General features: G+C 38.0%; 1 protein-coding gene across 1 annotated transcript; it reads right to left on the reverse strand.

The window, feature by feature from the left end:
- Positions 1–25723: 25723 nt before the first annotated feature.
- On the reverse strand, positions 25724–58966 carry FAM171B (family with sequence similarity 171 member B). The gene is made up of 8 exons (XM_086751199.1): positions 58225–58966; positions 35618–35851; positions 34818–34910; positions 34369–34527; positions 32339–32506; positions 28419–28535; positions 27485–27608; positions 25724–27209 (listed from the first exon to the last, which is right to left on the reverse strand). Exons 1-8 carry the CDS (start codon positions 58964–58966, stop codon positions 25874–25876), a joined length of 2973 nt encoding a protein of 990 aa, XP_086607325.1. The 3' UTR covers positions 25724–25873.
- Between the last annotated feature and the right edge of the window lie 1982 nt (positions 58967–60948).

Genomic DNA, 60948 nt, shown 5'->3' on the forward strand with positions numbered 1-60948 from the left:
AATTTTTTTTTTGTTTTATGAATGTTTATGAAGTGTTTTATTAATTCCTTCCACCTCTATTACTTAAAAATTGTTTGTATGTCTAGTATATCTCAAGCAGTGGATACAAAAAAAAAGCTCCACTGGCTTTGCCACCTAGGAATTTCTCCTTGCCATGGAAATCCTCTGGTATAATCCAAATGACTCATGGATATAAAAAGCAATTTTGATATAACTTTTTGTTCCTGTGGTGTATAATAAACATAGCTTTCAGGATCACCACAATACTAGCAACTTTTCTTTAATCAGAGCACATTTAGCATACCTTCTTCATGAATATGATTTGCAGACGGGCAAGGGACTAAAAATGGAGGAACACATATACAAAATGCCCATTAAAATTTGACCTGGTCTGACATATCTCTGTATCTGCATCTATTTAGATAAATAAATGAAACTACTCACAGACTTTGTATCTCAGAAATTACATTTCAACAATGAACTGAATACCACCTTATCTTATACTGACTTACTGACTCTACCAATGGATAAATGCAGTGCTCATGTAATACTGGTGTATTGGGAAACCACCAGCATCAATTTTCACTGCCGTTAATGGAAATTTTTGAGAGACCTATTTAAGGTATGAGAAAGCTAATGACTTTCAGAACCAACAGAGGATACCAGGTAAAAGGTAAATTATCAGGGTTCAAAAGGATTAGATGGATCCTTCCTTCCTATATAATTTCTAATTCAAGATTTTACCCACAGGTAGGTAAAATACATTGTAGATGTTTTAAGTATGCAATACCTATATAATGTAAATTCATCCAGCTTATCATTTATTTCTTCCCTCTTTTTGCTTGGTTTTGAAAACGAGCACAGTAGGGCACAATTGCCAGCCCAAATTACTCACACAGCTTACTTCTCACTCCTTAACATTTAGCTCTCAGTTGAGGGGAGCTGTTGTCTGGTAGCATCCCTTCTCAGCTCCTTAGCAGTCTGACTTTATCTCTTGGTATGGTGCCCCTTCTTCAGTTGATAATCCTAGCAGCAGAACTCACTCTTGTCTCAGCAAGTATCATGATTTTAGAATAAATCCTGGAAGTAGTTTGTTTCTGCTCTGCAGACTGAAGAAGCATTTGTGGTCCAGCACCTGATGGAAGTTCAGAGCTCTGATGGGCTGACACTCTGTACAGCCATACTGGTCTAAGCTAACAAGCCTTCCACTGAGCATAACTAGGAGAGCGCCTATTGCTTCCAACATGCAGAGCAACACTTAAAGTGCCTGTGCAAACTACCTTTCGAAAATTTTCGAGCTACAAATGCTCTGAACTACCCCTTCATGCATTGATGATATTCCAAAATGATCTATGTAAAGCTTCATAAAGATAAGGCCATCAAGACAGAAAAGTGCTAATTTCACCAAATGGATCGTCAGGAAAGGGCAAAGTCATGAGATGTGTTTGAAAACCTTTTTTTCTTCAGAGCATCTCCAATATCTCCAGTTTGCATGTTTATACAGTTCAGAGTTTCACGGGGGTTTACAGACATCTGTATTAAACAATACAGAGCTTTTGAACAGCACTGTTAAGAATCAGCCTTCTCAAATATCAGAACTAGAAGTGTTTAATGCCATTTCTGTGAACTGTAGATAAAGACAGACAAAGACCAAAAGGTTCAGAGTAATAAAGATGATCAATTGTACATTCAAATAGCCTACCTACCCAGACCTTATCTAAACCAAATTACTGGATCTCAGCTGTTCAACTCAAATTAGTCCACTGTCTATCTTTGCTCAGAAGACTGAGCACTCAAAACGATTCCAAGATTGCAGAAGAAAAATGCCAGTCATATTTCCTGTAGAATCATACTCCTCCTGAGCACAGCTTTTTCTCCATTTGTATTTCAGCTAATAAGAAGGGATGCCAAGTATTACTTCCAAATAGCAATAGTGATGAATCTCAGTTTGAGACCATAGAAAGGTACATTGTTTTTAGCCAAGCTTAAAGCAGATGTCTAGTGATATGGACACACTCTTGGCTAAAACCATAACTCTCATTTCATTTTTCATTCAATATCCTATATTCCATTCCATGTTGCCTGTCCTTGTTCCTAAATTTGGCCACGTTTGTCACTACTACAGGTACGTATCCATTCATTCTGTCTCACAGGTATAAGCTTTGTCATGTCATGTGGTTAGACATTGCTTTTCCAGTTGGTAGTTAATACTTTACTGTTAACAGTTCACTTCCTCTCCCTTTTCTATTCCTCCAGCAAAATCCTAACAAAGTTTTCTGAGATATTGTAAAAATAGACGTTTATACATGTACAAATGGAGTCTGCAGTAAGGATATAACCATAGTATTAAATCATGTGAAATTGTTTGAGCACTTTCACTCACCAGTGAAACAGAGGAGACTGACAGGATCACAGCAGGACAGTGAGTAAAGGCCAGCTGTTTATAGTGGAACAGTAACAGTTACTTGCCTTGATGGACTATTTCTCATAAGTCATGACTGAAAGCTCAAGTATTATTGCTTATTCCCTTATTCTCCATCTCAGGGCAGTGACCTAAAGTAGTGCTGAACGCCAGTAGTCTTTAGGGACAACCTCTTAGCCCAAGTAAGAGGTCTAACCCTTGGGTTAGACAAAAAGCTTTATTATGGCCTCTCATCTTCAGCTACGGTGAACACACTGTTCTTGCTCTTGCTGTCCCCTGCTAGACATGCAGGCAGACTAGGAACACAGAAGTTTGGGTCTGAGTCATGACATGGCCCTATTTACTCACCTATCACACCTGTTCACAAGACTTTCATATCTGCTTTCTGTTTCTATCCACAGAGCACTCCAAAGTGGCAGGACACTGGCACTGAGTGCTGGATCTATACTTCTGGATGGCTAAAGCTCAAGTGCTGGTTTCACATTTAAAGTAATTTAGCAACATCAATAGAGGAAGCAAACCATGTTAAGGCCTTTCTGAAAGTGTATTAAGCTCTTGGCTTAGCCACTGAAGATGTGAAAACAAAGATATAACAAGTAGAGGGATACGACAAATTGCAGTAAGACAGTTCACTGATGCAGTGCTGGCACTGTCTGGCACCGGCAGTGGAACAAAGACCCTATTCTTCACATCCCTGAAAGCAAGGGCAAATAGTGGGCTTAACTCTACTTCTGTAGTCCTCTGTTCCCACAGATATCTGTATGTGTTATTTATGGTGTGGCCTAGAACTTCCAGGTAGTAGCAGTACATCATAGCAGAGCTTCAACTGGTCCTTAGAGACAGGAGTTGGAACTCTGTGTGCCTGACCTGATTTGTTCTGTGCTGAGCAACAGCCAGAAGATAGGAACTAGTATAATATATTGGGAAGACTTTCCTGAAGCAGTAAACAATGTACCGGAAACAGAAGACAAGCTGCAAACTGATCCAAATTTAGCTCTAATGAACATGGTTTCAAAACACTGGCTATCAGGAGTTTTATGTTTTCAGCACTATTAAGCTGATTTCACATTCCAAAATTACAGAGAAGTGGAAAATCCACTTTTACCAACAGTAAGATGTCATGACCAACAGCATTTCATTGTATAAGCTTGCTAGTACACTGTACATCATTTTAATGTTGATATACAACATACTGTATGTTAAAATGAGGGAATCTAGAACAAATTTAAGGCAACTCACATCCTGTTTTTCAAATGTCAGTGTGAAATTGTAGCTGTTCAGAAGAACTTTATGTTCAACTCACTATCACTTAATCCCACTGCAGCTTTGCTCTTTACTGAATGATTCTTTTAACATTGTGCAGCCTTACCTCAGGAGATTATACCACCCGTAAAAGGGTTTAAACGGGTATCTGTGCTTAGGCTAAACAGTCTGACTATTAAAACAGTCAACAATAGATAACCACCCTTCCCCGATACTGAGCCACACATGCACAGCATATAGAATAGTATTATGGGGGTTATAGTATTATTAGCTATATACTACCTTAGCAGAGCTCCATCAGCTTTTAACTAACCTGACGCTCTTCCTGTATTTGTACTTTGTTGAACACAAGCAGGCTCACAGCTTCCTGTGTGATGGTGATAACATATGTCTGACTTTGTTGTTGGCAGCTGGAGTGAAGGGGAAGACAATGCCCTTTGACCTGTGAAAAGCAGTATAAAGCTTATCAGATCCTCTCCAGATATCACTGAAGGAAATGGGCTGGAAGAGTTGGCCCCACATAGGAAATATATATAAAAAACTGTCAGTACTAATCTTTTTGTAATGTCATTAAAAATGTACTTTTGCAAATCTGAGTCCCTGCTACACAATGTAATTTGTACAAACTGAACTGAAGTGAAGAGGAAGAATTATATACTACACATTAAACTTCAGTTTATATCACTTCAAATGACACAGTACTATCAAGATTGCTTCACTTTGTGGTGCCAAAATAAATTTTTCTTAATGATTATTTTTCCGTTCCACTTCTGAAGTAGACTTTTAAAGGTCATGTATTATATAAAACATTATGCACAACTTTGCCCACTAAACAGTTCATTTGGGGGTTCTGTTTATCTGCAAGATGAACTGTCGTAAAGTAAGACGATGGACTGACACCCACAAAAAACCTACATCTAATGAAAAATATATTCACAGGTTAGTGTTAGGCTAATGGGATAGTATCCTTATTGCCCTGTTACATAATGTAGGCAGCATTAGTACATTAAGCTTTTAACAAGACTCACACTGTTTTAAATTGGTAAAACACCTACTTGTATTACCTTGCAGTATATAGTTACAAAACCAGTTAAACAGCATCAACACAACAGTTAAAAAAAAATTTAAAAATCACTTGGACTTTTTTCCCTACGATAGTTGGGAAAACAAAACAAAACAAACAAAACAGTGATAACAAACACAAGGCTGAAAAGATCATGAGTAGAGATTCAGGAAACCAAATTCTTCCTTTTGACGTGCTCGCTTTGTAGATACGACAACACCAGTTAAAAAGTAATTTTGTGACTATCTCCACTGGCGTAACAGAGAACATTTCTAGTCATTTCAACTAGGAGGCAAAGATGGAGGCAAGGAAAAAGAAAAAAAAAAAAGACAATCCATGACCTTCATAGTAGGTAACAAAGAAAAAAACCCAAATCTGCAGTTGCTGGGTGAGGCATCAGCAACTGTAATGCTTCAAAATCTTTTCATAGAAAATATTTCAACTTGTCAGGGTTGTCAGGGTTTTTTGTTACCCCTATACCAGCAGTAATACACAGTAGTATATAATAAAATTTTGTGTTTCACACTCAGAACCCTAGCTCTCTTAAATAATGATATATTAACAATGGTTAAATCATTTAGGAGTCAGGAAATCACATTAGAAATCATGCTGATGTTGCCAAATAAGAATATAAACACGAGTAAATATTATTCCCATGTTATGTAAAAATACATTTTAAAATAACATCTAGGCAAGATTATTGGCAATGTTCCACTGCAGATCTGCCCCAATTTATCAATGCTATGCTCCATTCCACGTAACTGTCAGAACGCAAGCTTCATACTTCTGGTGGAAAGGAAGAGAGGAAGTAGGTTTTTCTGATTTGGGGACTTGGTTGTTTTTTCTTATATTTATAGGTTCTGAAATTATCTGGAAAGAATGCAGCCAGCTGATGTCTGCCAGAGATAGGTACCTGTGTGGCTTTACTCAGAAACTACTGTTCACTTCTGGGAGCTTACAGTAGTTAGTGTTCCATTGAACAAATTCAAATCCCAAACTTAGGATCATTGCTTAATGATTATTAGTAAAGCAGAAACTAGCTCATCAGGACTCCACTGTCAATATACTGAGAGAACTCACTAAAAATATACTGAGAGCCCTGAACTCCCCCTCCTGAAGAGGGGGGGATCAGTCTACACAGACAGGGCAGGGAAGAGGAGAAAGAAAACATTCCTGACAGAAAACAGAGGCACTGAGTAATTTTGCTGAAGGTCACTCAGGAAGTCGATAAAAGAACCAGGACAATTTGATTCTCCTCAGTCCTAGTCTACCATTAAGCCACAAGGTCATTCTCCTTTTTAAGTCTTACAATACTTAGCGTTTTTACCAGTAAGTTAGTATTTTTGACAGGAGATATATCTTCTATTTTCATGACTTGCAAGAGATGTCAGAAACCTAACCATTCTTTTTGATTCCCAAATTCTTTAATACTATTTTTCAGCCTTTTTTTTTTTTTAATCAAAGAGCTTATTTGGTATAAAAATTCTAACTGTCCTGCTCCATAATATTTAGAGGTTCCTGGGACAAAGCAGTTGTGAAACACACTTTGGAAATAGATGCAAGTAATTCTCAACCAAGGCAGAGAGCATCTGTCAGACTTAACTCCACAGGAAAAGAACTATTTTACAGCAAATCCTGTGAGCTTAAGCACAATGTAGGTATGTATGTATAGAACAGGACCAAGGCATAGAAAAGAGAATACCTAACGCCACGGTGGGCACAGACATCATCTTCTCCCCAGAAATGGGAAGTTCAGTACTTTACGGTGACTTTCAGGGTGATGAAGGGGGAAAGGGAGTAGCGGTAGAGGCATTCTCCAAACTCTGGATCAAACAGCTGCCAGCACATGGAAAATACAAAATCTGCCTGGAGAACATAAAGAACAAGGCATAAAATTTACAATTAGGACACTTACCTGGAAGAGGAAATATTTAAGATCATATATCTGTCTTCTGTTTGCTTGTATTTTGTTCAATGACGGTTAATACAGAAAGATTATCCAAAAAATATGTGCACAGACCAGTATATAAACTAGCAAGGTAAAAAGTCACCTTCCTGCTCTCTGGCTCAATAAATCTTGACTTACAACAGCATAATTTCAACCAGAGAGGGGCAGAGTTCCATTTTCTGTATGATTTCATGTAGCTTACAGTCTGGAAATCAAAGGCTTCCCAAGTAGACAGAAAATGGAGCTTTGACTTTCCACAGAGGTGGGATTGAAATTGTCTTCAACTTCCTACTTCAAAATTAAATTTAGAACTGGTCTCCAGCAGTATTCAAAATTGCATCCCATAATGGCAAAACAATCCACCACTGTCTGGACACTTCAAGATAACACTTTAGAGCGATGAAGACAGATGGATGATTCTGCCCATCTGTACCTCTTACAAAGTCAACAAAACTTAGGAGTTCCAGAAGCTCTTAGGCACTGACATGAAAGATGAAGCTCTCATTGCTTTAAAACACAATAACAGAAATGCCATCTCAAAAAACATTAGAAAAAATACAGTACTGCACAAGAGCTATTTCTAAAGACCCTCAATACAGTTGCTTTCTGCCACATAGTGTGAGGGTTCTCACACTCCAAATATACTATTCAAGCTGCTAGGCATGCTGGCAAAGATCTGTACTGGCTGATCTGCTTCAAAGGTGACAAAAACAGTGCCATTTCACATTCTGTAACATTTCAAGAGGATAAGGATTATGACCGCTGAAGGCTACTAAGGCTACTAAGGCTACTCTGAGGCTACTAATAAATACCAGAGCAGCTCTAGAACAGGAATAGTTCAAAAGGCAATCATCAATTTGTAAGAGCAAAATGACACATCTCGTGTCATGTTATGGAACAATTTGTACCTGCAAATAGGAGCAGTCTGTCATTTGTAACATATAATAACCAAATATGATAATATTCCCCATTCTTTCACTAGAATGACTCTCTATACTGTGAGTTGAGAAAACTATGTGTCCAAAGCCTGCACAATGCAGCTGTTAATCTTTAGTGCTTACAGCAAGTTTTTTTTGTGAAGCTCTTTCTCTGAAGAAGTTCAACAAAATCTTAAACTTAGTTCTTTATATATGTTTGTAATCTTATCTTTCAAAAGTTTTGCAAGTTACATGGAACTTTCTCAAATGCAGCGTTGATAATTGTATAAATCACAAGACAATGGACTAGTCTTAGCTATTCTTAAAATTCCTCTTCCTTCAGAGGAGATACTATAAATTTCTGTATAGTTGTTAACGCTATGACATCTTATGTGCAGTGGGGAAAAAAAAATAAACAAAAAAAAAGGTGAAATATAATTTTTTATTACCTAAAACATCATTCAGGAGAGATGACACAGTAGTGAAGACAAACAAAAGGACATGAACACACTGGTTCAGGAGATTTTACAAGAAGTCTGTGATATCTAGCTAAAAATTACACTCTGAGGACTTTGCCTATGAATGTTGCACCAAGCAACTTTGTCTATTGATCCCCTTCCAGCTTACTACCCGTTAACTTTGATCTGCTGGCAGAGGCCTTACAAATTGGTCAAAAAAAAAAAATAAACTCTGAGGATTATTCTACACATCACTCAGTTAAAAAGAAAAACAGAGGCCTCAGTGTATTCTGATACTCATTACACTCACTTCCAGACCTTATTTTGTATTGCCTCTTCCATCCTTCCACTTTGACTCGTCCGTTTGAGTTGACTCAAGTCACACTTGTGACCAACTCACCAGAGTCACTGTATCATGTCACTCTATCGAGTCCCTCGGTAGTTAGTGCCTTCCACACTACTCTACAGTAATTCTGCCCCAGGCACCAGGATCCCCAGCTGCTTCTTTCATGAACTCAAAAAAAAAACCTTTCTGACTAAACTTGTTCTCACCTCTGCACTGATCTGGATCAGGGTCCTGGACCTAGATCAGCTTTTCTTCGTGAACACTCTTCCTCCGCCATCTGGCGGGGTGGGAGGGGGCATCCATTTTGAGGTGGCGCAGTGCCAGGCCCCAGACTCCTGCTGCCTTCCCAAAACCTCCTCTCAACACCTCCGGCATCACTGGGGGCCCCTCTGCTAACTCTTCCTGCCTTTCTGGGAGCTCTGCCCCATTTCTGTCACTTCCCAGCAGGGCTTAGTTACTTCTGAAATAAAAAGGCAGTTCAGAGAAGCCTAGCGCAGGACAAGAAGGTTTTCTTACACCTTTAAAAAACATAAAGGGGAGTTAAACCCCCATTACCGCATTATACCTGTTTATATTCCAGTAAAAATTACGCAAATTACTTTGATGTTATCAAAAGGCTCGTGACCATCAATTGTTTGCAGAACCGATATAACTATTTAAAGGAAAGTGGAAATAAACCCATTTTTACAGACTATAGGGAGGGCGACAGCTCCTCCTAGCGACTGCGACACAAAACAGACACCCGCCTTTTACCTTTCCAGTAAACGTGTTCAGAACTGGTTTTTGCCTTACAAAAAGCACGTAATGAAACATGTGTGTTTCGTGTGCGTTAAAAAAAAAAAAAAAAAAAAAAAAAAGGAAATGCGGAGTGCCGAGGGAAGAGAACAAAAAACCGGGTGAGGCGGCCACCTTTCACCTTCTGAAATGATCCTACCGAAAATGGCGGGTAAACCCACCGGCTGCGCACCGAGCACCTTCGCGGCTTTACAAAGCCAAGGCTGCCACAGGCTGCGGGCACGGGCCCGGGCTGGGCACGGCGACCGCAGCAGACACCGCCTCAGGGACCGGCGGGAACGGGCGGCGACTGTCCCCCCCACCCCGTGTCGGTTATGCCGGGATCCCCTCGGGGCGGGCAGGGGCGCCGAGGGGCGTCCGCTGCCCGGCCTTTGGTAATGGCGGCTGAGGCGAGGGGAAGCCCGCCGCGGAAAGGGCCGGCACCCACCTCGCTCTGTGGAGGCGGCCGGGCCTGAGGAGCTCAGCGCCCAGTCCGGTACACGACGTGCGCGGCCGTTATTTCTGTCGAGGGAAAGGGCGACTGACACCGGGGCAACACTGCACTTGCACCAGCTGCTGCTTGAGTTACCTACCTGGGGCCGTTTGTTTGTTTTTAGTACAGGAAGGAAAAAACCAAATGTTTATGTTTCGGAGCAGATGTGTTTACGTTAGAGCAAACATAAACCAGGTGTCAAAAACAGTCTCAGAAGATCCATTTCAGATCTCCAAAGAAAGCCAGGCAGCTTCCACCAAAGCCCCTGCTGCCCTCCCAAACGTATCACAAAGCCCTGCCAGACAGACAGAGATCAGTGAAATGGCTTCCTGCTGCCAGGGGAGGTGGTGGCTGTTAGCGAGATATTACTTGTCTCACAATTCAACAGACTAAATCAAAACCCACTAAATTACTGGCTTCGGCTAGGCTAAATTTTTTTTTGTGTGTAGACCCCTGTCATGTTCCTCCTCTCCCTCCTACACTTAAAAAAAAGTTCAGTGGTCTCAGGCATTTTCCAATTTGTTTCATTTCTTCTAATACAGAATGCAGTTGTAATGAAAAGAAAATCCAGAAAAAGCAACAACTGCAAATACACAGTAAAAGCTACCAGTTTTAAAAAAAAAACACCTTGTGATGAAGTTAATCCAGTACTCTCAAGATACTTTCAGTGGGCAGATACTGACAAATTTGCTGCTTCATTTACTAAGAAATTAGCTACAGAACTACAGTTCATCTTTCATCACTTCTGTGTAGTGAGTCTTTCAGCGTAAACTAATATATCTGCAAAGCCTTTTCTAGCTTAGGGCAACATTTCTACCTTCACATCATCCGAACTCTAGTATTTCATGAATGCTGCCGGTGTCATGGAGACTACCCCTCAATCTTAGAGGCATATGAAGAAAGTAAGCTGTGCAAAATGTAATCCTTAACTGCTTTTGACATTTGTGTATTTCTGTTACCAAAACCACAAAGCTTTCTAATCCACAGGGTATAATCTGTACAGGCAGGTTAGCTTTCTGACATGAGTGGGGATTTTAGATTCTCAATTGGTTAGATTTCCTTTCCTAGAAATTTAGGAACTCAAACAACACAAATAGCATAAACATCCCACAACATAATTAGTGTAAAGATCTTTTTCCAAGTAGTAACAAAGCAGCTCAATACAAACCAACCTTAAAGAGTGGCCATTCAAGATGTTACTTGGAAAAAAAATATTCACATACAAATCCAAACAGAGGCATAGTACATTGTACACAGTCAGAATCTAGTTTGTATTTTTCTATCTGAACTAGATTTCAGCACATTTTACTTTCTGAAGTTTTGTAAAAGCAAAATAACATCAGTAGAAACCAGTGAGCTGGTTTTAATCTTATCACTACAATTTGTACCTAGTTTCTGGCTATGGAATATAGTGAGTGACGTGTGGTACCAGACCTGGGCCCAGACGGAATTTTAGAGAACAGATTAATTTGCCAAAGCTGGCTGTTAGCAGACGTTCCTACCTTGCATCACTTTTTCCTTGCAAAAACAAGGAAACTTCCAGGAAGGCCCTTCTGTGTTTTACTTAAGTGTCAGCATTTGGTTATGAGATCAGCCTCTTGAATCTTGAATGAGAAGCAAAGTAACTCAAGTCAAAAGCATAATGAATTACGTTAAGGAAATAATGTTTACTTCTTTATTATTCCATGTTACAAAAGATGTTGCAAGGCTTAATGGGGGATTTGAAAAGCATTTTTAGGTTTTTTTGAACAGAGGTCAGTAGACAGAAAAGCACTCTGCTGTTTATTTTTCCAAGAAATAATACTTCTAGAAAATCCTCCATAGTTGTTTGAGTACTTAGAAGCAAAAACTTTTTCACTCTGACTTAAACATATCTATAAAGACTTTTTGGAATGAAACGCTGTTTCAATCAATATATGTAGTGAACCAAATTTAACTTATTGAAAAATTATTGAGAACTGGACAGTTTAGAAACATGTTTGATTGATGTTTGCCTTGGACACCATTTTAGATAAGAAACTGCATAAGCAATACTGTTAACCATTTCTATGCGATTTATAAAAAACTGTTTACATCATTTTTTGGGAGGTAAAACATACTGCATATATTTAACAGAGAGAGTACCTACTACATTTCATAGATGGAGAACTATTACAAGTGAGATAAGCGCAGAGTTTTGTCAGAACACTTAATTTTTGTGTTTATTTTTGCTAGATGCTTTTAAGTTGGGTCTTCTGGAAAGACAAATTGAGGATGTGCTTCAGCGACTGCATCAAGAACAAACAAAATCCAGAGGAAACTCTCTTGTCACCAACATTACACCAGGAGAATGATAGATGCACTAATCAGAGAGAAACTGATGAAAAGGATGTCTGTCCCATTTGTCAGGAGTTATTGAAGAAAATGCTTCCCATCACTTACTGCAGGTTAAATATAAAATTTGTTCTTTGTCCTGCTACATTTGTAATTACAGAATAAATATTACAAGATCTCCAAATAGAACTAGCTTCAATCCACAAGGAAAAATACCTGACAGTTCTTATAGTCTTTTTCCAATCTGGAAAATTCAGCAATCCTACAAGTTAAAATGTGGGTGGAAGGGAACAAGGGGAAGACTACTTAGTATCACTTTTCTTACATGCTTATGGAGAGGTAACAGAAATTGACATTTGTTTTCTGTAGATACAGCTGTGGTAACAATATTAACATAAAATGAATGAAAATTTGGGCTGACCACCAAGATGAACTGGAGAATGACTTTGTAGTTAAGTGTCCACTTTGCAGAGAAAAATTTGCACCTCTAAGGCTCATTCTAGAAACATTTAGAAACTCTAAACAACTTGTGACTGTAACAGAAAAAGCAAGACTGGCTAGGCACCTTGGAATCCCTTGTAATAACTGCACACTATTTACAATTGTAGGAGAGCGCTACAAGTATTTTTAAACCAAGATTTTATTAGTGCTGTATTCTTTTAGTATCTCTTATACCTTGTTCCTTATTTCTCTGTCTTTATTAGAAGTAACTGCTTTCAGCTACATAGTAGATAGTGTGCTTTGTAAACAAATAAACATCCATGGTAAATAAAGCAAAGGTTTTTATTTTAACATTTGCTTTTAGTGCAGTACATCTCCAAATTCTGTAGCATGTATTTGCAATTGTCCTTTGCCAAATAATAAATTTAGCTACTACTTTATGATAAAACGTTAACTGCTTGTTAACATAGTTCCTTATTCTGTTGATGTGGTTATACATTTCCTTTTAGGTGTACTGAGTGTGTTGAGTATCACCTATGTGATGTTTCACTGGCTTTTGCCATTTTCCACATTTTACTTTTTAGACAGGTACCAAACAGGTTTCCTGTTTTGTATCCTACTCTGACCTATATAATATTAATTGATCTCAATTCCCCTTATACAAATCATGCAGATCTTGCATTGAATTAGACTTAGCTACAAGTAGCTACACAAAAGTATTTAGATAAGCAAAAATAACACCATAAATTAAGAGAGCTTAATTGTCCTCTGCCTGTTTACATTGCACCATGGCACACTTACAGGGAAAGCAGATGCAAATGCATCCTAGCTTACTTAACCTACCTTTCTAGACGCTTTATGTAGATTAGCCCTTGCACTTGACAGCGTGATGCAAAAAAAAAAAAAAAAAAGGGCCATAGTAAACAACATAAAATGAAAAGATTTTGGAGGTTCTTTGAACTGTGCTTGTCTAGGGCATAGGCTAAATGTACCTTATTAACTTCTGAACTGTAGTATCCAGGATACCAATCATTTTCTACCTGAGACAACTACAGGCTTGGGGAAGTTCTGTCAGCATGTTTTTTTTCCAAATAAGTGCCACAAGAAATTTGCTAAGAGTCCAGGCCTAGAACTAGAGCACAGAAACCACAAAATTAAGGAGCTGTGAATATGATTATGTGCAGTTCTACAGATAAGTGGTTCTTTTATACCATTAATTCACTATGTAGTATCAAAGCAGTGGAAAAAAAAATTCTATGAACTCAGCTTACCTTAACAACCATAAATGAATATACTTATGTCTTAGAAGTTAATTTTGCTTCCACTTTGTCTCTGATTTCCAAAAGTATCAGCATTTCAAGTTTGAAAGAGTGGTCTTAAAAACAATGAGAATGTCTCCAAGTCCTAGTTGACGACTCCAAGTAGACATTCTTTGTTCCAGGCTTTGCAGAAGTCTGAATAAGAGACTTCATTTAAGATGGTTAATTGTATTTGCTACACAAAAAATACTTAGGAAACAGATTTCCTGAAGTATTCTCAGCCCTTCTTTTAATCATTTACAAGAGTGTTTATCCTCTCTATCTTGAGTTTAATTTGCTTCAATTAGTTTTGCATATTACAGAAGAGAAATAAAGAGTCGAGAGCTCTTCAACAGCTTTCAGAATTATCAGCCCAAGGCGGAACATTTAAAAGCTTTAACCCAGGAAATAATTATAAAGAAGAGATAATCTATATTCAGGAGAAATAAGATGCTTGTCTTCTTCTATACTATCTATTATGATAAACATGAAATAGTCTTTTAACAGTTTATTTACTTTAGAAGTATCTGAAGAAAGGGCAATAAAAATATTTGAATAAGAACAAGCAGTAATTAGTACTTCTAATACAGCAAATTAATCCGAGATAGAGTAAGATACTGTCCCGCATAATGTCAAAACTAAGGTAGCTTTGCAAGAGATCACAATATTTGTGTTACGAATTCTATGCTTGGGTTTCAAAGGTAATGAAAACATTTATAGTTTCCGTTCAGAGAAATTGATGTAGAAATTGTTGCATAAAATTCAATGGCTTACATTACACAACTGTTAAGGCTAAGTGAACATATTAGTTTATTTTTCTGGGAGGTGTGTTTCTGGTTATGAGTGTCAACATCACTGGAATGACTTACACAGCAACTCTGGTTTAACAGACTGGTTAGCTCATCCAGTAACTTAAGGAACTGTTGAAGAGAAATTTCTGTCAAAAGACAATTTATAATTCCTAAGCACTGAGCTTAAGTTTCTGTTTCTCCGAATTCACTGGGTTTTGTTTGTTTTCTTTTAGGACTAGTTGTATCTCAATGAACTCTGTAAAATCTTTACTCATCATTTTAATTAGTAAACATATTAATTAACTTGCGCCAGGTATTCAGTGTAGACTTTGTTTGAAGAGCTTTCAACTTGGTCAGCATGTAAGACTCCTACCATGTAATCACAAGGTAAGAGAAAAAAAAAGTGTTCTGAACATTGAAGAGATGAAACTTCACACAGCCTGTTAACTTGTAGCACACTGGACTTCCTGATGCTGACACTCTCCAGCACATAGTGTATGGGAACCTTTAAGGTACCACTGATAAGAGTCTTTGTGTCACTCACCTGAAAGTTTGCATCCTTGCCTAATTGTATGCCTCAGTCTTAACATCTGCTTTAAGGCACCCGAAAAACAATGGTTCGATATGACAGCTAAAATAATTTTTTACAAACCAACAGCAAGGAGCACCATAATGAAATGGTCTGATGCGTAATTCTCTGCTAGTAATGAATCAGATTGTTCATATAGTCTGTATTCTTCTTCTTGGAGCTTAGACAATAACATTAGAAACAAAAGTTGCATCAGCGGAAAGTATGTTCTATGGTCATTGGTGACAATTGAAATACTCTTTACTGTTATCTACTGATGTTTACTTCTCTATAGAACAAATTCCAATTAAGGTGGTACTTGTCTTTAGGAGCCTGGCTCACTATTCATATTCTTCCAATCCCGATACATTCTGCAAGAACTCAGTAGCATATCTCCCAGTAGATCACCTTGAACAAAGTTAAATTTAAAAAAAATTCAACCAGATTATTCTGCAAAGATTTAGACTCTCTGGGATAGTGAAATACTGAAATATTGCCTGTTCAGGCCAGTTTATCAGCTGAAGCCAAAATAGACAGATTCTTTCTGTGCTTCTTAATCAGTGTCAGTTAGCACAATTCCCAGTATTTGAAAGACATTTACATCCTCTGAGCAGTTTGTTGTTTCAAATACTTCACAGTGGAGCTTTGATCTGTCTCAGCACACTTTTTGCAAAAAGGAGCAGAGTTTACTTGAGAAGTTGGAGAGCCTTTTGCAAGCCTGCATAAGTTTCATAATTTGGAAATATGTATTACTCAGCCAATGTATCAAGTTCATCTTTGCTAGCTTGTACCAGCACCTTTAAGCAGGTTCACAGAAGACAGCCCTTTTCAGATTTATTTAATTCAAGCTAGCTTACCTGACCATCAGGATTTCTTCACTGATGACATGACAGTAGTAATACAAATTCAAACTCCTTGCTCACTTGTAGGACTTGGTTACAATCTCACAATCTCAATAGTTAATGCCCTTTAAGTCCAGAATTGACATGGAACAGAATCAAAAGGGGAATTAAGCTGAAAGGAAAGGCTAGCAGAGTCATCACTGATTCCCTATAGCAGGAAATATATCTATGATTACATCATATGTTACAGTTAAGTAACTTGATATTTGCAGCACCTTTAAAATGGGATGTAAATTTCCAGTTCAGAGCAGTCAGTAAAATTTTAGCTAACTTTCTTTAGCTTGTCAGTGCCTAAAACTTAGAATCTATTCATTCTATACATAAGCAAGACAGCCCCCTAGCGATCAGTGAAGTTCCTGTGGGTTTGCACTCGTAACATGAGGGAACAGGCTGCTTTGTTACTGTTCTATGCAAGAACAATTGATTAGCCCATATTTAGCTGAGAAATATTATGCAACAGCTGAACTTTCTATCTTTTAGATTTCATCGGGAATGTATTGACAGTTGGCTACTGCATCAAGGAAACACATGTCCTGTTGATCAACATGTTGTGTACAATCCTCTGACTTGGAAGGATACTTCAGCCAAACACAGAAAAAACCCAACAGGTTCTCACACAAATATTGTCAAACTTGCAAGCAAGCAAAACTAGAAATTGGTGTATCTCAAAATGGATTACTTCTCAAGCAGATATCATCTGAATATGCATCCGAAAGTTCTCAAAACAGCTTCAAAAAACTTTCTAATAAAGATGTGGCAAAGTCCAAAAGGGATTTACTTTTAGGGTTTTTTTAGCAACCTCCATTTAGAAGAATATGATCAGAACAGCAGTAGAAATCTAAGTGAGTTTTCCAGGCATAGCAAGGATTACTCTCTAAGCTCTTTTGAAACAGCATTTTCTGGGAATTCCAGTACCATCAGAACGGATGACATTGATAATGCTTTGAGAAGCCAGCATAAATTTGACCAAGGCAATACAAACAAAGTAGTTACTTATAAAAAAAAGAGGTGGCTGTAATAATTCCACAATTCTAAGATATCTTAGCTGAGTAGAACTTGGGAACTGATTTGTGCACACCATGCCTCAAAAAAGGACAATAAGGATGTGGGAAATGTCAGCCATCAACAGAGGCTCCTAACAAGACCAGCACCTGAACATAATAATCTGAACTTTAAAAAAATACAAAATAAATTTATTACTGGAAGGAATCCCACTGCATACCAGCTCATGATTGTCTTGTTTTAGATAACATAGCTATATTCTTACTTTTATACTCCACACACAGGAAAACTTTTATATTCTTGATAAACCAGTTATGTAACTGTTCTTCCTCAGAGGTGTAATAAATGAAGCCAGACTGATTTTAACATTATTGGTGAAAGAAATTATACCCAGTGTGCTATTTTCAAATAATAAAAACAAGATGGAAAATAACCTATTTAGAGTATCAGGTACGTTCTATTAGATCTGCTATGGTTTCCTGATATTTAATGCTCAAAAGAGGAGCTAAGCTTCCAAACAGTATACAGGAACCACCCACTTAGCCATTTTCCATCATGTACAGATGGCCAAGCCAAAGATTTCTTGAGTCTAACAATTATTTCCCAAATGGTAATATAATAAAGTGAAATTTTACTAATTTCAGTTTTCTTTAGAGTCTGGATTACCAATAAACCCAAATATGTGCAATATATGTAAATATGAAGCCTGATTGAATGATAAATACTTTAACCCAGTTGTCAGCTGTTAATTAAACAGAAGAAAAAGATATGTGCAATAAGAACTCACAATTTTAAAGTTTTATTCTGAGAATATAAGAGAAATGGGAACATTTTGTTGACGCTTAGCCAGATTTGCAACTTGACCATTTCCAATTATCTCTCCTTATGTTTTAATAGAAATGAAAATGTGATAGCATGTCTAACAACTTATTTAGAATAAACAAAACAATATCATCTACTCACACATACTTTAATTTTTATTTAAATGAGTAATCTGTACAGAAAATAGCATTGTATTTTTTTGAATTGGAAATAAAATTCATGAGATTTCTTTGGTTTCCTGTAGAAAGAAAGTTCACTCCATCTAATTTAAATTATCTAATGGATTTGCAATGGTTTAAAAAAAAATATTTCTCAGGAAGGCTGAAAAAGTTTTTTTGTGAGAGTAAGAAAAAACCCATTAGTTTACTAGAAGACTGTAGCTTCTCACAGCATTAAAGGAGTGATCATAAAACCCATGCAAGTGCCCCCCATGGTAGGAAAACCTTTGCTTGCAGTTTTGCAGGGTGGCTTTTGTGAGGCTTAGAAGACAAAAAGGCTTGAGAAATACTAGTGTTAAATACAATTAAGAATAGGACATTACACTCTGAAATATAGCTTCAGCTGTTCTGTATCACAACACTGTGTTGCTGTTCTACCTGGATTTAAATACTTGGAGCTTATTCATAGCTGGAATTGATACCTCTGTCTTATGCACTGTGCAGGCATACAGAAATAATCTTTTATTTGTTCTCAGAGCCACAGAAAATCTCTAAATAAAAGAAAGGAGAAGGAGAGATTAGACATAAGAACAAAACCTGAAATAATATTCTTCTCTGGGTACCACTCTCCAACTGCAACAAAATCAATTTACACAATTGCCACACTTACCTGCAGTAACCAAGAAACAGGAATCAGATTTAATATGGATATAGGTGTCCATCTTCAGGAGAAATGGAACAGAGAATGAGACTGAATTAGAACCGGTAAACTTAAGGACAATAACATTCTTTTGTCATTGGAATCATGCTGATGGCAGCAATACACTTTTTTAGTGATATTTAGGAAAAAAGTGTTAAGTGAGAAAGGTATGTTCCTAAACAAAATATGACTTCATATGTTCAACATTCAAATAAGTTAAGGCACTGAAGACTTTTTAAAACTTTTATTATATTGCATAAGCTATAACATTTTACAAATCTTAGTTACATTTTCAGCAACAGATACACTGATACTGTAGTAAATACAGAGATGAAAAGACACCTCTGACAAAATATAAAAAGGTAGAAATACTTAAAACGAGGATGCTGAATATCAAGAATGTTTCACATGAACAATATCCATCCTAGAGTGTTTTTGAAAGTGATTTCCAAGGTAATGAAGTGTTTGTTGAATATAAGGCTCCAACGTGCAAGGTGGTCAGCACAGTCAGTGCCATCAATTCACCTGTGTTTCAGCATCTCAGAGCTGAGCTTTTTATGAACTCTAAGCTCTAATAAGCACTAAGAAGTGCCTTTCTACACAATAACAAGATGTAAAAATATTACTGTTCTAACATGGACTGAAGTGCAACAAGTGCTTCAACGGAATTGAATCAGTTAACGGGGGAATAAAGTACCAGCACATTTTGGGGAAGGGGAACATAGGAATGTTCAGTAAGTCTTACACTGACTAAAAAAAAAAAATAATAATAATTTGGTAAAATAATTTCCAAGCTGGGAATGCTAATACTAAAGATAATGACACAATTTTCCCTGCCAGTCTTAACCCCCCCCCCCCCCCAAAAAACCAAACAAAAAAAAAACCCCAAAAAAAACCTGTAGCCACTTCTTTTTGGTAATCAGAACCACTGAATAATACTTTTAAAAGAAAATGAAGCTCAGATTAAAGTAATTTAAACCATCTTTCATATAAATTCCTTAACACAAATGTATCTGCCTAATGTTAGGAGTGTGGCACAAATAGTGGCAACTACTATAAAAGAATGCTCATTTTTAACTCTGTAGGCGTAGCACTGTTTTGCGTAATTGCACTGAATTAAAAAAAAAATTAAAAAGCAGAAGCTTGGGTTATATGAACATTTGCAGGTTAGGCTGCAAATTGAGACATAAATTCAATCTGAAAATAAGAATTCAGTACCTATCTCCATACACTTTCTCTTCTACTGGCAAGGAACATTAGCAGCTGAAAAAATGATTTTTATAATTATAATAGCTTTTATATATAAACATATATTATTTTTATTTTTGAAGATAAAATCCCAGTCAGTTTCATACCTGTAAATCCAGTGACTTCAAGATGCTTACTCTTGACTTACAAAGTTCAATCATGTGCATTTTTAAAAGATACTGCTGTTCAGATTGCTAAAGATAAAATTTTAAAATTTCCTTTCAAACATAAAATACAAAAAAACAGGGTTTACAACAATTACCATCATCATCAACATGCAGGAGTCAGTATTCCAACATAAAAACCACTAGATCTGCCTCTTAAAATATAAAAGCTACATAATTGTAAGTATGAATTGAGGTGGTTTTTGGCTAACAGAAAAAAAAAAACCTCATGTGCTTTTCAGATAGTCAGGTGTCCCACTGATAAAATAAGTCTGATGAAAGAGAAAGGCACTTCAGCAGGCTAATTTATCTTCAGATTTTCCTAATATGCAGTACTAGACAATACATGTCGTGTACTGCCTTTTAATTTGCACAGTGTTACATCAGTGATATTGTTAACCTGTTTGATTTTTTTTTCAGTAATGAGAAGAGTTTAGACTGGTGCCCATTCATTTCATCTTCTTTGGTACAAATTACTGCATAACAACAAAGCAGACAACTAAACATCCCTACATCCTGGATTATTTTTTGTGCATCATCTCAAGCTCTACATTGGTAAATAATGTTCCTAATCATGAAATCAGTTTTGCTTTCAGGTTTGTAAGGTACCAGAGTTCTTTTATTTTCTGACAGTACCATGAAGATTTTTCCTGTTAATCTAAAAGAATTTTTGAGTGATTCCCTCTTTTTTTTTTTCATTTCTATAAATGTGGCCTTTGGTAACAACCTGAAAATTACTGTCCATTAGCTTCTTCTAGGTAACATATCCAGATTAATGTGCATACAGCTGCATAGTATTTAGCCTGATCACTTCCCTTAATTTATGATGTTTCAGAGTACTGACCTAAGCCACATGAATTCAGCTGCAGGAACAAGCCTTGGCTAACTCCATTAACCACCTTATCAAAAAAGGTTAAGACTTGGAACTGGTATACCCCTCTGCAAGAAGAATCTCAACATCAGGTATTGTAACCACGCTGAGTAAACTGTCCTTGAGTATATTAACCTCCCTCCACCTAAAATATGTGACAAAATTTGGTCTTGCGCATTTTGTATCCACCCAACACCTTTCACTTAAAAGTGTACATACATGTATGTGCATTTTTGGTTTGTTTGGTTTTTTTTTTTTTTGCAAAAGATGACAGCTCAAGAAGAGTCTTTTGAAGAACTGAGACTTAACTCTTGCACACATTTGTGTTCTTCAGAAAGAATCAATTCCACCAAAGCAGAAATATGTATCAGTTTGTAAACAAGCATCACAAAGAAGCTATATCCTTTCCAATTTTCCTACTGGTGCCCCTCTCCTTGGAAAGGGCTTACTTTAACGGTGCTTCAGGCATGATTAACTTCTTATTGTCAAGGCAATAAACCTCCAGATTCACAGAAATCAAAACCTCTGACTGCTTCCCTAGCCTTCCCAAGAGCAGTGTGCCATGCATCCTTGTTACTTTTTGTACAGACCTAATTTTAGCACTAGCATTTTAGCACTCTTAGTGCTACAGTTCTGAGCTATCAGAAAAAAAAAACCTTATAAATTCAGTGATTCCTATACATTAATATGTTTAAATTAAATATTAAGAAGTACAGAAAAACATTCGTTTGACCACAAAGACAAATTTCATGACAACATTTTGTCTCTTCCACATTTGTTACACATCATGTATCGTTATCTCTGGGATTAAAAATTTTAGAACTCAGTGTAGTCAATTTTTTTCTTTTCAATTTTTTTTCAATGATCTAAACCCAAAAATAATTCCAATTGCTATTAGGTAATACAGGTTTCTAGTGCATAAATTCTAACATACCATTGGAATACGAAGAATTAGATAATGTATTCTATAAATACAAGTATGAAGTATAATTCTAATAGTTTTGAAGTTATATAGAGTTTTTTAAGGCCAAGATCTAATGCTCACGATAGGGCTAAGGAAGAATTCCCTGTCATTGTGTGCTTAGGGGCATCATCTGTTTTCATGTAGGATTTATCTCTGCAGATATAAATGCAGCAATAATTTCTCTCTACGTAATAGGTTTCTCAATTTCTAACATATAAAACAAGTTATGTATTTATTTTTATTATAAAACTCGACTTTAGAAAAGCCTTTTCAAGCATTACCAGCAGCATAAGACATCATGCAAAAAATGCTAGCAAGTTACACACAGAAAAGTTGGCGTATGGGATCTGCAAAGCAAGCAAAAATAGCTGTTGCTTGACTGGCACGGATACAAGCAGCAGCTAAAGACAGTCTTGGAAATGGTACTACCACAACTGCAGCACAGACTCTCCAGTGACAAATTTAAATATTCCACTAAAAGAAATGCCTTCACCCTCATTTGCCAAGGGAGACACTACTATCTAGTAGAGATACCAATCCTATATATGATGAGATGCCTGTTTTTCAGAAAACTTTATTCTATCTTTCTTCCTACTACTGAGCAGCCTAGCAGCAAGAAACTCTTGCAAGATCTCAAGTGCATCACTGATGCATAGCCTTTAAATGGGTTATTTTGCACTAGACTATGTACAAGGTGAAATTGTGTCTAAGTCCAGACAGCCAAAAGCTCCTTTAGAATGATGGTAAGGAACCAAACTATGCTCATTGCTCTTGATCAGCTAGTGGAGCAGATGAGAATCTGCACAACATCACTGTGTCTTTTGGCACCGTTACTTTGAAGTCCCAAAGTTATAACCGATTTTTTGAACATTTCTAATGTTTTTTCTTTGGTGACCAGATATCTACTCAGACACAGAACAAGAACACAGGAGTGCAAAACTTCGCTCCTTTCATCTCACACGAATGAAGCCATTTGTAGTAGTCGGTATTGTTTAACGACTCAAGTTAAGTTTGATGAATTATGTCTTTTTGGTATATACAATGGAAAAATGCATTGAAATATCTCCAGTATATTTAAGTTACTTTAGCTGAGCAAAATTTCAAGCAAAGACATACCAATTTAATATTAACACTGCAAAACCATTAGCTTGTCAGGGTGTGGCAGGTACCCCCACCTTGGCGGTCCCAGGACTTCCCACCTAAGGCTTCCTATCACAGCTCTTGTTCAGATGGTGGCGGTCAGCACATATGCTTTTCTGGTCTAAAGTCAGGAAGGTTGGGGTCCCCAGCCAGTGAGGACCAACATGACCATATCTGACCACAGCTCAGATTCGACTAGGGTATAAATGGAGCCCTGCCAGTGGGGGAGTTTGAGTTGGTCCTCCTGGGAGCAGTGCGTCTGCGGTCGGGGACTCTCTCCCCTTAGGTTTGGACACTGCCTAAGGAAACTCCTCGAGGTTGAGAACCCTCCCTTTTGCTAGGTGAGTGATTGGGCATTTTGGGTCATCGGTCATCAAACTTTCGAACTCTTAAGTCCGTTATATAGTATTGATTCCCAAGTGACACCTAATGTTATTGGAGTTCTAAAACAATTTCAGTTAAAGAAAAGCTTAGTCTGAATTTGTTATCAGTTTGTTACAAATAAATCCCGCTTAAGTTTATCACCTCATCTAATTTAATTTTTTGTGAGTTTCTGCAACACATGGATTTTCTGTTATGTTCAACTGAATATAAAATATACTCTTTTTGAAAACAAAGCCATCAGAACTGATGCGCTCTCAGAGCAGAGCAATATTAAACCTCAAAAGTCAAAGCAGCTTTCAGAAAAAAATGTGCTTCTACACTCAAAATATATAAATTGATTCCTACTAGTGTAAATAACTAAACAAAGGATGAAAATATCAGGATGTGGGGCTAGGGAGTTAGTCATACACAAAATACAGTGGAACTGTATACAGAAAAAAAAAAAAGTTTTGTGAAAATGTATTTGGTATAGGGAAACTGAATTACAGTTACCTAAAAAGAGTACCAAAGGCACACTAATATGACAAGACATATTCACCTCTGAAGTAGATGAATTATATATTGAACTATATTCTTTAGGCCAACTATAACCATAGACTTATTTGCACACCTATCTCAAATTTATTTTGCACTTTCATACTTGCAAACTCAACAGGAACATCATATTTCTTCATGAAGCAACTGCAGATCAGAAGTTAGACTGATGTATCGCTAGTACTATTCTGGGTGCCTTAGATATTCTTCTAGAAACATGATCAGACAACTGACAATCCCAACATAACAGACATATTTCACAGTAACATTTCCTGAGTAAATATTCCCAAAGGCCCAGCTGCATAGGATATTTCCCAACTCTTGAGTGTACTACACGGTAGACAACTGCGTGCACCTCACCCCACAATTCAGATATTGGCATTGTACGTTTGGGTCTTGGTACAGAACCTTAACCAAGCTCTAAGGGAAATATTTATAAAGCTTTTTTAGGATGATTTATAATCAACCTGCCAAAGCCAAAATGCTGGAAGTTATTTCATCAGGGAAACAGCTTTAAAGCTACAGAATGACATTCTACATACTATATCAAGCACATTAAGGGATACATCTACTTTTCTGTTAGCCAAAGTTGAAACGATCACTTTGACAAGATGAACATAAAAAATAAAGAATATTCTGATGGCCTTTTCCTTCCTCTATACATATCTTAGTTACATTTCATGCATTCATGACTTTTGGTAAATTTAACTCTAAGATGAGTCATAAGTAGTATTTATATTGCATTATAGACCAAATTTTGCGATCTGCTCTCATGCTTATAAAACCCCCCAGCTTTTAGGGCCTGTTTAGCTCCTCTGCGATGCACAACAAAAGCAGCTGAGACTGGCAAAATGTAGGCACATAAACCTCCAATGGTCTTCCATTTTTTTAAACATAAAATAAAAAGCAACAGTGACAAACTTTCCTGCTAAATGAAACTATTTTAAAGGCATACTTAGTCTAAATTTCCATACTTTTTCATCATGGGCCAAATCTGCAGGGATTCAAGACTGTTGTGGAGCTCAACTGGCTCAACAGCATGCAGAGGAGAAGATTTTAACGGACAACAAAGCCAAAACAAGACACTGGGATCGGCAGCAGCAACAGCTTCGAATGCTACCAGAACCAGTCCTTTTCTGCTGGATGTGGATACTTCATAGCAGATGCTAATCTTCAACGTCCACAGCTCATAATAAAGCATATTAAAACAAAGTAGGTGGGCAACCTTTGAAGACAAAGAGGACCATGAACTGCAGTGGCCACAGAGCTCGTACACTTCCCTCTTCTGGCACTGCTATCCGGAACGGCAACCTTTTGCACATGGGTGGGCACACAGGGAGGGCAGTAATGCTGTAGAGCTCTGCTGATAAATCCAACAGAGCTCAGCTGCTGGTGTCATGGGACTAACTGATGAAATATTCTACATTATACAAAGAAGTAGTAACATATCCCTAAAAAAGTTCACATATAAAATACTGTACAGATGGTGACATTGATTAGGAACAAGGCTGAGGGACAGCTTTAACTAGTCTACTAATGCATTAGCTACAAGTTGGAAAAAACTGAAACATGTGCCTACATTTCTCACCATGCATTCCCAGAGGTGCGTCCAAGAATGACAGGCTAATTAAAATGTGGGCCTTTCCTATACTGCCAGCAAAACTAAGAACTGGAAAATTTTAATATTAGTATTTCCCTGTTTTGAATTCACATTGAATATCAATTGCCCAATTGAAGTTTAGTAACTCAATCTGTATATTAAAAAAATTTAACTTTTCTTGATACTAGAAAACAACATTTCCCTTGTAAACCCAACACTGCAGAATTACAGAAGCAGCCAAGAGGTCAATAACCAGCAGGAAGAGCAACACCACAAAGCACATTGTGTTTTAATTTATAGGAATAAGTGGCCTCTCCTCTCTTTTCTTCCAGATATTTGTTTTGCTATCTCTTTTTGTGATAGATGGTCTATCCCTTCTTTTAGCAGAAGGGATACCAGAATCATGACTTCCCGATACAGTTTTTCTTCTTAGACCTTCTTCATCATGCTGTTCTACAACTGGCCCATTCCCTCCATCCAGAATGTGCCTCATAGCCTGGTCCTCCGGAGTGCAAACAGTGGTCCCACTTTCACTGCTACTCAGATCCAGATCTTCCAAGTAAAGGATCTTAGAATGTGGCATATTTTTAATGAAAGTTTTTTCTCTCTCCAGTTTCCTACTAGGATGATGCTCATTCATGTCCACACCAGAGTCCAGGCTGGTATCATTACTTTCTGTTTTCCTGCCCTTTTTCAGATCTATGAAGGAATGTCTCACTTGAGCGACTGGCTTTCCATCCAAGGACACAAACCATGCTCGAGGATGCGGAGATGGTTTTCCTTTAGAGAGTTCCAACAGAGTTTGTTCTGAAATACCTTGAAGTTCAGATGAAAATGGTGTCATTACAACTGCTTCATTCAACGTCCCAGGAACAGAGACAGATTCCAGTAAGCTATTAGTGTACCGGCCCCAGTTTGAGGTTTGAGAAGGTAAACCCTCTTCACCATCTAATGTACTGTTTTCATCTCTGCAGGCAGAAGGCTGTGGATGAGAGTGTACTGGCATTTTCGGTAACGTTTGCATGTAACTGTCACGATTCATGGGTTCCATCATGGGGCTATATACTAACTGCCCTTTCCTTGGCAGAGTTGCTGATTTAGCAGGATGCAATTGTTCTGGGGAGTGGAAAAGATCAGAGGTTTGAAGAATAGCAATAGGTTGATTGTAAATATGCATTAGGTGTTCTGGAATATGGGAAAGCCCATACATCTCCTCTTTCAATGAAAGGTATCTGTTTTGGTCTTGAATGTCCCTAGCAGCCTGGGAAATAGTACTGTTACTATGCTTCGGCTGCTGCAAATGCTTGATTCCAGCATTAGGCTCCAATGAAGGGGCTGAATTTCTTGACTGCCCAGTCTGACAGGATGACTGAAAAGAAGCATCCTCTGTGTAGATTTTAAAATTGTCTCGTGATTTTCCATCTTCCGTGTCTATGGACACCCTTCTTTGAGGGCTGTATGAAGAGATCTTCGGTGTAAATAACTGTGACTTATCCTCCAACTTTATAGGCCCTTTGACAGCATTGATGTGATTTATGTGAGTTGTTGATGTTGTCTGGTCTTTTTTTATGACCTCCAGCTTAGTTGTATTTTTTTCCTTCTTTTGTGTCCGACCACATTTATCCCTATACAAAAGAGATGCAAGGTGACTGTAGAGAATACTAGGAAATACCAGACTGTTGACTACCAGAGCTGAAGATCAGATTTTGGTTAAGAAGTTATAGTGTAATGTGACGTCAAAAACTTAAAGTGAAGGTCTGTAATAACTGTAATTTTTTAAGAAATATTAGGCTATGTATTATAGTTTAGCTAAGGAAACAATTCTCAACTTCAAAAGACTATTTTATCAACCTTAAGTTCCATTCATACTGAGCTTATCAGAGCCTCTCTTTTCACTTACCTGCAGTAACAAAGAAGAACAGCAAAAAATCCAATGATAATGACAACAGTACCTCCCAGGATGGCTGTAAGGAACACTGTGTGATAGGCTGTTATGTCCTTGGAAACCACAGTAATAATGGATTCTAGATTGTCAAAGAAAAAAAACCAGACAAAAATTACTTCACAAAAACATAATTCTGCTTGATATGCAGAGCTGTAGCTAATAAATTAAACTCTACTTTTCCAGTGATTTTGTGTTCCTATGGCACTATGTTCATTCCCTCTTCACCTTGCTATTTCAGCGAACTAGCAAATATACAAACAGTCATTACAGGATACAGAATCTTCAAAGTTCCATCTCAAGTACTAAAGCCTTACCATGACATCTACTCAATTCGAGGCACATTACATTTGTATTAGTTGTCCAAGCTGACTTAGAAACATGGTCTACATGTTCTATTTAGTGTTTCTGTCAGAAAGTGCTATCTGTTTTAAATTTCAAGATCATATTTCTCGAATAAGAATCCCCTCATATGAATTTGCAAAACATGCAATGAGTCACCATAAACCAGAATCCACTGGGACCGTTTTACCCACAAGTGATTTTCTTGTTTTATTTCCTCCCGTCACACATGATCCTCAACAGTAATGGACAGAGTCCTGCTGATTTTTAGATCTCCATAGTCACAGTTCCCTTGCAGACTTCTTCCAAAAGACGGCAATAGAATAAACATGTAAGTTAAACGAGTCTGGACTTTTCCCCCTATAGCATTTGAAGTTCTAGGAAATGGTTCTATGCACAAAAGCACACTATCAGGATTCAAAGCTATCCAACTGTTGAAATTGCATGTCATTTTTCCCTTTCTGTTGTTAAATAAAGCAATCAAACTGACAGCCTTATGATACATTGTTACTCGGGTTACTCAGTAATTCTTTGCCAGTTGTTGCAATACCTCTTGTTCCAGGCAGTGGAGCTGCTATCCAGTAGCCTAAGTGTTGAGCAGTGTATGTCCATACTAACTGACCATCTGCTTCCTTTACCATTCCTAGCCCACGGCTTACCCAAGCACCTGAGAGAAAAAAAAAAAAAAAAAAAAAAAAAATGGAGAAAACATTGCATATGCCATACAGGGTTCCTCTATATTTCAAACCATTAGCAATTAAACTATTGCGAAAAATACACAAGGTCACAAGAAAAACTGAAACTTCTGACCTACACACTATTTATTACACAGCTTTAGCTAAACATGAAAACATTCTCTCTCTACAATTTCATTGCAATAAACCCGTGTGGGCATTCACTTTGAAACAAAGCATCACTCTCAGTTACCGGAATTAATTTCATATAATTCATTTTCTATGAACAAATGTCTTTCATAGGTATGCACAAAAATAATCTGAAAAATCCTACTATATAATCTTAAGCATGTATGAAGGCCAAGACTGAAAAAAAAAAAAAAATCAAGGAACAGATATTTTCAGCATACGAATACAAGTTTTAGATTAGCTAGCAGCATTCAGTAGGAAAACATGTTAATCTAATAAACTACAATAGGATAAACAATCTTTGTCTTGAATGTTTCTCTCCTCCTCCCTGCCTCAAGGCAGTTAACAGTTCAGTTAGACCAAGAAAGGTCTATTGTTAGGACACAGATTACACACAATCTGTTTGGCAATGCCAAGAACAGGTATTGCAGTATGCCAGCTTCTACAATTAATAAAACATGCAGTAAAAGAGACAGAATTATACTTAACACACTTGAACACATTTATTGTGGGCCATCTGTGAAATTTTAAGTACAGACAACAACCTCACATAAACAACCTTACATTTTCAAACTGCAAATACTGAGAAGGAGAGAAAACTGCCAGCTTTTTTAAAACAACAATAACCAAAGCATGCAAAAAGTATAATTCATAGAAGCCCTGTAATTTCAGTGTTCCTCCAGAACCTTTATTTCAGCAAAGCAAAAGGAAATACCTACCAGACAGAAGGTAAAGATGAGTACTGACATACGCCACATACGCACAAAGATACACACACAAAATATCATTTGGCAGCAAAATTTGCAGCCTCCTCCCAGTAGTTGCGATAGCTGGCAGAAGGAAATAGCAGCAGCAGCCACCTAGAGCCCTGAAAGAGGTGGTTTCTCAGTTACCTAGAAAACCTCTTGTCCAGACTCAGGAACAAGACCAGCGGGAAGAGTCTTTCAATGCTAACTCTCGTATGGAGGTAACAACAAGAGATCCTCAAATTCTCCGTCCTTGTCAGCTCTAAGGCAAGATGTCACTATACTGCAAAACTATTGTTTTACAAGTATAGAGGGTGGGCTACTTACAAGCAGATAAAAAACAACACAAAAGACCACATATAAAAGGCAAAAAAATTTCTAGGTTTCCAGAAATTCTATCTTGACCTAATAAATCTATAAAAAGCTATATGATCTTTGCTCTCCTCTTCAGTAAACTATATCTCCCCTCCAATATACTCCATAGAAAATAGTAAGTATTAAGAAAAACATTATAATGTGATTTATGAGTAAGCACATATTCTCTACGATTTACTTCCCTTCAAACAGAAGGATATCATTCTAAATTTGACGTTGTAATGCATGTCATGTTGCAATGCAATGTTGTAATTCTATTAAAATCCACTAAGTACTTTTGGTACTAATGAGGTAAAACACTTAGTAAGAAGAAAGCCACATTCAATACACCTCAACAAATTCAGCATTTACAGCAGCTGGAATACAATTACAAAAACTCATTTTCCAGGAACAGCATCAGCACTATCACACCCTCAAGTAACCCCAGGGAACACTGCACGAGTAGACTTGTGAAAGGAGTTTATCTTTTTTCTGGTGCACATGGATCAGCTTACACATCAAACACAGACCTGTTCCCTTACCACTATCAATACTGACATGGAAGCTGTGATTACCACTATGACATATTACCCAAGGACTTCAGAATTTAAAAGTGTGTGTCAGCATCTTACTGGGGACATCCCGCATGCAACAGCTTGGATGCCAGAGGCTCATCATTCAGTGCAGTGGTAGCTCTCCATCTAGCTCAGATGGGGGCTACTGCAAGCATTTGGATGCTCTCAAATGCTTGCTGGAGAGCTGAGGTGTTCAGCTGTCCTCAGTCACGAGAACCTTGACTAAGGAATGCCTTGCTATTACTCAGTTACCTTAGAAAAAAAGTCATTTTCTACATATCGGATCAAATGTAAAAATCTAAGAAACATATTTAAGAACAAACATGCAGAATATAACACCAAATTTTTGCTGTAGAGAAAAGATGAGGAAATGGAAGAAAAAGTGGAAGTTACAAGTTATGCCCCAAAAGTCTCTCTCCTTCTCCTCTCATCAGCAAGCAACAGTGAAGGCTCTATGCGAACACTACACCTCAGTGAGCACCCATCATACACAACTTAGCTTTACGGAACCTCTATCACAGTACACCTCATTGGAGAGGGAAAAAACCAACTGTTTAAATTGTTTTTATTGGGTCAGCATGCCACACTCCTGCCCTTGCTCTACACTCAAGGCCAATATGCCTAAGCAGGCATATTGAGCAGGCCCCCCAACACACACACACACAGACACACCCCCTTACCCTGGTTTATATTCTTCACCTGACCCTGTGCCGAGCTGCTCTAGTTCTGTCAACTTTTTGTTTTAATAACATTGCTGACCTAGTTTTCTGTTTAGTGAGTTAAAACAGCTCAGCGTAAGTACAGATGTGCACAGGAGGTGGCAAAAGCAGCTGTGGCAGCAAGAAACTAAATGCCCTTGTGCTATTTTACCATACCAGACTAAAACCCTTTCTCTGATGCAGAATGCTATCTGTTATCACCAGTTACCCCCCTCAAGTATTCTAGGCATATAGATAGACTTTATCTTCTATGCCAGAACTTATTCTATTCACTCTTCTCCTAAGAGACAACCTAGCCAATTTTTATTAGCTTGTTCTTAATAAAAATTAATGTTATTTGGTATGTTCTTCATTAAGATGATCAGTTACTTTCTTCAATATGCAAATGATGTTTTTAGGATTGATGTCCTCTCCTGTACTTCCAATGGTTGAACAACAGCTTTTTGTCTTAATAAGGATTAAGACACTTAACTCTTCACTCACCTGCATATTTCAAGACAAAGTGTGATGGGAAGTATAAGGTACCATGTAAGACAATCAGTACACTAATGCACACACACCTAACACAGGACATCTAAAGGGGATAAGTGTATGTAGCTCATCACTCACTCTTGACTAAAATTAGACATGAAGGGATGAGAAAAGGTTTAGAATGTCTAATTCCCAGCCTCCTCTTCCCATGCATACTGTAAGAACTATGTTGTTCCCTTTGATAACTCTTAGTTCCCCTTCATTTAACTTTCTGAATTGCTTTTGTTCACTGAAGTATTATCTATTCCCGTTTTAGTGTCAAAGGACCTTTAGAACTATACTCTAAGAAACAAAGCATCCAAATATTCAATTCTGATTTGTTTTCTTTTTGAGAAGGCATTCACAAAATTGCCAGCCTTAAAATTTAACATCACCTAAAACGTATGTTGCCTGAATCCTTAGCCTCCTATGAAAATAAAAATCAAATACATCAAAAATTTGTTCAACAGGAATGCTAATGAATTTTACTAAAGCTCTGAACTAATAGAAGCAGGGAAATTCCTTTGAATAATTCAAGCTAGTCAATTGAAAAAAAAAAAATACAGAATCCCTAACAAAATCTGTGACTATTGACCACCACCTCATATATTTGTTCCACCACTCTTCCATGACATAGTATCACGTGCCCAAAACTACATACACGTGCTAAAAGGCAGAATATCCAACAAGTTAGCCCACTTACCAGTTTTCATATCGAATGTCCATGCAGGTATAGCATCTCCTGATTTTACAGTACTTGTAGGAAGAGGAAGCGTAATCTGAATGGGACCATTTACTTTCAGTTCTTTCCCAGTCAAAAGAACATTTACACATATTGCAGCAAGAGGTGCTAATTCCATGCTTTTGAAACCTGAACGTGAGAAACATTGTCTGTAATTCTCCTTTCACGGTGTAATTTTTAAAAACATTTAGAATTAAGAATCTATCCTCATTATAACTAAAGGCAAGCCCTCATTCACATCCAGCTACACAACAGCTGTCATCAACTTGGTCAAAGAAAAATCAACATTTCTTCTCTTCAAGACTTTTAAAATCTTGTGATTAAAATAAAAACCAGTCATTATTATACTAAATGTGTAAAAGAGAAACAGACTTTTGACATATAGGTTCAATGCCAACTGTAGAACCAATGATTAGGCAAAACCTGGCTTGGGGGTGGGCAAAGAAGGGTTTTTCCCCCTCAGATAATTTGATTACAAAACAGATAACCTATGTGAAATATAGATAATTAAGAATTTTTGTATCATTGCAATATAGATAACATGGAATCAAACTGAAGACATATGCAAATATATGACTGCGGCATTTCTCCTTAGCTGAGCAGTCCTCCTAAACTTTCCTGTAAGGATTAACTTTTTAATTTGGCAGTTATAATTAACTGAATAGTTAATCACAAGGCTTGACAAAACACTCAAACAAAACATTGCATATCCAAAGCTTTACAATGCAGCCTAATAGTTTGTTTTCGTTGCTTTTCTTACACTAGTTTGCAAATACTGTAAAATGTACAATATGACAGGATGGGGAAAGGAGCTGAAACAGAATTATTAAGTACCAGAATACTGTTCAACCTATGCAAGCTGCTAGAAGCTGGTTGTGAGAAAATTCCTGCTGCATCAGATATCAATTAGTTTCCACCTGCCCTAAAAGGAAGCCTGCTCCTTTAGGAGTATATGAATAATTTAAAACGCATCTGACAGATTGAAAGGAAAACTCAGAGAGGAGAAGCTTATTCTCCTATGCTTTACATTTAAAGAGATGAAATACAGATAAGAAAGGTTTTAAAATACCTAAGTCAAGATATCAATATATATGATGATTTTAATTCAATGAAAATTAATGAAGAGAGCATGACAAGTTCAAATAAGCTATGTAATGGCCTCCTCATGCACTGCAATGAATTTAAGAGCCTCATGGCTTCAGATCCACTGGGAAAAAAGAAAGAAAAGAACAAAAGAAAGATGGAACTGCACACAGCACAATCTACCAGAGATTACTGTATTTATGCAAATAAATAAGTATCTGATAGAATGCCAAATACTAAAAGATCCAACTGCGTATGAGCACAGTTATGATGACTCATGAAACCACTTACTGCTTCTCCAGTGAAACAGATGCACAAAACATATTATTACCATTGTGCTCTGTATACATAGTGACTACTTGGTTTCAAACAGGCTTACGTAGCTTAACTGTCTGTGAGCCAAACTAGAGCTTCCATACAATCTTCATGCTAGGTGTAAAGCTCCCGGAGCTAACCATTCTAGTGAAAATACAGAAAACTCCATAGCTCAAGTCAACTGCTGCAGTTTCACTCATTTATATAGGTTCATCCAGTTTATACTCTGATCATAACCATACTTCTAAGGTGCTTACTAAACCAGTTCCACAGTCTCATGAAACACTGAACATATACATATATATACACACACACACACATATATATATATAAAGCAGCCTCTGAAGGAGTATTTCAGTGCAGTAGGGTATGTTATGTTCTCATACTACAAGGAACAAGATTAAGAGCGACGTCAATTACTTGATGTGTTTCTGTCTTGCTCCTATAGAACAAAGCTTTGTAATTTAAGCAATGGAAGCAGGTTCAGGCCCTTTGAATTTAAGCATATGTTTTCCTGAAACACTGTGCACTCATATACATTGACTTGAAGATGTCTTCTTTTAAATAAATTCTTAAACAACGTATTTACATACCTGATTTATTTAGAAGAATTCCTGTTGTATAGAGAAAGCTGTCCACTTTCAAAAATTGCTCTGGCACTGTCAGATAGGCTGTAACATTTGTAATATGGTGATTTGTTGGAAGCTTTATTAAAAATTTTGGAAACTGAACACTTGGCTGAGATTTGGCATCTGTAAGAGTAATATTTTGTCTTAGCAGTGGTACAACACACAGTGTTTTTATTACTGCTCAGAAATCTATTTAGCATAACAACCTATTTTCACTCATTTTCTCCACAGTTTGTGTGTTTCTAGACTAGCACTTGTCACAGCCACACATACAGCTACACAATTAGCTGAAAATCTGGCTTTGAGTAGATAGGTATTAGATGGGAATATGAACATTCTTAATTTTTTTTTTTAATGTGTATGGATAGTTACCACAAAGTGTTTAGATTATGGTCTGCGTACACTGAACTTACCAGACAGTTTTCCAGTAATTAAGACAGTATCTTCAAACAGCCATATATTCGCTTGACTTTGTGGGAATAATGAAAGCGTCACAGATGAGTATACTGTGGAAAGTGATAATATCTGTTACACTGTGCAACCGAAAAAAAGTTCAATAAGATCTCAAATTCTGAAGGAATAGTGAATAGAGCAATTAAAAAAAGAGAGTATATTAAGACTGGATAAATAAATTCCTCCTGTTGCCCAGAGCAGGAATTTTAGTAGTGCGGCATGAAGACCTCTATTGTATGTTTGCTACTGCCTTCTATGGATAAACAAGTGGCTAGAATTCCTAATGAGTTCATCTCTTTTTAAAAACAAATCATCTAACTTTAAGAGCATCCAATCATTAAACAGGAAAACCTGTGAGAAAACACTGCTGAAAGGAAGCTATAACAACAGGTTATACCTGTTATAAAGGACTCAAAGCATTGGCACTCCAGGAATCACTACAGACACTATGATTTTTGTCAAAGCATGTTAGCAGCCCTTTGCTAAGTCTAGGTAAAAAAAATTTCAATATACACTCATAGTATTGCAATATAAGCTACTTAGAGTTAAAAAGGGCTATTTTCAGTTTTACAATAATAGGAATTTTGACAAGTCCAACAGATCATTCACCCTTATATCTGCACTGACGGGCACCACCTTCCTTCACTGACAGACTTCAATCATTTTCAGTTGGCAGTAACTACCCAGACTGCTGAGGAAGACAGAAATTTAATTACCGACAGATACAGTTTAATAATAGGACTGTAAGATGCTTACGTACTTGGCATTCTCCCAGTCTTCCAAGGCAAAGGTGTTAACATGTAGCCATCCTTGTACGATACGATAGTTAAGCTTAATCCTAATTTGTATGGAACTTTTATTAATACTGCTCCATTGTTTCCAGTAAGAGTAGAGTTTGTCTTTGTGTAGTTAACAAATACTTCTACAACCGCTTCTCGCAGGTACTGATGACTGATGATGTCATTTACTTGAACTTTTAGCGTAAAAACAGATCCTATTAACAGAAATTAAAAACAGGAGTTCATAACACATCGCAACTAAGGATCATAACATAAATTTGTTGAGTTCTACAGTTAATGCCTTAGCTATTCACCCACTGTACCATGGATCTCTATCTCAACACAGGGTAAGCTCTGGCCAAAGGGAGGGGTAATCATACAATTATACACCAGAGAGAAGAAAGAGGCAAAAAACCTTGAGATGGGGCACAAAGATGCCAAAAAGTGTTTACCAAGCTCAGCAAATACAGTATCTAACCTGTTTAAAAAAGAAAAAACCCAGACAAAACCAAAATTACAAAGCAATTCTTCCCCTTTTTGCTTAAACTTGAACAACGTATCTGTGACAATGTCAGATCCAATGTGCCTTGCAAGTGCTCTGCAAAATCACACTGATTATACAGATGGTCTTGTTATCCAAGCGTAACCCTTGGCTTGGGTCACACATTTAAGGATGCACTTTGAGTTTCTAAAACCAGAGAAACTGATGTCTACAGACTGTGGGATAACACATTTATTTTCACATGTGTAAAATTATTATAAACAAATGCATCCAGGCACTTTGACTGTTTTAATCTATCGTCTCCCACCACACTTATACTTCTGGTCTAATTTTCACCCTTCTGTATTGCAACTTCTAAAAGTACTTGGCACTGCTAATTAGAGGATCTGACTTTCCTTTACAATACCTAGTATCTTGCAGAGGTCATAACTACAATGACTGAGCAGTACACTGAAAATACTAAGACCACTCGAACAACAGCCTCAACATGCTCTGAATACACTCAATTTCTCTCCTACCTTGATTGTAAATAAATTATTAGGGAATCTTTTCAGGGATAGGAGGTATATGAAAATGGACAGAATTCCATATTATTTCCAGTGTGCAATTAAAACAAATAAAAATATCTATGGACCACTGTTAAAAATACTTCAAATAACATCAATTGTCTAGTATTTTGGTTTTAGACAAACTACTATACAACATCATTGCACTACTTTATGCCCTAATATTTTCAAATATATGAATTATGAATATGTATTTCTATTTCGGTCAAATGTCAGGCTAAGTTTGCTTGAAAATTACCTGCATAAAATCATAGCTCAATTTCATTATGTTATTTCCTCTATAATTGAGATTGACATTGCATCAAGAGATTACTACCACTGACCTTGATTTAAATGAAAAGGCCTGGAGAAGCCAAGCGTAATCCATCAAAAAAAACCCAGTACATAGTAAAGACATCCAAGTCAGGCCCCTCTGAAATAAGTATGTACTTAGATCTACTGTATGCACAGAGCATACCATATATTCAAGCAACAAACAACCTGAACACACCAAAAGCTACATTGGCTTCAATTTATTACTATTTATTGCATACACAGCAAAAACTTACCTGCCATGGCTGTTTGATTCTCTATAGTGTTATAGAAAAATCTACATCTCCTTGTGCAAATCATTATATACTTTCAAAACAAGAAAAAAGATCCCAGTGGTACTTGAATGTATTTGACTGAATTAAACAGAAAATGCACAATAATCAAACGCAAAAATGTCATTGGTCTTTTTCCCATTATGCATGGCACTTCAAGAATAAAATTGCTTTTAAATTTATGTGGATAGATGGTTTTTAAATCATGTAATGTTTAAAAAAAAAAAAAAGAAACTATGTCATGTAAGCAAATTACAGCTACTAAACAGATCTTCCAGGCATTGATCCAGTTTCACATATACTAGCATGATCCAAAACTTATAAGACAGGTCATTTGCCCTTGGCCATGACTATTTAAAAGGCTACTAAATAGGGGAAACAGACTGTGTACAATATTCTGATCCTCTAATAACTTGTAAGCTAAGAGTATCTCGTAAAATAGTATTTAAAAAATAAGAAATTCAGTAGTACAAAATTCAAGCCCATGCCAGTAAGAATCAATATCAGAAATGCCCAGTATAAACTAGTATTTTAATGGCTAGAATCAAGTCTGGAGAAAAAGAGCGTAGTATTAACCACTGAAATAACAATAAAAAAAATGAAAACCTAGAATGTACTCAGAAAGACATGTTCTTTCAATCATTTCAGACTTTTTATATGTATTTTTCCATTTCCTGCTAACAATAAAGCCTAATGAAAACACAGAGGGGGGCAAATTACTACATTCCTCCTCTAGCTATTAGTAATAGTAAACATTTTTTTTGTGCAAAAGTATTTCTTCCTCTCACCTCCTTCAGTTACAGTCATACCAAAACGCACTCTTTTAGAAGCTTTTTGTTGGGGGAAAAAAAAAAAAAACCAACCAAAACAACAGAACAGACTGCAGAAATGTAGAAAGCTGTCCTATTTTCACTCTTTCCCATAATGAACTGACAAATATCACTGGCTGCTTTTAGCCACATTCAACTTTCATTACTTCCTTCTCCTAAGGGTTCAGAAATCGCCACAGCATTTTTCCAAACTGATATTCTGCCTGAAATGATGTTGAGAAGATGCAGAAGCACAGTTGCAAATGCAAACCGAAATCCTGGGGGGTGTTACTGAGACAAAGGTCTCCCATGTGAAAACGGACAGTCTTACACAACGCAAGCTCTGAAAGAGTAATTACCTGCGTATTACTGTCATACCTGAGTAGCACTTACTCAAGTGAAAAAATGCTCACTTCAAGTGAGCTAATATTAAGACAAAGATTAAAGGAGACTCCATCTCTAGCTCTCAGTGCTTTTGGCCTTATCTATTGCGCTAACACAAGAGTCTTCCTGACGAGAAAGTACACCACTCGGCTGGGAGTTGTTCCCTCCCTGCAGGTAATACATGTGAGCAAATCATTTCACTTCTCTAATATCAACCAGAATATACTCTGCCCAGAAGTCACTTGAATTATCTGTGCAATGATTTTGGAAAAACATTGTTGTTTTTTTTTTAAAAATAGTGTCTTACCATTCCTCGACAGCAACAGTACAGAAAACACAAGCACACAATATTAGGCCTCTGAATCCAAATGCCAGTGAAATTACAATATGTAACAAATCCCAGTTAAAAAAGCCAGAATCTAACGGTAACAACAATGTTCTTCCCTCACAGTCACATTTCACTACTGTTTTGTATAAGGCAGAGTGTACCAGAGCATCCTACAGCAGGCCAGCTGTAACAGCTTAATTAAAAGCAAAACAGTCACGAGATGCTAAAAGCTCAGACTGTGCGCGCAGTGGTGGTCCAACACGTATGACTGAGCTGCATCTTTCCAAACTGGGTACCTCTTGACCAACTCCCTCCTCATACCAATTCCCTCACATGCATTTAAGGGGCAAATTTATCAGATATATTTAATGGCATTGAGTTATTAACAATGTTGTATTAACACTCATGACATGTACTTCATGAAAAAAAACTTGCTTTTTTTTTTCTTTATATAAATATCTTAACGCATAAGTCCTGGAGAACATTTTTAAGTCTCAAATATGATGGAGACTGCAATAGGAATTTTTAATTTAAAAAAATGTACTGAAAAACATTTCAGTCACAAAAATGAACTGCTGGTTAACTGTTTAACATAATCAAAGTTGATAAATTAAACAATAGATGAAACTTGTTCTTTTTTTCTGGTCACTAACACTTGCCAAACACAAATGGGTCAGCTGTATCTCAATATTAAACAGATTTGACAGAGCTCCTACAATTAGAAAAAAGAACTCAGTCTTAGCTAATTTGATTTGTGCTGCCTCAGAGGAAGGGAGATTTGTCTCTTGGCAAGTCCACTGGAAATGTCAGCTTCTACAACATTTAAACGTTTGCCAATAAATGTTCATACAAATTAGCAGTTATTTAGACAAAGCGAAAGGAGGCCTTCTACCACATTTAGCTACTTCAGAAATGTCACAGCCAGTAAAATGACCTCTCATTTCTTCAAGCAACAATATGCAATGCCTGGAATTTAGCTTCACATCACTGTCTTAAGTCATCACACAATTAAGCCAAAGAACTGCGTGGAATGGCAAGCTGGCTGCAAAACATAAACGCGCAGAAAAATCTCTCTGCGTGCAGACAAGAGTGTCATCTAGTTACCATATTTATTTGAGATTTAATTAACATGGTCAAGGCCAGAGACCTCGCAGGCACCAAGATACTCCAAACTACACTTCTGAAGTGTGAGACACAGCAGTGACCACACACAGGCAGGGCACTGCCCGGGTAGTACTCCTACACATTCTGCACCCAGTCCTAAGTCCCTTTTCCTATTTATCACCAAGGTCCTATAGCAAGAGGTTCTACACCTCAAAGGAGACAGACAGTTACTCTTCTCAAACACACAGACAACTCCCCCAATTAAGCAATTATCTTATGGAGTAGAGGGAACAGTAGCTACAATTAAATTACTCATTAGTTCCTTCCTTCAGAGGAGACTTTTTGCATCCTTGCCTAGAGGGGTAGAAACCCATGCCAGAAAAGGCACAGGCTTACATGTGTTTTATGGAAACTGCCTACGCTGTATTACCATGCTCCCAGCTAACCAAACAGATAAGAAGTGTGCTGTGCAATTTGCTTGGTCTTAGCTGACTGAACAATCATTTTTCAATCTTTTACATTCACATAACACCGTATTTCATGGCTTAATATAATTAGGGATATGAAAGGTGCACCGATCTGGAAAGAAGAAATCACAGGTTATAAGAAAACCACGTTTTACCACACATGCAGTATTGCAATGGATATCATCGAGGGGCAGAGGGGGAGAAATCAATGAAATGTATCATCTACACAGTCAAGACACATCTAGCTTTAGTTTAAAAAGTGCAGACAAAAGCAATCCTTTTGCCCACAAAAAAACAATCATTACTTCTTAGAATTTCTCCAAAACTACAGTAACACCAGTGACAAACTACAAAAGTATATCTATAAAAAGTAAAACCCATTATATCTTCAAAGCTCATTAAAAATGCATGTACATGAAGGTGAGCTGTGGCAGCAACTAACTGACACAGGGATGCTTTAGTGCTGAAGTAAGCCCTCCTCACCACAGCACCCCATCAGCCCGTGGCTACTTTTTGTTCTTTATTAAGGTACAATGCATTGACACAGTACAGATTTTTCTGCCTTGCACAGTGAATTAAAATGACATAACAGGTGACCTCTAAACTCTAGTAACTATTTCATAGCTATATTCTGACAGTTATTGCCAGACACTGGGATAAGCTCACTGACCAGTTTTCAATTATGTTTCTCATAGATATCAAATAACCTGCAAACCTCATTAATAACCCTTACATTCTAATGTAGTTCTCATTTGCTAGCTATCAGTGTTCTTTTATGCTATCTTACTCCATGCAAACTCCACACAAATAATTCTATATATATTCCAAATTGGAAACAGAATATGTCATTTAAAACCTCATTCTGTGATTCTTTACAAACATATTTATATGTATAAATAATAGGCTGATCCTCTGATTTAAAATAATAGCTTTAAATTAAACATAGAAAATGGCAAAGAAATACTACTAAAATACAAAACATACTACAGAAGTTCTGTAACTTTGTCTTTATTAATTAGCTACAAGTACAATCTACACATTTTATTTTCAATGCATTCTAACTGAACTGAGAAGCAAAGCACCTCATACAGTTCACAAAAGGTCTGAGAAAATTCAGTAAACAAATAGCTAACCAGCTATAAAAATCAATTTCTCTGGAAAAGTGAACACTAGATTTAGATAAGAACACCACACACATAGGATAACAAATATAATCATTCTACCTGACTGAAAAGAGAAAACACTTGAAAGCTGACAACTAGCTGACACAGTTTCTTCCTTGCACTTAGCAGAAGGTTAAAAGTTGTATCACCCCTCTCCAGAATCACTCCAGGAGTTAAAACTTTCATAGCAAACAGCCATGTAACTAACAATAACCATGAACTGACCAGTAAAGAAGATGGGTGCACCAGGACAGACCTGGGTTACAGCAACAGCTAAAACTTGCCCGCGTTGAGGCTGATCTTCAAGCAAAATGGCAGCACAATTACTCTAATTTTACAGCAAGTATGGACTGCTCCTTGAAATACACTTTGGAAAAAGAAGATACTGACATTTCACTGCCATATGTCTGGAGTGCTGTTCAACAGCGTTCAACTACAGAGACTTACAGAGAACTGTTTTTAGGCAATGCAAAGATATTCTAAAAAATTAAGTATTGAATAAATCAGAGCCCAGAGCTTATCAACATTTGCTCCGTTTGCACCATACAATCTATACAGTACAGTTTTGTAGCTTGGCACTCCCTTAAAGTATTTGAATGTAAAATTTAACATTGAGACGTATATTTTAAAGAGCAGTTTTGGCAAAAATTTCTGCAGTGGTACAGAATACATTACTGACTTCTGGGGACAAAGCAGCCAAATGGGGTCTGGGAAAGTAGGACATCACGGTATTCCCATTGCCCTATTTCTAGTCAACCAATTTCTACAGAAGCCATCAACAAAACCCCAATTATGAACAAGATAAGGCTAGATCCTAAGGGGGACAAGCAGTGTCTTTTACAGAGAAAGGCTGTTACAGTCATTTCACAGGAGACAGTTTAACCCTATCTAGTCAAATCTAGATGGGTCCAGCAAGCACTTGCTTTATTCAAGGTAAACTGTAACAGATCAGAATTGAGGAAAAAATTTGAACATACTGTCACCTAAGTCACCCATCAGGCTACTCTGGTGAGCTTTTGGGGGGGGGGGGGGGGAACCCACAAAAAAACAAATGTTCTAACTCTGAGAGCTTTTCAAACTTTTTTTTTTTTTTAAAGATACAGGGAAACACTTTGTTGCTGCAATATGCTCATGCAGACCACAATGCCAGAGTCTTTAAGCATCTGCACATTGATAAGAAAAAAACTGAAATTATTTGCTAGAAGCTCTTTCATGTCGATACAGGCATTGTTCCAGCACATACTACAGTCTTCAGGCGGCTCCTCTTCCCACCTTACTGGGAAAAAACAAAAACAACACTTGAGAAAAAATTTCACGCGCTAACCCCCTAACTCAGTTCCAAATTAAGACTAGGCTGCATCTCTTGAAACAATTGGATATGTTTGCCTTTAAGAGCTGAACAAAACAGCAATGTAGGAAAGATGTAAACCAAACAATCTACTGTCATCTCAAATAAAAATATCTCATCCTTGCTCCCATCACTTTTGGCTCATTCATTGCTTTCTGAAAAATATCTTTCCCAGTTTCTATTTCTCCATGCCCTTCATACTATCCTCTTTTCTTGGCAGAGCTCTGCTCAGTCTCCTTCCTCCTAGCATTCATCCCATCCAGGAGGAATCTCTGTGATGACAACTCCCCATAATATTTCAGCCCATGAGACTGCTGATCATGAAGAAAGATCAGTATTTTTCTAAAGATGAGGGTTTTTTCCAAGCTTCCTAAACTAAAAAGAGAGTGATAAATTCATTACATAAAATTAAATGCATTTAATCAGGCCCATCAGTATGTGCACTTTATATGGAGACTTCGCATCTAGCGGATTGAAAAACTACAGCAGATTGCCTGTGGCAAACGAGCACATGAAGCAGAGCAAACTTCAAGGTTCTAAGTAAATTAGTAGGTCAAAGACTAATTATTTATTTAGCTCAAAACAGACTCAAAATTGTTTCATGTTATAATAAAACCATATCAGATAGAATGGAGAAACTGACCGTCTACTGAAATACTGAAAAAAAAAAAGTGTTATACATTTTACAGAAAAGAACAAGGCCTCTTTCTGTTCTAAAAGGGATTTAAGTAGCAAAGAGAAGTAAATAAATAAAAATCATACTACTTGAAAACTGACTGTTTTTCTCAGTCATACATTCTAGTGGTTTTTTTCCCAGTAAAAATATTTATAGACTTAGCACCATTTCTTTACATAGAACTAACACTGAATTTTTACTGATGCTTTTTCAAAAACATTGTTCATTGAATTTCTTTACTTAAAACAGTTTCGTTTCACTTAAGAAGAAGAATTATTTTCCTTTTATACCACCATATTTCAGGGCTTTATATTTTCTTTGTATGTGTGTGCATACATAAACACAAATCTTACGCAAACAACAAGAGGAAAGGGAGGTTGGTTTGCTTCTTAAAGGGGAAGGTAAAGAAAATTATGAAACATTCTTAATAGAAATCTTGCCTACAAGTATTAGTTTAAATTTATGCATCGTTAGTATTTAGGGACCGAAATAATTTCAGTGAACAGTCACTAGGTCAGTGTAAATCAACAAACTCATTTCTTCACAACTTTTGGAATCTGTTCCTCCAAATTCAGAAGCAACTTAAAAGAATTAGTATATTTAACCAGGAGTAAACATGGCCAACATTCAACACTGGCAAACTTTAGCTGTCACCTTTTGATAGAGGATGTACTTGCTTAGCGTGAGCTAACTCTTCGGAGAAGTGAAAGAGTTTAGAAACTCCTAGTATTTTTCAAATAGACATTATGTCACATTCCAGCTATCTGGAATACCTGACACACTGGAACAGATACAGACTGCAGCACTACCTCAAGTTCACATTTGAAAAAAAAAAAAAAAAAAATTACCACACTTAAACATGCAACCTTAGGGTGGCTGTCATTATTTTATTGGATCTGGACTGTTTTACGATCTGGACAGCTTTAAGAGTTCAAAATCTGAATTATTGCATAGGTAAATTAACATCTCAGCTTTTTCGATTTTAAAATGTGTTGTATGTAAGAATGGATTTATTTAAATAAGTAATTAAAAGCAGCAAACAAAACAACCCTCTTCTACAACCAACAGCTGCGTAACACCATTGTAAGTGGTTGCACTTCCAACCAAGGTCTGAGACCAGATGCATACTGAGTAAGCATATTCTTTCTTTTGTTGACACAAACCAAATATTTACGAAATTAAAGTCCTGCAAAATCAATAAAATAAAACAGATCATTATAGGCTATATCCTTCATTATTACTACTGCATAATCAATAAACACCTTCCTGGAATGATCGTGCTTGTAAGAACTACGCAAGAATGTCATCAAGATAATCCATAAAGCTGCTAACAACTCGCTCTTCTATCCAGTGGGAACATACCCTTAAACACTTCCAACTGTAGCTAGAAGGTATGTAGAAAACAGAAAGAAAACAAGCATTCCCCTTTACATATTTTTTATGGCCTACCTCAGAGCTATGAAATATAGATTTTTTTTTTCCTGTATTCCTTTAACACTGCATGGTAGACATAGTAATTAAAAAAAAATAATCAATTGGAATATTTTTAAGTGCACATCATGTACTGCTGTAAGGTACTCCTTTGTTAAGTGGCTGCATGATGTTTTATCACCATTAGATGCCTGTTTCATTCAACTTAGGTATTAAAATCAGAAGGTTCCACCACCCAAGACAGAACATGAGAACTCACGAGATACAATAAGCCAGAATTTTAATTACAGAATTCACATGTCTTGCTGTACTGGTATATTGGCATAAATATTAGGAATTACAATAAAATTCAAAGTTGACACCTGCTTGTGAAGCTCTGACAATTACAATTACCATAGCAACTCTGCATTTTCTTTTGCTGCTATTTTGTTGCATCAGCCAGCCTGGTTCTCAGAATTCTGGTTACTATGGAAGATGGAAGCTGAGAAATTCACCTTCCTGGGGCAAGAGAGATACGCAGCATGCAAGATGAAATGCTGCAGTCTGCACAGCTTCACTTATTTAGGATTCATTTATTTTAAACATCTTCTGTAATCTTAGATACGTGAGATAAATGATGAATATTACAAGACCAAAAATTTTAAATAAAAAACTTATATATCAAAAAAAGATAGATTTGCAAGTGAAAGAGATTTAAATGAGCAAGTAAATACTAGTAATAGAGGTCCTGAAGCCTACAAAATAGAACATCTTTGCCCAGGCATTTCAGAGGCCATTATAAGATTATTTTTTTCATTTCAGGTTACTCTGGCTAACACTAAACATGTAATGCTGCTCTTTTTTTTTTTTTTTTAAATTACTGCCTGTATCAATCTACCATGCATCAAAGTTGAGTGGATGAAAAAAGGAATTCCTTGTTATATAATAGTGTGAAAAAAAAGTACAGAATGGAAAAAAAATTAAAACCTGCATAATGCTCTTAAGCCATCTTAAATACCTACATTATATTATATACCCTCAAGAACAACGGGCAAGTGCCTATTAGGTGATAAGCAAACAACATGCATTTCCCACTCATGAATTCTACAATCAAATCTTCATTATGTAAACAGAAAAATACATATATCATTCAGCATCATCTCCTTGACAAAATCTCTTATGAAGAATTTCCAAGAGTCAATATACTTCAACAGAGGGAGAATATTCCAGTAACCCTGTAGCATGGATCATCTGGTTTTAACCTAATGGGTTAGGTATAGGATTTGTCTCACTTAATTCTTAGTGGTGGCTAGTGAGTGGAATTAGCAGAAAAAAATCTGTGCAAGTTCAAACATCCCTTTAATTCGGCAGAGTGGAGAAAAAAAAAAAATAATTACAGGAAAACAAAGCAGTACCCTCTTGAAACATGACACTTAATGCCCTGAAGGTTTTAACCTTAAGACAGATATGCCTGTATAAACTCACAGTGGCACAACATAACCTACAAACTAGTAATTCAAATGTCACTGCATGTTACTCGCTAATCACAAAGGAAACCACTGCATTCAGTGACATTATTCAATAACATGCTGGTCAGTATTCTTTGTCGAAACTACTTCTCTTCCCAAAAAGCTGCAAAGTCTCATATTACTGCCTAAAGAAAGATATTTGCAATGTTCCAGCAATATTTATCCTTCACTTACAGGAAAAGGTCCTCTAACCCCTTCAAAGACGACCACTGTGTAAAGACATATATGGAGAGAACACAACTCAAAGTTTGCAGGCCAACATTTCCTAACTAGTCCTGTGCATGCATGACAGGAATTTTTTAATGCACTAGTTAGGAAATCCATATTGCAGCAACAAAACATGAGCACCCAACAAGCTACTATCTTTTTCATATATAAATTTTTACTGAAGTAGAGTTTCATGACGTGAACAATCAAAAAAAAAAAAATCACAAGAAAACAATTCGACATCACTTTTTAGAAAAATGGTTGCGGAATAAAATGATTGCAGATTCCTACTAATTTTAATTAGGTAAAATTCCACAGATGCTATAAAAAGAGTTTGAAAAAGAGAAGGATCTGTCTAATCAGATCACAGGATAAAGCAAAACTATTGAACTAAGACTGCCCCCACAAAAATATAACTCTTTTGCATACATGGATGCCATCAAGGTAAGTGGCAATAGTGAACATATTAATGATTCAGCCATCGCCACTTCCAGTCATTATTGCCTCTCTGCAGGTCAGCAGAGGATACAGCCCTCCAGGATTCAGCTGAAGGACAGTTAGAGATGAACATGCTGCCCACCAACTGTGTCTCCAACACAAACACCACCAACACAGACACACAAGTTCTTCCCTTCACAGCAAGTGGCCAAATTCCTGTAGGGAATAATAGGAAAACAACTTAGCACCATGGAAACCTTTCTAGGATGCTGGAAATATTTTTGTTGACAACAAACCTAAAAATGGAAGAATAAACACTGTTTTTATCCCCAAAAATACACAGATTCTTTCAGCATCTCTGATATTCTGCCAACTGGACTGTGGGGGAAAAAAGTCCACTTAAGTATTTCTGAGACAATCTGCTCCATGAAGCATTGAAGAATCCAGGAGACAGAATTGTAGAGGGACAGGTTTTCCCTACTGTGCTTAGGAAAAAAAAAAAAAAAAATCAAAAGGGGGAAAAGGAAAAGGAACCTGACAACTAATTAAGAGACAAACACCCGTGACAGATTCTTTTGTCCAACACTGCACCAAAACTATGCAGTATCTCTCAAATGTTTTGCTGGGTCTCTACTCCAGTCAACTTAATTAGAGGATTTTCTCAACATCAGTTGTCCCTAATCCCAAAGAAAATCTCTCCTTCAGCCCAGTAATTTCTTTCCTTTGCTCTCATAAACAATAAAATAAGCTCATGTGATATTTATCACAAGGTATAATTTATGTTATTAAGAGCTTTTATTGTTCCAAACATGCACTCTACTGATGTCCTGCATTTACCCAACACAAAACTACTAACTTCTCCTGTTCACTTAATGAAAGGCTTCAGAAGAGAGGAAAAATATTTTCCACAATGACCTCAAAAAACTTTTAATAATGCTATTAGTGTCTATAATAGTTGGAGGGGGCAAGCACCTACTTATTCATTCCAGCAAAACAGTCTGTATTTTCAAATATCTTCACAACATTGACCTTTTTTCTAGTTTAGCTCACATTAGCACAGACAAATTATCAACCAGATTTGCTACCTCATAGAAAATAACTTATACGAGAATGTTTCAATCAGTTTCATTTGGGAGCCTTGCCCATACGAAGTCATTAATAATAAATAATAATAAATCAATTTGTTGTCTTGCCAAATTCCATAACCAAAAGTCCACGCTAGACACTAGTATGTATTTCAACAGACTGAGCCAACTGTATACATCATAGTAATAAAACAGCTGCAAATCTAGGGCAGAGGATGTAATTTCCACTTTCTTCTTATTTACATCCATCAGAGGAAAATAGTCTACCCAAAATGAAATGCAGAAGTTTCAAGAGACACATCAGCAGTTGACACACCGCATAGCCATGTACAAGCCCAAGTCAGTGATTTGAGAAGTGACAAAATGCACCTTCAAAGTCTGTAGATGGTAACAAGCTGAGGATGCTCATTAACAATATGCTCTGAGAGACCTAGACAGAGATATACGCCAACAAAAACCTCATGAAATTCAACAGGGACAAAGACAGAATGATTCATCTGACCCTGTCCAGCAGAACCTGCAAGAGACTGACTGGCAGTGCAGCAGCTGTGCTGAAAACATCAGGGAGTCCTGGTGAGCCATAAACTCAACACGTTAGGAGTGCACCCCGGAATCGATGAAGGCTAACAGCTCAGAACACTGCATTAACAGAAACAGAGCAAACAGAGCAAGAGAAGTAATAATCCCTCTCGCTTAGGACTCGCTAGACGGCATCTGGAAACTGCATTCAGTTTTGAATCCACAGAAAGAAATGAGCCTTGTTTAACTTCGCAAAGGAAAGGCTTCGAGGGACCTAAACAACAACCTTTGAACATCCATGAGTTTACCAAGAAAATGGAGCCAAGTTATCTGTCCATATGCATGGCAGCATAACAAAAGGCAAGAGTCACAAATTGCAGGGAAGGGTCTGACTGGCCAGGAGGAAATTTTTTCTCTCTGAGGATAAACAATTATGGGAATAGATTGTCTAGAGAGGTTCTCCATTCTTGGAGGCTTTCATGGCCTGACAGGAAAGAGCTCCCAGGTCTGAATTCAGTGTCAATCTTGCTTTAAGCAGGTGGGACTAGAGTGCTTCTGATATGCCTTCCACCCTGAATACCTCCATGATTCCAGATCTTCATGACGACTTTCAAATCACAGACAACACTGAAAGAAAAACCCAAGAACAAACATCATCTTCACTTGATTGTGGTTTATTTCAGCTGCTAATTTTAATGCACTTAGCAAATATGGCTGGACGTTTTAGTAGGAGTACAGCATGATACAGTAATTTGAGGCTCACAACCTGAAGCAAATTCTATGCTTTAATAAGGAAATTGGATGAAAATATATACTTTACCTTGCATGGTTTTACTCGATAGTACTTGCAGTTAATGAAAACAGGAACACTGATGACTCTGAAAGTAAAATCAGTTTGACTAATGAAATTAGTTTGACAACTAAAATAACCTACAACACAAAACCTGAAAGCTACGTGCACACTCCAGTGGGAAAGCTCAATAACTGAATATAGGTAAAAGATTGATGAGAAATAAAGAAAAAAGTATGTCAACCAGAAGAAAATATTTCAGAAGAGGCAGATGAACTACTAATGTCCACCTAGAAAAAAAAAAAAAAAGAAAAAAAAAAAAAAGAAGAAACAAAATTCAGCTCTTTCTTGCAAAATAAACTGTATGATAATGGGTCAGTGCTCCAATTTATCTGGCTATAAGGACACTATGTTTAGTAAAAGCGCTCAAGCAAACACTTAGTTGTACAGGCTAAAGCACTCATTAATCGAACGACACTACAGACCTTAGAGTGCTTTTGGGGTGCAGTGGTCATGTCAATAATGCATTTCAACAAGAGTATGCTGAGAACATGTTGAAATGGTTCTGAGATTCTCTCTATTTTTCTGCTTCATGCCTGCCTAATGCACATAATGTGAGGCTCAATATGTGCCTTGCACTCATACCTATAACCACTGCATCGTATTCAACACAAAAAACTCACTCCCTACCACAGCTATGTGGACACCATTTGCAGGTTAGCTTGCTATTAGCAAATATCAAATTTTTCAAAATGGGACAAGGAAAATCAGAAGGGAGAGAGCCAAGACTTATTTTTTGCTTTCTAGCTCACGAAGAGTCACAATTTATTTCCATGTAATCTCAATAAAAGGCCACCTCTTGCCTCTTCCACTGGTAGGACTGCACTATCTTAGGTACCCGGTGCTACCAACAGCAAAAGCAGAATGCTGAAGCGACAAGGGTCATGTGGCAAGTCCAAAAGGAGGACCTGACCCTGTAATCCATCTCATTCAACTGTCTCATTTCCACATTGTAAAGGGTAATAATTGTGCCCTGAAGTCTGACTTATGTCTTTCAGTCAAGAGACTCTCTTCAAGACCACATGATGAAACACAATCACAACCTCAGCAAAAAGCCAGAAGGAAAAGAAATGGAAGGAGAAAGAATAAGGATAGCACAGGAACCTGACAGGATTCATGCCTGCACTGAGTAAGCCTTTGGGGGCTTATGCATGCACAGACAGGAGACAACATCACTCCCTAGCTCTGTAAATCCCAGCAGGTCACAGGTTGGCTCCCAGGAGCTACATCAGACAAGAACACACATCACCAGGGTCATGCCATGCATGTACTGCAAACTGCAGACCTATCAGTATTTTGTTTACAAGAACGCCTAATATGCTTACAGTCAGAGGGTAAGTAGAATCATTTGGAAAGCTATGGCAGCTGGTCCAACTGAGACAGGAGAAGCAGACTTTCTTCACATTATCTACAGACAGCTGACAATGGTTTGTGAAATTCATAGCATAGAATACAGCTTTTTACTTAAGAGAACTGCTGGTGCTACATGTTAGTCCTGTGTTCCGCCTGAGAAGCCACGTTTAAGGTCACCGGTGCTTTTGGAGTGTCCTCCACACACACTAGACTATGCCTGTTGATGTTCATCTCCTAGTCACAAGACCATTAGCACACTACAGTACATGTGTGCTCTCTCACATGGAAGGTCTAAGCATCATCCCTTCCCAGTCTACATCCCTACCAGATTGACAGGGCAATATAATAATCCTCTCTACAGACTGTTTCTTTTGTAGATGTGAAAAGGAGCTGTGATGGGGCTGTATCACACACACTCTGTCTGTGCTGCAGTCTCAGACATGGTTGGAAGCACTGCCCTTTCCCAGGGATGCAGCTCTTCTGCTGGATGGATCTGGAGTGCCTATACCAACTGAAAAGATGAGTTACAGCTTGAGTGAAATTTCCCCTACTAAACATTGCTTTAGGGACAGAGAGCACTCCTAAAAATTAATTCATTCTCTTGATCTTCATAACTTTAAGTTCCCTAGCACAGGTTGTTTCAGCAAAAACACTTTCATATTGCTGATTGTAAAGCTGTGCACATTCACATCCTTCCCTCAAGCACGTGGTAGCATGAAAATTGCTTTCAAATCTCATGTTTTCTCTACAACAACTAGTGCCAGAAAAGCAAAGCAAGAAATGCAATAGCTGCTTTGCAGCCTGCTGAATACAGCTTCTTGTGGACACGTGTGAAAGATGATGGCTCAGAAGCACACATGAGGTGTGATGGAACACCTCTGGCAAACTAGGATTAGGTAGGAGGAGTTAGATCTTGTAGTTTCACACTACTGAGCACAGAATCATTATTCAAGACTACAATAAGCCCTATGGTGCAACAGAAATTCTTGATCATGGGATCTGGGTGCACCTACATCTCACCAGATTGCTAGAGCTATGAATTAGGAATTAAATGCAGTATCAGGAGTAATACAGAGGAGTCATCTGCTCTGTCACATTGTGCCTTAAATCCCCATTCATTACAGAAACATATAGAGAATATAAAAATATGCAACTTAGAAGACGACATAGTAACCTGTGCTATTTTTCCAAGTTTGACATGCCAAAAATTAAGTTTATTTTAAATAAGCTTTCCTCTCAGATCTTTACCTCTGTCTTCAAAGACTTCATCTACTGAGCTAGTTCACAGAGAAAGCATGCTACAGATCCCCAGTGACCCAGATAGAAGTTGCATGCCAAATCCTGAAACTGCTTTTTCTCAGCCTGAACAGCAATACTGTGAATGTTTTTACATATCAATTGCCCTTTGATGATGTATCATCTGCCAACAGATTGACAACAAGTAATGGAACTTAAACAAAACAAGTAGGAACTGCAAAAACTAACTGTGGGTCCTGTTTCTGTGAAAGCTAAAAACTTTCTCAGCTAAACAGACAGAGACAAGGGCAGCACTTCTGCCCCTGTCTCTCTCAGTTCTTATAATGACAGCTACTATCAACACAAGTGTCTTTAAATCAAGTTTTCTGAAGTACAGAGCATGATGCTCTATAATATACTACAAGCTTCAATAAAAGCAATCTTTCAGCTCAAGAGAGCTGTCTACCTATTCAGAACCCTTCAGTACCTTTTTATTTTTATCTATTCTCTTCCTGAAAAATAAAAAAGTACCTATTTTTTCATTTGTGCTCTACCACGGAAAACCCCAAGCTCTTCTTTTTCTTGTATTAGCAACTGGGTGACCTAAATCATGGAACACATGGACACATAAATGAAATATCTGTGAACATTTTATTTTCATTACTCACTTCTGTCTCAAACTGCAGATGCTTTATCATCTCTCAGTGTCCTAATGCCCTTCCTGATATTTTGTTGCACTACTAAGCCTTAGATCAGCACAGAAAGCTAAGTCACTTAAGAACATCAGCTCCAATAAATCAGGCCGAGTTTAAGTCTTACATTCTTTCGCTACTTTCTTACCTGGCTGAGAAACCATTATTACAAATCCCAGAGGCTGAGAATGCTGAGAAAACTGAACAGCAAATCAAAGGACGTTTTCTGAGCTTATTTCCATAGGCAGTTAGTTGCTTGCTTTAAACCATTTTGCTGAGCTGTGCATGCAATACTTTTGGAGTTCCATTTCATAATAAAAGAATTATTTTTCAGTAGATTGAAAGTCAGCTTTCCAAAGTTTCATTAAGGTTCTTTATATAAGAAAGAGACATTCCCAGCAAATGTTTATACCTGATATCTCTAAAACAGAAGTCTTATTTTAAAGACTGCGAATCATCTCCTCCATGTTAAAATAGAAAACAATTAGTACAATTTAACCTGTAAGCTTTGACAACTTAAAAATAAACCTTTTCCCTCACACCAACTGTATTCCAATACCTACTGGATAAGGTTGTGTTGCTGGTTGTATAAAACAATTAACCCCAGAGCCCATCAGAAATCCCTAGTTAAGACAGCCCGGACTTTTCGAGCAGGAACTGTATCCTACATGATCACTCGGTCATGAAAATTACTGAATTTTCTTCTTTATAGGAATGATACAGAATCTCCTATACAGCTTTCAACTCCTCACTCATTTTCTTGGGGTCTGTATCTGACTGCAACAGCAGCTCCAAAACAGAACTAGATTTATTGCTACCGTACTAATCCCCCACCCAGAGACAACAGAGACAGTAAACCATAAAGGTTGTTCCACCAAGTGACAAACAATTCAGTCACACAGCGCTATATGTTTTTTTAAGTGCATCATTATGCATTATCACTCAAATTCAAACCCAGATTAACAGAACAAGCTATCAAAACCAAATGCTCCTCTAAATACCTAAGTACCACCTGCACACCAATATACAAGTCATTAGGAAAAATACTTCACTGACAGAAACAATGGAAACAAAGATTAGAAAAGCAGTAAGTCACACACAGATGAGCCACAGAAATATTTCTGTTCCACTATCTCAAATAGAAGGGAAGCACAAGACAGTTATCTCCTCCTTGAATGACCAGGAAGAATAAGGCAACTTAAAAAACAGTTTAGAAACATCTTAACTAGACATCTCCTGTCTAGAATACTGTTTTGCATTAGACAGCAATTCATTATCATGTGCAAGGAGATAGCATTTAGAAACGGGCACAGAATCCAATTCCACAGGCAGCATCTACACAGCGTATTTTTCTCCAACAGGTACAAAAGCAGCCTTTTATTTTCTTCTGGGTTTGCCAACAATCATGTATTTATCTCATCAGTTTCAGCAAACAGAACTAACTGCATAAATACACACAGCAATTCCAGTTCTCGCCTCTCCTTCGTTCAGGACCACTATTAGCTGCTACTGCTTTTTAATTTCATCCTACAAAAATCAAGCTAATATTCCCATTGTACGCAAAGCCACATGACTAAAAATAATTTTAAAAGCAAAACAGATTTTTTTTCCCCTTGAATTCTGGAATGTGAGGCAGATTGGGAATGGTTTATAATACATATGATGGCAAGTCTTTTCTTGTTTATGCTGGGGTTACAAAGGTATGGAAAGTACCCACGGCATAGAACACGCAGTTATACAACAGAAACTTGGCGAAATAACACCTATTTTAAAACATACTCCAAGTCTAATTTAACGTCTCAGCATGGGAAAAAAAGATGGTGTATGTCATCCTATGTGCTGTATATACAGAATGTGACAGCTGCTATTTACACAACTGCTTTTTTTTTTTTCCCAGAAGAATCTTCTTCATTCAGTATACATCAGATCTGCCATGGAACTGATGCAGTTAAGTAACACTTTTTCTATTAGCGGTTTCTGCTCTGTTTATCGCCCAATATCTGCATTATAAAGAGAGTAACAATGCACCACATCTAGAATATCCCTGGCATTGAGAATACTAAAGAACACAACCCCTACCTCCACTACAGAATGCATCTCAATAAACAAAAGGAATTAAAAAATAAAATCAGATTTGCCTTGATCAAAGTCAGGACTATAATTGACTGAATCCTGTGCTCAAGCCTGCTGCCCTCAATGCTGAGTATTCAAAGCTCCCAGTGACTTCAATTGCTTCTGCACATCAGAGTCCAGGTTTCTAAAGTGCCACACAGAAAATGGAAAAACTCACTATGAGTAACAAGGAACCAACACAGGTTCTCCACTTCAGCAATCACCACCCTAACCAGGAGAGATCCGTCTCTCTCTTCTCGAATATTTTTTTTCCTAAAATTTGGAAGAATAGCTACATCCACTAGATAACAAGTCAAACTAACTCCATGAACCAAGGCCCTCTTGTGCATGTCTTCTCTGCCTCGTCTTTAGAGTTTACTTACTTCTTTTGGCAGTGATAAGTTTTTGCTGGTTTTAAGGGAGAAGAAAGAAGGGATGAACAAAAAAACGCGTTCAGAAGGTAGCTGCACTCCATGACTCACTGCTATGTTCACATTGTCAGCAGTAGAGCCTGCACCTCAAACCTTTGTACACAGCTGTGCTGACTTGAGCATCTCTTCTCAGATAGCATAATAATTACACTGGCAGAAGTCTGCTAATCCAGGAGGGAATTGATCTGTTAAACTGTATAATTAGCTTCGACACAACAGGGACATCGATAGAGCAATGTCAAATAAGAAAAAGGTTGCAAACTCCAACCTTAGCTCTGCATCTTCCCTATTTTAGGAGTAAGAGTCCTTAGCTTTAGCAACACTGAGGCCACAAACACACAAAACACACTCAAACTCAGCCAGACTCCTCCTTACTTCCAGAAGCCACTGCCTGGCTGGCAGTTCCCAGCACCGGACCTGCAGCGGCTGCAGGAGTGGCCTCTTCAGAGCATTCCCCTTAGGGATCACTCTGCTGCCAGTCTTCTGCTGGAAAAGCAACAGCCATTTATCCTGCCTACCTTTTGCCTGTAAACCAGATAATTTCATGGAAAAATACATTAATATCTAATAAACATATATCTGAAGTCAGGCTCTTCCTTTTTCAAATTTCAAAAATGTTGATATAGCAAAAATTACTTACGTGCTTTACTGAAAGGAAATACTACACAAAAACCAAAGGTGCTTAGCAGCTTCTTCAGAAGCATTTAACTGCATTTAAACATAACATAAACAAATGCTCAAATGATAATTTTAAGCATTCATAAACGGGGATTGATCACGAAAGCTGCATACTGTAAGACACTTTCAGGACTCTCATATCTCAAAGCCTATGAAGCACAATAAGCAAATAAAAGAAAGCAACAGCAGCTCAGCACGTGGGTCTGCAACAGCAACAACAGCAAAGCAGTAGCATCTGCATCAAATGGTTTAGTATCAAAGATTTTGTCCAGGACTGAAGACAATAATGTAGTAGAGCTTCTTGAAAAGAAATCAATACTTGAAACCAAAGAGGATCATAGAATTACAAAAACTATCCTTTTTTTTTTTTAACCACTCAATTTTTAATGAGCAAAATGTTCACTGCATAAGTTGGAAATGCTGCCAATCCCTTTTAAGTGGGGTTTGCTAGTAATTAATGGTATATTCCTCTAAAAGCATGGCAAGAACCAAAATAATGAAAAATCATCAGTTCAACAGGAAAAACAAGAACAAGCTGTTCATCATATATCCTTTTTTGAAGTCCAATAGTTTAAACGTTTGGAAAAGAAAAAAAAAAAAAACAAACAAAAAAGAACCCAAACCCACATAAAAAAGAGACCAAAAAGCATATCAAGGCATTTTTAAGAGTGTATCATGAGAATTTAAGACTGTTTATATTTGACCAAATCTAGTTTCTTGTTCTACATCTTTAAGAGGTTACAAGTAAAGATCATAATTCAAGATCTTTGCTTGTATTTCCTAATTAACATACATACTCTGGCAGCTTTGTAAACTGGCTTCAATTCAGCAAAATATTAACCATATGCCTGAAACTAAGAACATTTCATACCTTCTTGAAGTCAACTGGAAATAGAAAAATGCATATATGTTAAAAATGAAACATATGCTCAAGTGATATACCGAAATTGAGCCCTGGTGCTAAAAGGTCTTAAATAATTCATGCTTGAAACCATTTCAAAATTCTTTGGTGAAAGCTAATACAGCAAGAAAAAAACCTGCTTTTATCCTAATTTAACCCATTAAGACCTCAGAATATACAGGTATTTTTCAAACTAGACAATAGAACAAACACCTTATCACTTCCCCCAGTTCTGCAAAGGGGTAACTTCACACATTTGACTGTAATACCAAGATCTAATAGCATTACTTTCATACTCTCAGCTGTTGGATAAATGACATATTTCCTCATTCTGCAGAGGAGATGCAACAACTCATGAGCTCACCAGCCCCATCCCTCATCTGAGAGGCTTAAGACACTTGCCGGTGTTTATTTATTTTTATATTAATATAAATATATGTGTATTATATCAGGTTGCCCAGAGAGGTGGTGGATGCCCCATCCCTGGAAACATTCAAGGCCAGGTTGGACGGGGCTCTGAGCAGCCTGATGTGGTTGGAGATGTCCCTGCTCCTTGCAGGGGGGTTGGACTCGATGGGCTTTAAAGGTCCCTTCCAACCCAAACCACTCTATGGTTCTATAGGGTTTTTTTTTTTTATATGTTATATATATGTATACACACATCCATACCTTGCTCTGATGACTCCTGCCAGCAAATGGGAATTCACAGAGCCGTGCTTCCCCCGAGCCCGCCTGCCTGGCTCTGGAGGGAGCATCTCCGGCTGGGCCAGAAACACCGTCAGGGGCTTGTTTTTTTTCCCCACGCCCGTGACAGCCTACGGCGGCTGCACTGATCTGGCGATATTAAAGATGGATCCCGCAGCAGCCGCCACGGCTCCCTCACCTGCTTCAGTGAAAAGGTACCGGCCTAGGGGGCTTTGGAAGGGGGAGGGCGGGTGGGTTTTTTTTTTTGTTTTTTTTTTTTTTCCTTCGGGAATGCTGCCCGCCCCCGCACGACAGCACAGCACCCCGGTTCCACAGGCCAGCAACGGGCTCAACGGACGCGGCCCTCAGCAGCCCGGCGGGAAGCCCCCGAGGGGGACGCCGACCTCCCCACCCCCGGCATGGAGACGGACACGGCGGGGCTGAGGGGACCCCAACGGCGCGGCCCCGGGGAGGAGAGCGGAGAAATCTCCACAGGAAAGGCGGGAAACAGAGGGAGCGGGAGGATCGGTACCTGAGGCCGCGGCGGCGGGGGCGCCCCCCGGCAGCGCTGCCCGTTGCTGCTGCTGCTGCGGGCGAGCGGCGGCGTCGACGGGAGGCGGCCGCCCCATCAGCAGCATGGCAGCCGCCAGCCCCAGGAGCAGGGAGGAGAGGCGCCCGCAGGTCCCCGCCATGACGAGCAGCCCGAGGGCAGCGGAGGCATATTGCGGGCGAAGACGCGGGCGGGAAGCCGGGACCAACGGCTCCGGCTGCAGCAGCGACGGGACTGCAGCGGCTGAGCGGCCGCCCCGCCCCGCGCTCCCCCCCCCCGCCACCTTTGCACGTGACGGAGGCGGGGCCTGAGCGCCGGGCGGGAAGGCGGTCTCGGTCAGGCGCGAGCGGGGCCGGAGCCAGCGGTGAGCGGGGACCCCGGCGGGAAGTGGGGGTCCCCGCCGCTTCTCCACCGGTTGCGGTGCGGCCTGTGGAGGCTTTGCGTAGGGCGAAGAGGTGCGGGTGAGCCGCTTTCCTGAGGAGCCTCGCCGTTGCCGTCTGGGCGTGAGGGCGGAGGCGCGCTCCGCGGCCTGGCAGAGCTGGGGGAGAGCCGGGCCGGGCCGGGGCCTGCGGGTGCTGCGGCCTTCAACTGAGTCGTGGAGAAAATTCCGCCGCGCCGCCTTGGCTTTCTTTCGGCTCTCCGAGCTGGCAGCGTTTATAGCAACTCCGACACTTGTTGCTGAGAGTATTGGAGGGCATTGGGCAGCCCCTGTGCAGCACGTCATGCCACGGGGCAGGCACTTAGTACTGCCTTGTGTCAACTCAAAAATAGCCTTCACTTGGGCGCTGGTAAGGAGCATTGTGGCAATCATCAAACTGTATTAGTTGTATCCCCTAAAGCTTTGATTCTACACACAGGCATGCCTTTGTTTTATTTATGTGTTTATTCAAATTAACAGTTGTCCAGGTTCCATCTGGGATAGAGTGAATTTTCTTTGTAGTAGCTGCTGTAGTGCTGTGTTGAAACTTAGGTTGAGAATAATGTTGATAACACACTGATGTTCTAGTTGCTGCTGAGCAGTGCTTACACTAAGTCAAGGACTTTTCAGTTTCTCATACTGACCTGACAGCGAGGAGGCTGGGGGTGCACAAGAAGATGGGAGGGGGCACAGCAAGGACAGCTGACCCAAACTGGCCGAAGGGATGGATATTCCATCCCATATGGCATCATGCTCAGCATATAAACTTGGGGAGTTGCCTGGGCGTGAGCGATTGCTGCGTGGGGACAGGCTGGGTATCGGTCAGCAGATGGTGGGCAATTGCATTGTGCATCACTTGTTTTGTATATTCTCCTATCATTATTATTATTTTCCCTTCGTTTTCTGTCCTATTAAACTGTCTTTATATCAACGCACGAGTTTTACCTTTTTGCTGATTCTCTCCCCTGTCCCACTGGGAGGAAATAAGCAAACGGTTATGCGGTGTTTAGCTGCCTGCCGAGTTAAACCACAACAGTCCCAGTATCAAACATTACACATCTTGTAGAATTAAGGATGCACATGAACATAGGTAGACTTGGAATGCACGTATAGACACAACCAAGGGTAGGATCATGGAAAAAATACTGAAATTGTTCACTTGAGCAAGGGCAGCACATTTGAACAAATCAAACTTACCCACAGCATGGAGCTATCTACATGGTTGAAAGCTAAACACGTACTGGGACCACCTCACTGTGAATTTCATGCTAGTGTTGATGAGTGTGCCAATGCCATAATTTCAGTGAGGCAAACATCTCATTCATGGTATAGACTTTCAGAACTGGATGATGCTACATTTTCAAAGTACTAGTGAATATAAATTCATTTGAAAAGTATAAAATCACTTTGCCTTTTGTTAAAACAAAGACTAGACAAATAAAAATCTTTATTTTAGATATAATAACATATTAGGTCAAATTCTGTAGTTTTCAGATCTCAGAAAATTTCTTCAACACGGGGAAAAAAGGAGGGAAATAGAGTTAAAAACTATAGAGGAGTAGAAATTTTTTCCATACTGAAAGAAGCAACTGCCAGGTTGCAGTGCATATTTTCAACAGATCTCTTACAAAATCTAAAGAAAATTAATATATTTTTCATTATGATTTGATGTCATTCTATTCAGTACAATTGCATTAATTAATTGCCATTAACAGTGACTTCAGACATTTACTTTTATCACAGTTGCTGATAGTTTGTTGGCACCTTTTGGCACCACTGAAGAATGGACTGACTTCACCCACTCATGCACTCTGAACAATCACTGCCTGCAGAGCAATGCTGCAGTAGGAAATGTTCACCCTCCTCAGCAGGTACTCTTCAAGATTTTGATTTAAAATAGTTTTTAAATAGTTTAAGTATGTCAGTTTCCCTTTTCTGAATCAGCACAAAAAAACCCCATGCCATGAAAACTTCATTTCGACACAATCTTTCTCTTAAGTAAGCAAAAGAGCACAAAAACCAGACAAATAAAACAATCATTTACTTCATGTGGAACTCTCCTGCAGCAGCTCACAAGGAGGAGAGATTTCCTTTTTTTGTATAGAAAAAATTTGTTCAGTGCCTACTTGCCTAATTAACATCCTGTTACCCAGCTTCCTATTTCAGCCTTTATCTGGGCACTGCAAAGAAAAAGGAGCTGCTTCTGCACAGCAGAAACTGCACATAGTTTATTTGGGGAGGAATAGTTGAACCAGCTTTGCAGCTGCAACAACTATTAATGTTGATGT

Source organism: Chlamydotis macqueenii, chromosome 6 (genome assembly GCF_036417535.1).
Source record: "Chlamydotis macqueenii isolate bChlMac1 chromosome 6, bChlMac1.mat, whole genome shotgun sequence".
NCBI lineage: Eukaryota > Metazoa > Chordata > Aves > Otidiformes > Otididae > Chlamydotis > Chlamydotis macqueenii.

Excerpts from the sequence above, each read along its gene's own strand:
- FAM171B (XM_086751199.1), bottom strand. The coding sequence starts at position 58,966 with ATGACGTGCTGCACAGGGGCTGCCCAATGCCCTCCAATACTCTCAGCA. Across the intron at positions 34,911-35,617 it reads GAAGACTGGGAGAATGCCAA|TATACTCATCTGTGACGCTT; the intron begins GTACGTAAGCAT and ends CACTTTCCACAG. Across the intron at positions 34,528-34,817 it reads AATTACTGGAAAACTGTCTG|ATGCCAAATCTCAGCCAAGT; the intron begins GTAAGTTCAGTG and ends TTACTCTTACAG.